Source organism: Rhodnius prolixus, unplaced genomic scaffold (genome assembly GCF_049639745.1).
Source record: "Rhodnius prolixus isolate KJV_2025 unplaced genomic scaffold, Rpr scaffold_1, whole genome shotgun sequence".
NCBI classification, from domain to species: domain Eukaryota; kingdom Metazoa; phylum Arthropoda; class Insecta; order Hemiptera; family Reduviidae; genus Rhodnius; species Rhodnius prolixus.
This window is the reverse complement of record NW_027411581.1, coordinates 22,958,429-23,030,517: the sequence shown is the minus strand read 5'-3', so window position 1 is coordinate 23,030,517 and position 72,089 is coordinate 22,958,429. Positions and strand designations below refer to the sequence as shown.

The 72,089-nt window shown below is 33.3% G+C and overlaps 2 protein-coding genes across 4 annotated transcripts; both read left to right on the top strand.

Moving 5' to 3' along the window:
• Nucleotides 1-19,302: 19,302 nt before the first annotated feature.
• On the top strand, nucleotides 19,303-25,922 carry LOC141457948 (uncharacterized). Of its 2 annotated transcripts, none has more exons than XM_074135366.1 (4): nucleotides 19,303-19,445; nucleotides 19,555-19,719; nucleotides 23,750-23,917; nucleotides 25,866-25,922. In XM_074135366.1, exons 1-4 carry the CDS (start codon nucleotides 19,374-19,376, stop codon nucleotides 25,893-25,895), a joined length of 435 nt encoding a protein of 144 aa, XP_073991467.1. In that variant the 5' UTR covers nucleotides 19,303-19,373; the 3' UTR covers nucleotides 25,896-25,922. The 2 variants fall into 2 exon arrangements, with proteins under 2 accessions (XP_073991467.1, XP_073991459.1); XM_074135358.1 differs by having other exon boundaries at nucleotides 24,284-25,922.
• Nucleotides 25,923-33,335: 7,413 nt separating this feature from the next.
• Nucleotides 33,336-37,071, top strand: LOC141457939 (uncharacterized). Of its 2 annotated transcripts, none has more exons than XM_074135348.1 (4): nucleotides 33,336-33,497; nucleotides 33,607-33,771; nucleotides 36,038-36,205; nucleotides 36,885-37,071. In XM_074135348.1, the coding sequence occupies exons 1-4, from the start codon at nucleotides 33,426-33,428 to the stop codon at nucleotides 36,885-36,887; spliced, it is 408 nt and encodes a 135-aa protein (XP_073991449.1). In that variant the 5' UTR covers nucleotides 33,336-33,425; the 3' UTR covers nucleotides 36,888-37,071. The 2 variants fall into 2 exon arrangements, with proteins under 2 accessions (XP_073991449.1, XP_073991439.1); XM_074135338.1 differs by lacking the exon at nucleotides 36,885-37,071 and adding an exon at nucleotides 36,578-36,851 and having other exon boundaries at nucleotides 33,339-33,497.
• The last annotated feature ends 35,018 nt before the right edge of the window (nucleotides 37,072-72,089 follow it).

Here is a 72,089-nt window from a genome sequence, read left to right as displayed (position 1 = left end):
GTAATGCGGAGGCCAGCAGGACCCTGAAGTAACTCCAGCTTGAAAATTGAAGCGCCTTAAAATAAAGTAATAATTTTCAAAAAACATCCAAAAGCCCTGTTTAAGATAAACCTAACGCCAGAACCATAAGTCTAGATTAGTATCTTATTGCTTGAAGCAAATCATTACTAATTTGCCTATGTTAGTCAATATTCCGTCTAATTCAGAGCCATTCTTCTGTCCAGTGATCATTTATAGTTAGATAATATGATAAAGGATAGATAAATAAACTTTATTATAAATACACAGGGTGTCCCAAGCTACATGGGTAACGACTTTTTCTCGGAAACTAAGGTAGCTAGGAAAAAAACTAAAAACTACGTCAAATCCGGTGAACGAGGTGGCCACTAAATCGCCCCCCATTTCAATATAACATCATCAGGCATGTAAAGAGATATATCGACACGGGGGCGATTCAGTGGCCACCTCTCTCACCGGATTTGACACCTATGGACTATTTCCTTTGGGTAACCCTGAAAAACAAGGTGATTATTCATAACTTTTTTCTTTCTTTTCTTATTTCTGCTTATCTAAAAGCATTTCTAAATCTAGGTGTATCAGAATCAAGCCGGGATTGCATCTGTAGATGAACTAAACCACAGAATAATAGATGCCTGTAACTCGGTTAAAGCCGAATCTATTTCTTTGGCAGTAAGCGACAATTGGCAGGAAAGAGCATGTCTATGCATCTCTAATGGTGGAGGCCATTTCGAGCATGATCTGCAATATTAATGAGGAGTAAAATTTATAATAAAATAGTACTTTTCTTCTTATTCAATCAAAAAACCGTTATAATATTATCATTTTGAAATTTCTTATAAGAATCATGTTTTCATTCATAACTTGTAAAATATCGCTCACAGAAAAAAACCGTTCAAGTAAATTTTTCTTAAAAAAAAATAGAGGAATCTATTTCTGAAATAAAAACCGCACCTTCCCATTTGAAAAAATGAAGTTGGTGCCTGTATCTCGCTTCTGGCAGCACCGAAAAAAATTTACAAATTAAATTTGGATTTCTAAGAAAAAAACTAAGGGGACTCGTATTTTTTCTAGCTATCATAGTTTCCGAGAAAAAGTCGTTATTCATATAGCTTGGGACACCCTGTATACAATAAAGATGAAGTTTCAATGTGTAATTGCATTACTACCTTCATCATACAGTATAAAGGAATCTTTAGGATGGGAAGGATAGAGAAAAAGGATAATCCTTTATCGTCTAATTGGAGAGGCGACAATCTGAAAGCTGTTAGGGTTCTGGAAAGAGGATGGCTGATTTTTATCATTCTGAAAACGGCACAATCAGATCAAGAATAAACCTGGAGCTAGCTGTAAAAGCTAACATCTCGAGTCTTTTTACGAGATTAATAGTGTCACAATTAAATTCAATGCTGTTATTAGCACTTCGACGTTAATTTCAATTATTAGATACCATATTAGTAACAAATCCACCCCCATCATAAGTACTTTAAACCAAAACTTATCATTCTTAATTACCTCTGTCTTAAAAAAGGTTGTTTCTCTCATTTTTACAAATATATTGTAAAGTAAATTAATCGGTACATTTTCAGGCTATTAATATACAAAAAGTTATTACACCTATTTGTGGAGGATATTTTAAATAATTGTATTTTTTAATAAGATCCCTACATTATTTCCGAAAAATAAACTAAAACTATTGTTTGTTCCCCAGACAAGGTAGAGCTTGTCCCATCATTACCCGCTTAGAAGCATTTTCCAGAGGGAACAACAATAAAATGGTCCACTAGCGCACAAACTATCATGTAAAACTAATTTCGTTGTAAAACCTTATAAACCATAAAATTGCTAATAAAACTTCTCCTGAAACCACAAATGTTGCCACAGTTTTACCCATAACAATCGCAAGACTTTACAGCAATAACATTAAAATAAATTAAGAAACTAAACTTTAAGGAAAGAATTTAAATTTTCTGAATCCTAAGAAAAAAATGTAGTAGTACTGTTTTAAAGGGTTAGTTTTGTTTAGAAGCTAAGTTTTCATTTGGTTTTTAACAGTTAGTATATTACAGATGGTAAGTAAAGAAACGAGAAAGATAAAAAGTCTTTAAACATTTATCATTCTTAATTCTCATTAACCTTTTGGAATAAAAGTATTTTACGTTTTATATAATTATTATTTTAATTTGTTTAGAGAACTGAAACACTGGGTAAAAGTTTTTAATCTCTATTCTAACTTCCTTTCTGACTGTTCTCTTTAAAAATGGTATTTTTTCTCATTTTCATTTTAATTCATAAATAAATAGATTTCTTTATAAATAATAAACATAAACGGTTTTCAGAGAGAGCGTTAAGAGGATTCATATATCCTCTAATCTTTATATCGGAAAATCTTTAAATTGTTTAAGTTTTTCTTTGATAGACTTCTCCTTTTTCACCCCAAAAAAAGTCTACTTTTGCTAGTCTTAAAAAGTTATTATTCTTTTTTTTTACTTATCTTACAAACTATTGAAATTTCTATAGTTAGTCAGAAACGTAAGTCATGTTTACTCTTTACGCCATGTATACTTTACAAATTTGACGTTCATTCTTTTTGGTGACTGATTCATAGTTCCATTAGGATGAAAAAATAATTGCCATTTCAGTCGAGTAAAATTTATTTTGCCGAGCTTTCGACCTAGGGATTAGGTCATCTTCAGGGCTGTGGAATTTGTTAACAATGATTCTAGTAAAATAATAATATAATATGTATAATATAATGAAATTTACAAAAATTATTTACCTAGTTTACAAAGTAATATTTTTACATTCCAAGGTTGGTGTGTCTTCTGTCTTGTCTGTTCATGGACTGAGTGTAATCGGTCTGTGTATGATATGTGTTAGGTTGTGTGGAAGTCAGTGTTGCCAATTGTCAAGTATTTTGTAGTAAGTTTGCGTATATGTTGTTTAAATTGTTCGTGTCTGTTTTTGAAAATTAAACTGTTTTCTGTCTTCTAAGACATATCACACACAGACCTATCCCACTCAGTCCATGAACAGACAAGACAGAAGACACACCAACCTTGGAATGTAAAAATATTACTTTGTAAACTAGGTAAATAATTTTTGTAAATTTCATTATATTATACATATTCATTTTAATAGAATCATTGTTAACAATCAGTAAACCACAGCCCTGAAGATGACCTAGTCCCTAGGTCGAAAGCTCGGAAAAATAAATTTTACTCGACTGGAATGGCAATTATTTTTTCATCCTAATTTACAAATTTGAATGTTCAAAAAGCAATGATCTAAATTTTTTATTCGTCCATCATTGATGGCTGAAGAAATTATCATTTTCATTTCTGAAAAACTTGTACAACTCGTCATTTAATCGTACGCATATATTTTAATAATAAGGGGATTTCTGCCCACATGAAACTGAAATAAATAAGGTCTACTTGGTACTGGCATTCAATCCGTCCATGTTGTTTATACTTAGTGAAAATAAAGGTTTTTTTTGTCTCAAAAGAGAGCTTCTGTTATCAAAATGTTAGCTTAAAAATTGGTTCTAGAATATTGCTTGGTTTTAGAAGAGAACTATACCGTTTTGTGTGAACAATGTATGTGTTCTATCTCTAAGTTCTATAAATAACATAAAATATTATCACAACTTGACAAAATAATGACGTTCAAAAGTTTAACAAAACAAAATTAATTCCAAATAAAAATCATTGTTATATATGTACATATACATATATGGTTATGTAAAGGGGTAGAGAAGGTGGGCGTAGTGGAGTGTTGTGAAGGAGCTGGAGTCACCATCTTCATGTAGATCTGCACGAGGGCTTTATTGTCGTGTCGTGGCGATGTCCAACCTCCCACCAGGATCACCTCCATACCCCGCCCAAACACACGTACACGCACAACGAGTGAACGATTCGCCATGCAGAGTATCACATGTTCATTTTATTTTGGTCCTTCTTGTATTCAAAACAAAAACAAAAAAATGGAAAAGAAAAATCAAAGAGGCTGAGGATGGACAAGTTTTGCATTACATTTACATAAAGGCACAGCTTTCTGCGAGTAAATCTCTGCCCATCATAACCAGAACAGACTACAACAGCATTAAAGTAGTTATTGTCTTATATATATTTACGTTTACACTTTAAATGCACATTTATTCATATATTTATGGTTAGTGTACAAAAACATCTGGTGCAAAGAATCATACTACAATCGTTTGCAGTAATTTATGTAGTAAAATATATTTGAATTTAAATAAACAACAATCAGTTAAAAGAAAAATCATGATAGGAAAAATAGATAAATAAATGTCTATAAATAATCCATGAAAAAAAAATACATCCGCTTTTAATACTGTAAATCTCACAAATTTTAAAGAGAGACTGAGAATGGAAATTATAAAAATTAAAAAAAAACTATTTAAAGAATTTCGAGGTTAAAAATACCCTAAAGCGTTACTCTATTTACTAGCAAAAGCTACTTAAATCACAATCCAAAACATGAAACAATAATTTTAAATAACAACAAGACTACCTCTTTCCGTTGTTAACATAATTAGCATTTTCTTAAAATTCAGAATTTGTACTAAAAAGTGGTTGATTGAAAACCAAACATATTTAATTTAAAGATACCATTTCAGAAAAAAATGGCTAGAAAACCACAAATATTCGGCGAAATGCACTCCTGATCAGCCAATTCTCTTTAATTTTGGAATTTAGTTACTTATTGAATTGTTATGAATATAAAATAGGTGTTACGTCCATATACTGCACTGAAACTGGACTTCAAGAGGGAAGCCTAATCCCACTCCTCGCTCAGAAGTGCCTTAAATCCAAATTATTCAGATACATGTGTATGCACACGATAAGCATACAGAGTTTTTTAAAAAAACTTACAACAGGAGCAGTTTTCCATAAAGTCCTAAAAACAATGTACTTACTTCATTGTATTAAAAACAATGGGCCTACTTAATTTTACAGAAATATTCGCAAAAATATTGCTTTATTATTTGAAAAAATAGCCAAAACAGTTGAGCTAACCTTCAAAATTATGTAAATTTATAATAACTATTAAAATTTGAGAAATTTTTTATATTAATACATATTTAGCACTCAACACTAAATCGTTTCCTGATTTATTAGGTGTTTTTATTAGCGTTATTCTTGTCGTAACTGAAAACGATATTACGTAGTCAGTCATCTATAAATAGAAAGTATCGTTTTGCTATTACACTTAAATACCTGTGTTACCTCTATTATCGATCTTAGAAAAATCAAAAAATATGAATAACCATTTCATTAAAACTGTTACAAAACTCTTTTGCGAATCGATCCGCCTACATGGAATTTTAAATATCAGAGAAATACGTCTTGATTGGTTGATTAGATTGTTTCTGGCCTAGTTCTGGCCAATAGAGTGCATTTTTCGCCATAAATATGCATAAACATCCTTCCTTTTGGGCGGCTAACTTTTGAATCAACCTATCCATGGTGAGTGTCAACTCATTAATGGAGCCTACTGTCTAAATTTCATGATTCTGTTTTTAAGTGAATTGATGAATCAGATAATCAGGATATTGTGTATGCTTTAGATGCTTGTTAGATCCGTACCTCATAGCTCTCTACTACACGTGTAAGCCCAAACTGAAGCGTTAAGCCTGTGGTAAACTGTAAGCCGGAAAGTTCTTGTAAAACTAAAAATGTTTACTACTCTGCAGTGCGTTGCAATTTCCTGTCCCAACTTGCCTTTAAAATTTGAGAGCGGTTTCGGAAAGGGGACCAGTTTTAATCTTCTTACCTTAATTTTAATTTTAAAAGATTGGTTTTAGAGCGGATTCCATGGGTCTTAAACCTCTGCGATTCTTTTCACAATAGATTCTTTTAATTATTTCTTTAATGGACATTTGGACGACTATCTGCCTTGAGAGTCCCAGATCAGCCTTAGGTTCTCAATGTAAGAATTTTATTGTTTCAGAACCTTTTTAAGGCGACGAAGGATTTTCAAACGATATAAAAGCGGCTTTTAATTTATTATTTATATTGAAAAGATTATGTAAGGGAAGTTCTAATGCAGTTGCTTAATCCTTATTTGTTACAATATTGCTGGAAAGTTAAACACAATGGCGTGCAGGGAAATGGAAAAGTTTAGAGTGGAAAGGTTTAAACAACAAACCATTTGAACTCTCTAGAAAGCTGTGAATTTATGCTGCCAACGTAAGTGGTTGTTGGCAGCTATTACTCCGTACATCTGATTAAAAAAAGAGTTAAAAGAATATTTAGCTAAAACAACAACATCGAATGCCATTCCAAATTTTCTAAAGAATTTTTATTTGTTGCAGATTTTCGCCAAGTGTGGCCAACAAAGTATGAGAGTAATCTCATAATCTTTTATACACTAACGCCGATTGGAATGGAACAATCTGCTCTCGCAAGAACAAGTTGTATTTTGAACACTGTTCAAAGCTTTAATCAGTTGGTAATTAAGTTTTTAAGCAGCACATTTACACAAAAAGAAAAACATACAAGAATCTAATTCTATTGAGAATATTCTAGAGTCTCCAACAACTTTCAAAAAGTTTTAACCGTCAATCAAGTTCCAAGTTAGTTCTTAACAGAATATGCTGTCCTATTCTGACACTAACTTGGAGTACCTAAGCAGTAATTGCTAAATTTAGGTTTTTTTTTCATTATGAAGAAAAGCGGAAATCATTTCCTCATGTAAATTGACATCGCGTTTAAAATTTGAATTTCAATATTATATTTTACGCATATCGCCTTCAGCTTGTGTCGCATTGTTAGCGCACACAAAAATCAGAAAAAATAAATTGAAGTCATTAAAGTACATTCAACGAGGTAATTATTTCGAATTTGGCATGCGATCTTTGAAGCAAAGAAAATATCAATAGAATGTGTTGGAATTGATATAATACTTATGATGACCGCACAATGAAAGTGGCTAAGGACAAAGGAGACTACTGCAGGAAGTTATTAGTATTGAGAAAATTTAGTAGGATATCTTAAAAAGTTAGGATACCAGGATCACGGGTGCCTTCGATGATGTATTTGAGAATTATGCTCCAAAAAAGGTTCCACACGGTTGCTTCATTCTTTTCCTCATAGAGTGCGCTATCCGCGTAACTCCACCATTGCTCAAGAGTACTGGATTTATCCCCCACTTCAACTACCTACAAGAGAAGCAGTCTCTATTCCCCAAACTACTCCCCCATACAACCACTCTTTTGGTAGTTTTAGTCTTCCTGTTCCGGGGCCAACTCCTTGACTCTGTCCCAAACAACTGCCTCTTCTTAAGATAAATTAGAAAAATTTTTCAACATTCTTTATGCCTAATATCATAACATTCGTTTTTAAAAACTAAAATGATTTAGTATTCTTGCTTAAACTATTAGTGCCCATTTCCCTCTAAAGATTTCTAAACTCTTAATTTATTTCTACTTTTTATGGGGATAATAATAAAACTAAATCGTTCAAGCATTATTTGCAATAGCAGCATAAAACTTTCCTTATTTGAATTATTTTAAAGCATTTTAATTTAAAGGAGATAGGATTTGGATGTACCTTCTTGGACGAGGAGTTTCTGCCTTCCATTGAAAGCCAAAAGATGCGCATGAAAGTTGTGCAGACACTGAGAGATGGGAAAATCAAGAAAAATACACACAGTGGGGTACCTCAAAAGACAAAATATAAACTAAAATTTATTTATGTAGAACTTAGATTTATTAAAATATAAAAATTACTTTGGGGGTCCTTAAAAAAACACTCTCAAAAACTAACTTGTTGCAACTAACAATAAAATAATATTACAATTTAGCTAAAAGCAATTTGAAGGTGTTAGTCTACTCCGATCCAGAATTAAAATCATTCACTCTTAAATTGCCGAATGCTGACTGCTAGCCACTTTCAATTTGTCAATTATTACATTGTTAAATTATTCTGATTTGGGTCAAAGTGCAGGCCCTATTGGTAAATAGAATTTTCTTTAACTGACATCTCGAACCTCCGAAAAAAATTGAAGATCTAAAGATTAAAAAAAAGAACACAGCAAAGAAATCGAAAGAAATGATTTATATTTGGAGTTTGGATCTAATACGACTTTAGTTCTTTCATCCATTAAACAGTTAACATTTGAATCACTCGCAGTTATTTTTTCTACCTCCACTACAACCATTAAAATTGATACATTTCCTCAAACATTTAGTTTCTCTTACTGGGATGGAGCGCAAACACTTCTTTCGGAGTTGCTTCTTAGGAGGGAGATCTTAGAGGATTTTGGGAGGAAAGGTTGGTATGAGGAAGTAAGAGTTCATTGGTCTCCTTACTCCCCCTGTCTTTGGCACACCATTAATGTAACTAGAATATTTGAAAAATGAACAAATTAATAAAAATAATAAGGTGACCAATTTTTTTGCAATGAAAAGGAGGACAAAAAAATTTAAGAAAAAAGTACAACGTAAATAAGTGAAACATTTTATTAATTCAACCATTTACAAATTATGCTTACTATAATTATTTAATTAAACGAGTATTTTTCCATTGAATGGATATTTTTTGTCAATATATCATTTTTTAACAGTATATTGGAAATTTCGGAGCAAGAAATATCCTTCATATTGAACTTTACAGTAAGTGCTGCAGCTAGAGTATCAACATTCAATCTTGATTTCTCACTTAGCCAAAAATCATTACCCATTGAAAAAACTCTTTCAACTGCTGCATTTGTTCCAGGGCAGCACAACGTAAATTCAACAGGAATTACTAAATTTTCATAGGGAATGTGTTCATTTTTGAAATGGTTAAATATTTCCACCCATCTTTTATCAATTTCAACATGTTGATTTTCCCATTGTTCTAATTTATCAGAATTTAAATATATATTCAGTCTTCTAATTTCTTCAAACAGACAATTGTCATCGATTTTAATATCAGGCATTTCTTTCGATAAAAACTCAACACAATTTCTGAAAACAGAGATTAACATATCAAAAAGGAGGACAGGTAGGAGGACATTTTTCGAGGGAGGACAGAACCTACAAGAGGAGGACTGTCCTCCCTAAAGGAGGACGATTGGTCACCTTAAAAATAATCAAGAAGTTATTAAAATAATTGCATTCATTGCTTAGATATTCAAATATATATTTTTAATATTTTACGAGTAATTTATGCTCATAATATATTGTAGTTCATATTAATCTTCTAAATCTAAATATATACGCACCAAAAGCATGCTAAAAGTAATTTAGTTGAAAAATTGACGTCTGGTAACTTTTGCAATAAGGGAGCGTAACCGCGGCCGTTAGTTTATGTATTAGTAGAAGCTGTGTAGGCAGAGAGGCGATATGCTGGCACGTAGAGGAAGAATGAAAGTGGTACAACTCGGCCGACTTTGTAAGCACCACATATAAAGTATTGGTGTTTGGAGTAAATATTTTTGGAAGGAATAGGCGGAGCTTTAGGCCATTAATAAAGAGGGTAAAATGTTCTATGCCCATTTACAGACCTGGAAAGGGTGACCATAGATCACATTGACTATGCCAGAACTTCCATTCTATATGTGTATGGTATATAGTACGACATGCTAAAGCAAAAAGCAGCCAGGACAAATTCACTTATTTTTAGACAGACTTACAGAAAATATTGTGAGTTTAAATGAGACCTACTTAATCTCACAAACACTATGTTTCCTCCTCTTTGAATAAGAAAAATTTAGTGAACTATAAGAGATTTACTTCTCCTTAGTAGTATCTTACAACTGAAAAATTACACTCTCTTTCTTGCTTAGTTATTAAGGGAACTCAGTCAAAGATTTGTTCAACTGCACAATGTTAACCATCAATAAGTGATTGAGCAATGTTATTTATGTCTCGAAAATATCGTTCAAAACAGCTGAACGATGGCTTTTAACTTTGGAAAACTGAATCCCACACATCCATAAACAGCACTTCAAACAGGGCATTTCACGAGAAAAAGGATTATTAGCGTGTTTCGTTGAATCTTATTGCAACTTATGGTTGCTGCGTTTTAGAGCGAAATGCCTGCCATAGATTATGGTTCTAAAAACCACAAGTACAACGCTATCAGCTTTCATTTCAGCATGATAGAAAAGCGAAATACACTTTCACCATAAATTGAACTCAAATGCCTGCCTTATTTAGAGTTATGGTTGTCATTGCCTCTTGTCGCAGCCTTGAATTGCAGTTGCGGTTGCAAGAAGATGGCAAATAAAAATTGTCGAAGGGGGGGGGGGGAACCATCAATATTACTTTCACCTTACCTCGCGGGGCATATCTTCCTCTATACCCAATACCCTTATCCCATCAGCTGACACTGTTAAGTGCTTGGAATTGTACCTCGATAAATACTGGCAAATAATAAACGAAACTACCTAAAACTCTTCCTTATTTTTCAAACATTGAGCTCAATCCCCAAAAAATATAAAACTTTCATTTCAATTTTTCGTGAGAAATCGATTAAAGGCATTTCTGGGCAAGCAAATGGTTGCGCTTCTTACTAAAATAAGTTTTAAGTACAGTATAAGAAGTTACCGTCAGTTCAAAATCTCACAGTCGCAGTTTTATGTGCAGCCGTTACTTACACAACTTCACTATCCGCTTTGTAATGAGCAAACATTGTCTGGAAAGGCTGGCAGTTTACTACAGGACCACAGATTTTGATGCGCCTAAAATAATAATATTATATGTTAATGAATGTATAGAAAGTTGCCATAGTGCTAAACTTTATGTTTCTAATGACGCATGGAAACCCTGAACGAATCAGAATCAGCAAATTCATCTTTCAATCAACAAGAGACTGCCAATCTTTTACAAGTATTATTCTTGTAGATTCCTCTAATTAGTCTTCATTCAATTAATTCATTAGGTTCCATCAGCAGTAAACTTCCCAGCACTAGTATCAGAGACCTGTGTCTTCATTTGTCTTAAGCATATAGATCCTACCTGAATCCTCAAAATAGAACAAGTTATGATCTAGTACTTTTACAGTTTTATTTTTTGTATATTTTACTGCAAATAATACAAATAAATACAATTATTATTATATTGTACGTGAATCTACAAATATGAAGGTGTATTACATAAATTAATCTACAAAGAGCTACAAAATATCAGACTCTAAAATGGTTGTTCAAATCAAAGTCAAACAAGGATACCACTTGAATGAAGGTATTGGATTTCTCGGTGCCTGAGTAATTTGCTGTTATTATTACGTGAACTCAAGATATGAACTCTTCGACCACAAATAGTTAAAACTCAAGAACAGAAAATACTTAAGTACTAAAAGAAGAAATATTATTTTGAAAATTAAGTGCCTGGAGTCCATAATGAACAGATGATGGCAATCTCTGCTGGTTTTTATGGGCCTTAATTTTAGTTCAAAGTCAAATCCTAAATAAAATTGTTGCTTATTTCTGTCAGTCGACAATTTAGTTTGAATTTGTGCTATTAGTACGGTTAGGTTGGAATTCTGCCCTTTCAAGCAGTGAACGTTTCTTCAAACTTCTTTTTGTGACACACTTTACTAATTAGCATCAGAGATCACCCAAATAAATGAAACTTATTTCTTCAATATAAAAATAAAAATCCATTTAATCTGTCCCCCCCGCTCCCCAAAAAAAGTCAAAATAAAGGAAATACCTCTACTTTTCCTCAGTGAAAACTCAGAGAGCGTCAATCCTGTTTAAATTAGAATCCATGGAGTTGTTCGGTTGAGTAGATAAGAATCTCATTCCGTTAGAAGACATGTGCGACAGAAGGATGTCTGCGTGTATCTGTTGTTCCTATACGTCCGTCCATCTATACGTTCCTTTACTTTAGGAACTTTACTCTTCATGCTTTACTGCGTCCTTCGACTAAACACATCCTGATGGGCAACCTTTTCTCTTCTTTCTTCCTTTTAAGAATTTCTGTTTATTTATCATCTATCCAACGTTTTGATGGAATTAATAAGATTTAGGGTTAACGGTGTTTTACTGATTAGTTGCATCGATTACATGGTTGTACAGAATTTTTATTTATTTTTTATTTTTTTGCCAGACAGGAATTAATTTGATCACATGTCACATCTTTTTTTCATATTTAGACGTTTTAAGATGCCCTTAGTCCAAAAAAGTGGTTTTTATAAAAAGATCCATGTATTTATGCACGTTTTGTTGTCCGCTGAGATCTATTTGATTGGGTGTTTGTAAAAGAAAGAAAAAGAGAGAATAATGAACAGTTTAGTTCAAATTAGAGAGAATCCTAAGATCCAACTTCAAATTTCGGTTCGCACTTCCAAGGAGCCTAAATATCAAATTCCTCAACTGTTTTTTATTTATTTATTTAAATTTTCTCAAAAACATCTCAAACAAATCTCTGTATTTCGGTATTCTCATTACACTCATTTGGATCTAAAACGTTAATTTGAAATATTATTTTAGAGAATTAGTCACCAATTCCACCATAAAGTGCGACATTTGCAGACTACACTGCCATCCTACCAAGATTTACTGATCTAATAACAGTGTCTACACGCTTACAAATACATTATGCGTCCAGTAATGGTGCAGAAAATGGAGGAATCATATCAACAGTTCGAAATCTACTTACGTCATTCTTGCAATTCACATCAATTGAGAAAAATAGATATTCTTGGGGTACTGGACGGGTTGAGAAGTTAGTTTTTCCATCTTCAGGCTTGATACTTGAGTATGTGTAACTCTTCTTGGAAACTGTAGTTCAACTCCTTGTAGATTCATATGCACTCCCTCGTTGGGAGCCTAACGCCATTCTGTAGATGGCGAGAGAAAAGAGTGGGAAAGATCGTGCAACATATTTGGAAAAATGTCCTGAACGGCAGGTTTAGTGTTTCAGATCTATCCAGGATAATTAGGAAAGATCTAGAACAATTTAAGGCCAGCGATATTCTCAAATGGTGGACGGAGATTGATCAGGGAAGTTTTTCGATGACTTATTTTGAATCCTTCTTCCCGTGATTAGGATAAGATCCTCTAAAGACACCCGCTCTTCGCTTCTCATGGCCCCAACTGATAATATGGGGGCCCATAGCTTTAGATTTGGAGCAGGCGTGTCCACCTTTCAGACTTCAGTACTCACACAGTATTATAAAAATCTTATTATTTTACAGTGGCCGAATAAAGCTATTTTATAACCTCGCTGGTTCTCGGAAGTACGCTGGTACTTATTTACTCACACGTCAAATAATTGATTAATTCCTACCTTTCTTTTACTAAAAATTCTGCTGCGTATTGAATAATTTCAGTTTAAACTGAACAAGCAATAAGGAAATTTATGTATCAAAATGCAATCTGTACCACAATGGTTGGTGATGTCAAAGCATTAATATCTTAGTAGAGATACTATTGGTAGCATAATGGACATTAGTAGATATAATGATGTGTGTGTGAAGTGGCCAGCTATATGATCTATGTCTGGGACATCTCTGACTTCACCATGACTTATGACTCTATTTGCCCTTCTAATGTTATCTAATATCCGTATTATTACACTGTCCATCCCTCAGGCTACTGTTAACAATAACATTACCTGCAATATTAAAACAACTACAGAGATTACAAAACAAATATGATTTCTCGTTATTACATGGTCTCACATTGCTCTCAATAATTGTGACTATATCTCAAGTAATTTTCTTAGTTACTTCTATTTTCGATTTTCTGGTCTATTTCACCTAGAAGACATTAATTTCTATTTCCAATCAATCGAATCTGTAGTGTTGGATAAATCGATTAGTTTCCAGCCAGCGATCTCTTGGCATGCTGTCTCATCAAGTGTATCTTTTTTTTAGTCGAGGCAAGATTGACATTCTTTTCGTTCCGACGTAATTCTTTTTCCTTCGCATCTAATACATTTTGCTTAAGGTAAATTTAATTTCAAATATTTCTAATTTATTGGTAGACAAATTTTTTGACCAAAGTTTCTTATTATTTTTAGATTTTTCATTTTATAGATACATTTGTTTAGAATATAAATATCTGTAAGAGTCTTTTATTTTAGCGAAATGAATGTTGTAGAAGAAACGTAAGCCGATAAAGAAGACTAGTAAGCCGATCATTCGTTGATGGTCGTCTTTAAAAAGAAGAGAGGGATTTAAATGTCTATTTTTCGAGTGGGCTTAATGTCCAGCTGCCAGATTTACAATGCTATCAATAAATGCAATACGGAAAAACACAAAAATTATCGTTCTATCGTCAATTTTAGATTAGACTTGGCATTTTCTGCCATTTGACCTCTTGCTGCCCAGTAAAATTCGAATCGTCTTTGATCTCTTTCCAATTGTACAATACGCTTTCATGTGTTTCCCAAAACAGGGTAGATGTTAAGTTAAGATCTTCCCTGGTGCAATGCTACCAACTTCTCCCAGCACGCAACAGGTTTTTTAGCTCATCTTATGCACAAAGATTAGCATAGGGAAATCTTTCCGCCTAGATATTCCTGCAATTTTCCCCCCTCTGCTTTTCCGCAAAAGCGTGAATTTTATTGTTTTCTTTTTCCTGGATTTTTTTCAAGAATCAATCGATGGTCTCTTAAAACCTTTTTTAGTTTCAATAGTTACTAGTTACTTGTCAGTTTTTGCTTATAACTTATAACCGAATAAATAATTTTAGCCACTCAGTTGGTTTGATCAGCTTCATGTTTGATCAGGAAAATTATATGTGGATTTTGCTCATGAAATCAAAGTTAATTTCATACAGTAGTGGCGGTTGTGCTGTTTAGTGTGTGGAAGTACAGTTCTCTTTGAAAGTTAAACTATCAGCGCTTGATAAAACTTTGTTTTGTGACGTAGGATACCATAGTTATTTATTGTACAAGTTTGGAAAGTTGAGATTTAACACTACGAAGCGAAGTTTTACCTACAAGAGCGTAGCGAGTCAGCCATCTTAAACAAAGGTATGCAAACATTTCTCCCAAATATTCAAAATTAAATTTTTCACAACTATCATTTCAATTATTCATGAGATAAACTCTAAACTTAGTCAAAAAAGCTATTCACACAAGGTTAGGTGTTTTATCGAATTTAGAATATTGGATTAATTTGTGCTTCAGAAGCGTACAATTTCAAAAACAAATTAAAATTTCTTAGTTATATTTTAATTTAATACTTTTACAGTTCTTTTTTTTATATTTACATTTATTTAAAAGTTATAGGATACTTATTTTTTATTTATTTATTATATTACTTTTTTTACGTTTATTTGTGCTACAATCAGCGCGTTAGCGCTATAAGTAACAATGGTAGAAGTGAATGGTAGATACAAGCGAGTGGAGAAGTTACCCAGTGGTAACCCTTCGAAACATTGAACTAATAGTCACTCTCTTCACTTGAGAGGCTATCACGAGGCCACTCACTGTCTCTTCAGGCGTCTTGTCTGGTTATCAGAAAGAGTTCTTGAAGAAAGATTTTGTGCCAGAAGATTCACACTCATTATTTTAAATATAAAATTGTGTTTATTAATGCTGAATTTAAAAATCGTTTTCCAATCACAACCTTTAAAATGGCAAATGATTGAAATTTGAACTTCCATCAGGATAATAATGAACCCTTTCTTTAACGACTGTAGAATAAAGTAAATTTTAGAAAATAGGTTTGAATTTCAATAATTTCTCCAGTAAAGCAAATAAAACTTAATTATTGTCATTTTTTTTTTCTTTTAATTACGTTTATTGTTTTTATACATTATTAATATCTTGCATCAAGATATAAATGTGATAATAAACGAATGAGAAAGAAGAAATGTGCAGGTAAGAGTGCGAAGAGATGAGAAGTAACAGAGAGTAGATATTGACAGCAACACTCCTACGCACTAAATCCAATTTGTAGATGTGTCTTTTAGCTGTAGAAATACTATTGCATGGTTTGAGTCACTCCCAGTCTAATAGGAACTCAACACATATTTACTTCCATGTATAAATTACACATTTTTGATATTTATTTTATTATTTCAACTCCTTTTTTACTTTTCATTCCTTTTCGTAAAGTAGTGCTGCAATCGTGCAGACTTTAGATTTTGATTTTTCACCAGAAATATCCGTTTTGAGGTCTTCAGAGTCCAGAATAGTCTTGGAATGTATCTACCGTGACTCAGAAACAGAAAATCGCAGAGTTCAACTTCGATATTACATTTAGGGAATCCCCAAACTAAGAACCACATGCGGCTCCCTGAGGCCATTTATCCGTCCACACCACATTTCTGGAAGGGGCACTTCTTTCACTGGTGGACAGTGAGAGGAGCACAGGTTGTATGTGGTGGCGCCGCTTCCGGTGACGCGGGACGCACGCGTCACGGCTCCGGAAGCAGTGTGAAATAACAGCAGAAGTAGGAAGAAAGGCAAAGCACTATAACTAAACCAGACATTGACCATCTCATTAGCCAAAAGCAGGTCCATAATTCCCACAGAAATACTGGGCAGTTTGTTGATTTAAATTTACTTGTTCTTTATTTGAGATATTCTATTTGCTCCCGTTTTGTTATTTTACTTTAAAATAAGATATGTGCAGAGTTTAGAGGGATTTGTTCACAGTTTTTTTTTGTTTTTTTTGTAGTCCGGCCCTCCAACGGCCCCTGTACACAGGGGCATTTTACAAAACGTTAGGGGACCCCCTGCTCTATAGCATGTAAGATATTAGAATAGTCACAAACCTCACCAATTCCAATCAAATTTTTCGATTAATTTTTGGCTAATTTTCTAGTTTGTCCCAAGATTAATAGTTAGAACCTGGAATATCCATTACTAAGAATCATTTCCATGTACTTAATTGGTGGCTTCTTTGTCAGCATTTTCTTGCTAATTGGAAGCATTCAAATCAAAATTATTATCGAAGACAATTACGATTGATTCTAGTGAGGCTAATGAATATATGGTTTAATAATGTCGATTGTTTTGATTGTTACGGTTTAGTGCTGTTGGAGTTATACTGTTCGTAACTATAAGTACAAAAGCTGATCACAAAATTCCATTTATTTTAATTTTTGTTGGTCTTATGAATACAGAAATTTCTTCAGTTGGAATTATTGTATTTTCTCAGCGGTCTCCAGTTCTTAGTTTAATTGACAGAAGAATTACCCTATGGCTCAGCTAATGGACAGGGACGCGGTTTGCGCTTGCGAAGTAGGTTCAAAATATAAACCATTACAAAGAAATTATCTGTCCCAAGTGAGTGGTTGCAGGTTGCGCCACCGCTTTCAATTGCATCCATTTACAAATAGTTTAAGTTTCCCCGTATTTATATTTAGTTTTTATAAACTTTTATTGACATAATCTCTGCATTCATTTCCATGTGTTTTAATAATTTTTTAAGTTGAAAAAACAACTAGTTTTATTTGAATGGGAAAAAAAAATTAATCAGCAATAGTTATTGAGAAACAAACTGCCTGATAAATACATCATTTTTGTCGAAACGTTGCCAATTATAAAATATGTAAAAACTAAGTCTTGATTTTTGTCCAAACCACGAAATTATGGAAAAAGATTATCCTCTAAATTAAATTCTGTGAAAGGATTCATTCATAATTTGAATTTAATTGAAATTTTGTCCACCAAAATAAAAAGGAACTTGTCAGTTCCACGCCATTTTTTTTAAAATAGGAGAAAACCAGCGCAGTTACAGGAATGAACTTCTAGTAATTGGATACAGCTGTTTGCTGCACAATTATCTTGTAAGATTTCATGTCCCAATAATTTAGTTTCTTAAAATTATATCTGATCAACAACTAGAGAACCGAAGTCTTTCTTAGATGGGTGTAACTCCACTTACTAGATACTACTGTTTATTAGAACATTAGGAACAAAAGGAAAATAAATGTGATAAAATATTGTGAAAAAAGAAAGCAGCACAAAATGTAAGTATGAAGGAGCAGTATAGTGGCTGAGGTATTTAAACGGAGCGATAGGTAAGGTAGCTTACTGGCTCCCGATACTTACATTCATATATCAGACTTAGGGAGCCCTTGCTGACACTCTATTACCGTTATTTATTTCACTTAGGACTTGCACCCCTCTCTCAGCATTCTAAATAAATAAGAGGATCAATTGATTTTTGTGACGGAGGATGTTTATAAGGAGCCTGCTGAAAGTACGCCGCTTTAAATAATGCCTTTCCAACGCTGATCTTCTAAATATTCTCCTTGCTCTTCTATTGCTCGTAAATAAAGTATCATTACTAACATGGCGGAAAAAATCCGGATCAATAATGCTGAATATTTTGTGTACATATTTAAAACAAAAATAATTTCTAATTTCCGTTCATCTTACATACATCATGCAATGCTATATTTCGCAAAGCTGATGTTATAGAGGAAGTAAAGAAAAGCCACATTTTGTTAAGCGCCAAAAAATGTAGTGAACATTTCTACACCACTTTCTCTGCCAACTTCCTAAAGTTCTAACTCAAATGATTCTTAAATAACACCGAATATATTGACTCGAAGAACTCTTATTTAATTTGTAATCCCTCTTCTGAAGGGCCCTAAAACGAATCTTAAAAGAAAGACAATATAACTAGAAAGAATAATATCTGTATAGGCGCTAACGACTATCGCAGTCGATGCGCCGGAAAAGAAATAAAAATACAAATACAAACGAATCTATACTCGTATATTAAAAAAATGTGCTAAACATGTAGCAGGAATTTTTGTTACTCTTTAATGCATACATCATTGAAAAATAAATAAAAACCAAATAATGTAATCAATTCATAACAAAAAATAAATACAATTCTAAATTTAAGAATAGAATCCAAAAAACTAAAAATATAGGTATGTGATTGGAAAATCATCTTTAATATTTAATAAAAATTGATAATAGATTAATTTGATAATTATTTGTTTTACAAACTATAATACTTCTTCAAAAATGTTTCTCTGTAATTGTTATATTGAGGGGAATTTAAAATTGACTTGAATAAATTATAAAGAAGGATAATCACTTGTGTGATGACGAGTTCGGTACAATCAGAGAACTTTAAACTAATCTAACCATTCAACTGATCCTTATTTCATGAATAAAAAGCAAAAAAGGGTGGTTAATTGTTAATGGGTAAAACTACAGAATTTTATTAGTAATAAAATGTATACTCTCCAAGCGGCTGAATAATTAATGCGAGGACAGTGTATATTTGCTATCTTCCACAAAAAAATTGATAAAAATAAAATTAAAAAGCCGACAATGATGTGGAAGATCTCACTGATATTTTTCTTTTGTAAAAGAGAACCGGATGTAATTGTATTACCGGGGACATAGCATATTCAACTGTTCATGGTAGCGCACGTTGTGCTCCTGTTATCGTGTTTAAATAGTTGCGATCATGTGTGCTAAGTATTCTCTAACTTTATTTCTTACATTTCAACTGATTTATTTCGCGCAATTCAAAAGAATCGTAAGTTTTTAATAGCTTTAAATCATTTTAATGACTTTAATAATAAAATTACCAAAAAGTTAGTAAATAATTTTTTGTTAACAAATTATCACTTTTATTTTTCTACCAGCCGAAGAAAATTGTAGTTGTTGAGGATTTTCGAAACTGTCCAAACATCGATATCTCAGATATAACATTTAGATTAGAAAATGTGAAATTTGGAATGGTATCCGGCTCAAAAAGTGAAATAAGTTTTCAACTAGGAACAGACAAAAACATGACGAACAAATTATATGTAAGTACAGATTTCTATTTATTTATTTACGAGGGTCGTTTGAAAAGTCCGTGCAAAGTCAGAGATAGCACCACTGGCGCGTATCGAGGTTATGTTTAGTTAGTAGCATCTCTTGGAAGAACATACACTAAGTTTCAGCCAGATCGGTCTATTTCTTTGTGTTTGCCATTCGTTTGAATCGAGGAAGTCGAGTGATTTTCAAAAAATGGACGAAAAAGAATTTCGTGTGTTGATTAAACACTACTTTATGAAAGGCAAAACGCCTCAGGAGACTAAAGAGAAGCTTGATAAACATTATGGTGACTCCGCACCTTCGATTAGAACAGTTTATAAGTGGTTTCAAAATTTTCGGAGTGGCCATATGGGCACAAGTGACGCTGCACGTTCTGGACGCCCTGTTGAGGTTACTAATCCAGAAATCATTGATAAAATCCATGATATGGTGATGGATGACAGAAGAGTGAAGGTGCGTGAGTGCTGTGGGCATCTCGAATGAACGGGTACATAATATTTTGCATCAACATTTGGACATGACAAAGCTATCCGCAAGATTGGTGCCGCGATTGCTCACGCTTGACCAAAAACGAAATCGTGTGAAGTGTTGCAAGGACGGTTTGCAGCTGTTCCAGAAGAATCCGCAGGACTTTAAGCGTCGTTTCGTCACTGTGGATGAAACATGGATACATCACTACACTCCTGAGACCAAATAACAATCTAAACAATGGGTTACCAAGGGGGAATCTGCGCCAAAAAAGGCGAAGACCGTTCCTTCGGCCAGAAAGATTATGGCGACTGTATTTTGGGATTCGCAAGGAATAATCCTCATCGACTATCTGGAAAAGGGTAAAACTATTACAGGTGCATATTATTCATCGTTATTGGACCGTTTGAAAACAGAGCTGCAAGAAAAACGCCCACGATTGGCCCACAAAAAAGTCCTTTTCCATCACGACAACGCACCAGCTCACACCTCAGCAGTTGTGGTCGCAAAATTAATGGAAATAGGGTTCCAACTCGTTTCACATCCCCCCTATTCTCCAGACTTGGCTCCCTCGGACTACTATTTGTTCCCCAATATGAAGAAATGGCTGGCGGGAAAAAGATTTTATTCAAACGAGGAGGTGATTGCAGAAACGAATGGCTATTTTTCAGACTTGGACAAATCCTATTATTCGGGATCAACAAACTAGAGCAGCGTTGGACGAAGTGTATAAGCCTAAATGGAGACTATGTTGAAAAATAAAAAAGGTTTACCCCAAAAAATTAAGTAGTTTTTATTTTTGCACGTACTTTTCAAACGACCCTCGTATTTCTTAATTTGGCGACCGAAGTAGAATGTTTTTGTGGCACGCAAAGAAAGTAATATAATAATATTTTGGAGCGTTGTAGTTACAATATTAAATCAATCAATTTTACTGAGTTACTGAAGACTTCTCTAAAAGAAACTCGTGAGATCTATCATTGGAGATAGTTGAAATGATTAAAAAAAGCATATTGAAAATAAATAATCATGAATTTTAAATTAATAATTGATACACAAAATACACATTTTTCCATTTATCCTTACTGAAGGAAGACATTTCAAATAACACACTTATATAAAATTCTATCTGAAGGTTGGGTTTGGATCAGTTTGAAGAGCTAAACATTTCTCGCAGTTCTAAAGCTCACTTAGAAGCATTACTATTTCCAATACTACCTTTGAATATGTTTCCCGTCATTAGAAAACCTTACCGTCATACATTCTCTAGTACAATGGAACCCTATCTAACGGGGACAAAAATATTATCACCAGCGGATCTAATATTCAGCCCAAACTTCGGAGGCCAGAATTTAAATAAAATTAATTTGTTAAAATAAATGGTTACTTTGGGTACACATGAACCCACGAAACATGCATTTATTTGGGATTTTTCCCTCCCTATCAACAACTGCCAGGCGCCACGGTAGCCGAGCGATTAGAGACGAGTCCTTAAGCTTATAATATGTATTGAGGTACTGTGTTCGATTCCCGGTCTTAGGCCTTGGAGTTTATTTAATGGTTAATAAAAGAAATTTACAACAAAGTGTGTTTGCTAGCCACCTCCGTCCACGACACCTAATAGGTAGTTGGACATAAAGCCCGCCTGAAACAATAGGCGATTACTTTACTTTTTTTTTTCAAACAACTGCCTAAAAATCAATTTAAATAATGTATCTGAGGGGTTGGCTCAATGGTTAAAGTACTGGATTTCTACGCGGAGATGTCAGTTTCGCATCTAATTGTCGGTCATTTCTCTTATTGGGACCTTCTTACAGTTAATTATCCAGTGATGGTCAGAGTGGTCTATAACTAGAGAACACTGTCTGAAGGCTGGCAGTGCACTGAAAAAAAGCTCCCGGTGCTAATGACCTCCGATGTTAACGCGCCTAAAAAATAAAATGAAAAATATTACAAACTGCTCTTATTACTTCTTGCCATTATTTATTTGGAATTTACAAATCTAAGATCTCCTGCAATGAAATAACGGGTCTTAGACGAGTCATCACTAGTGCTGATCCTACAATTCATTATTTATTTACTGAATAAATGACGAATATGATTTTCTGTAAACTATAAAGAAAGGAGGTAATGAAAGAGATAATGGTTAGAGAGTTAAGGATGAAATGTAAGGAACCATGTTTCGAATTCCCCACTTAGTGTCATCTTATCAAGACTGCCTTTGTCTCATAATTATTTACTTTCCTAAAGAAAGTAAACAGACTCTAAAAGTCCGCTTTCCCAGTAATTTAATTTAGAAAAGATTAACTTTGACCAATAATAGTTATTTGACTATTTTTAACAATTTTTTGTATTTGATACCCATCACTCATAGTATTTCACACTCAAAGAAATCATTCCTTTTATTTATTTAGATAACTGATGTTTTGAAACCAAAGATGCCGTTGATTTAATCAAGAAGAGCTAAGAGTTCTACGTTAAACTTTATTGTAAACTGTTCTTGTTACTTCTTGCCATTATTTACTTGGAATTTACAAATTTAAGATCTCCTGCAAAGAAATAACGGGTCTTAGACGAGCCATCACTAGTGCTGATCCTCCAATTCATAATTTATTTACTGGATAAATGTCGAGGATAGCACTGCTAAGATTTTCTGTAAAGTATAAAGAAAGGAGGTAATGAAAGAGATAATGGTTAGAGAGTTAAGGATGAAATTTTTAGTAAACTGAAATGAAGCTTTGATTAGGGGAACAATTAGGACATTATGAATAATTAGATTGGGTACACTGGACGGAGCAGACTGGTTAATCGGCGAAGAAGTTTTGCTGTAAAAATTGAAGACAAGAAAAGGTAATTGTAAATATTCGAAAACGATCAGAAACAATAAAAACATGCCTAATAAAACGGATAAAACGGACTGCGAACCCAACCACAATTTCAACTCGAATCTGTCTCTGGGTTTTCAAATAAACTCTGTAGATTGTAGATACATTACGTACATTCCACATAAATTTAGAACTTTTCCAAAGATCATTAGCAAAGAAAATTCGTTTTATAGCAGTTCTCTCGAAAAGCTTTGGTTAGGCTTCGTTAAAAATGTTATTACGTTTCAGTGTAATGTACAGTAACGAACTGTGTTATGTTTTTAAGAAGTAAATATGACTTAAATTTTCACATTTTAAAGGAAATAAATCAGAATCAGAAAAAGTTACAACCTTGAGAATAGTACTAAGACAAAGTATTTTAAGTTTAAGATGAAGTATAAAGTCGGAATTTACTTTTTAAAACAATTAAAGTTGACGGATTTTGTTTTTTTAATTTCACTTCTGAAGGTAAATTAACAAAAATTTGCTAGTAAGTTTTTTTGCCTTAGTATTAAGTTTGACAGATTAACCTATATAAATATTAAAGTTACACTAATAGTAAATATTAGGCACTGCAGGCTGAAACTTCCTTTTCTATATCTATTTGTATATCTATTTTAAATTGTAAATAAACTTTTTCAAATTCAAAACAAAAATTTAACTTTAATATTCAGTATTTTTGCAGGGACCTGTCACAGTGTTGAAATGTCCAACTGTACATGGTGACGAAGACTGTGAAACGATTTTGGTAGTACAAATAAAAGATTTCTGTCAAAAATTCCTTGAAAAAAACCAAGCTTGGTCATTTGCATTTGAAAACGTTCAACCAGAATTAACTTGTCCTATTCAAGCAGTAAGTATTCATCTATTTTTAGATTCATAATAAATTCTGTAATTAATATTTATAATGATTAAAATCGGCGCATTTCTTGTATTACTTTCTAGTTAACGTAACTAATAATGATCTAGTTTGTTGGTGCTTAGCTTCCAATGTAAGATCTAAGATTTTGCATTTCTCGTTATAAGAACCAAGAATTCGCTTGGTTGTCTGCGATTTCTGGAGTTAAAATTTTGATATTTCCTTAAACGTAATCTAATTTTTGGCCTCCCAAATTTGTAATTCATTCTAACAGTTTTTAATAATCAGCTTTTAAATTCTTTGTAATTATACTGTTCAGATTCTCTCCAGAATTTAATATGCTTTTTCTTACTCCGATAGGGTATTTACTCGTCAAAAGGTACTCCAGATTTAAGCAGATTAAAATGGCTAATTGATGACACGCATGCATTTAAGATATACATAAATGTATTTGAAAAAGAAGAATTCCTTGCTTGTATATATATTGTACTTAAGTCAAACGTTGTCAGAGTTTATGTTAAAGACACCTAGAAGAAACGGAGGGCAAGGAACAATAATATATTTTTGTTTATAGCCATTTTTTTTTTAAATATTTTATTTTATTGATTTAAAGATAAAATATTTCTTAATTAAATAAAACACGGTTTAAACGTTTTGCAATTTTTGTTTATTTCTACGGAACTTGCAGTTATTTCAATATCTCTGTAGATGCTCAATTAACGTTTTTTCTTTTACTGGCCGATTCTAAGGTGGAGCAAACCAAATGAAATATTGAGATAATCTGCAATATTACCTACGCGTAATTACCTACGCGAAACCTAGTTTAGTTCTATCACTAATATTATGAAAGACGCAAACGCAGTTGTAGAAAAAGTACAATAATTACACGAGTATATCAGAATTATTAATTTCATCATCGCGGGCTGGTTTCATTTTTTCATCACAATATTCTCCCATAAAATGACTACCTGAAGATAGTTTCAATCAGAATTTTGTAAAGAATTCCACATGCAACTTATAAAACTATTTTCCACTACACTTTATATTAACTGATTCATAAATTAGTCAAATTCTTCACAAAAACGGGAAGAATCGATCATCTCTAAAGAATCGATGTAAGAAAATCGGAATCCGGATAGGAAGCGTACTAGGGTAAACAAAATAATTAATAGATTCGTATGCATGTACCATATTAAATCTAATAGCTGTGTTCATTTTTTGTTTTTAGTTTTTAATAACTTGAATAGTTGATGGTATGATTCTATACCTTAGGTTCCATGTCTCAAGTCAATCGCTCGCCTTGAAATAAATTACTGCTTTATTTTCGATGTCATTTCCCATTTTTAATTTATTGTATTTGATCAGGCCAAATATATTTCAAATAACAATAATGTAAAAAGAAGATGACGCAATTCATTCAATTGTAATTTACATTTATATTTGCGAATAAAACAAATTGTATGTCATATCGTACGATATTTATAAGTTAATTTCTGTATTTTATTTAATTGCATGTTTTAAATTTGTATATATCATTTGAATTAGTTTTCTTAAACCGAATGGCCAAAAGGTCATCACTTAATAATTCAATATTCTTATTTATCTTTAAATGAACCTTTCACAGTTCCAGCCCTATAAGCATTTAATTTAATTACATAATGGAATTGAATTGCACTCCACATCTGGTAACTTTTTAAATATTACGATCGTTGTTTCTTCTAAATTATGAAGGAAACTTTTATTAATGAACTGAATTTAATTTTATGTTTGATGCAGTTGTAACATTTGTACAACTAATTCAACAGAAACAATTTATTGTATTAAATAAAAAAAATTGTCCACACTGTGAAAGATTTGTTTAAAAATAATTATTTTATTATTTATTTACATATATGTTGTACTTTTATTTTAAATGTGTGACTAAATTAACTGACGGACTAAGTCCGCCAAAGCCGGTCCCAAGCCCAGGTGAAAAAAGATTAGGGGTCCGTCGGAGTTACTTATGTTTCAGGATGTAAAGGCTAACTAGACGCAGAGCCAGGAGAGGGAGGATATATTCATAAATGTTTATGCTGTGTAAATATGTTATTGTTTGCAACCCTCTATAAAACTATAAATAAATCTATCCAAAAGGTACAAAAATCTCTTTAACAAAAAATTTACAGTTTAAAAAGTTAAGCATAAGGATTGATTAAACGACAAAAGGTACACAAATCAGCAAGTAGCCAACATTTCATTAAACTTTATTGATATCGTTAACATAATTTTACTGCATTAACTTTTCATTAATATTTTTTAGAATTTATTACATGTCCCAGACCCTTATGCTGGCCATTTTATTCATAATAATTTTTTTGATATAATAATAAAAGGTGAGTAATACCGTCATAATTAGTAATAAAAAGGCACTTTATTTTAACTATAATATAAATTATTATTGTGATTTTTCTTTTTAGGCGCTTTATTCTGAATAATCATCTCACTCTCACGCCCATTCAAATGGAAGAGGGAAAGTAGGAGTTGATCTATTACTGCTGAAATCTGAATCACGGAGTTAAAATAAATTGAATCTTGAATTAGTCTTACAGCAGAATATATGAGCACAAATTATGCAGTTAATAACAAATAAACAATCCTTGTAATTATAATTCATTTGCAAACTTTAATTGAATGTAGTCTTTAATTGAGTACTTGTCAAAGACGTTTTATTATCAAATAATTAGTAAAGCACTTTAATAATAATTTATTTATTTATTTATTTAAAGAATAATTGCCATCTGAAAAATATAAATATCTTAATTTTAGTACATATATCATATATGTATATAACCTTCACAGTAATCCATTTAGAGATAAATAAATTTAAAAATATCCATAATTACATTGTATATATTTAGTTAGTGGTACACAGTATATACTGTATAATAAGGAAAGTAAAGTAATCGCCTATTTTTTCAGGCGGGGTTTAACGTCCATCTACCAATTAGGTGACGTGGACAGGGGCGGAAGCTCATACTTTACTAAAAACAATTTTTTCTGACAAATAAAAAGTAGTCTTACTGGGAGATCTCCCACTTACAAAGCCACGCTCTTGACTAAAAGACCAACGCCCGCCCCTAGTATATCAACATTATATTTATATCTATAATATAAGTATAATATATATACAAATATAAGTAATCAAATTAAAAGTGTAATTAAAGATAACTATAATAATTTTTAATATTAATAAACCATGTGTATTATCTGTTATTGTTAAAGAAGTGTACTTGGCAAATTGTATCCAAATAATTTAATCAAAGGATGAACTTAAATCAATGATTTTTAGGTTCATAATGATGAGATAAATTTTTTAATAAATAAATCTGACGTCAAGGAAAAAATTCGGTGAAGGCATTTTTTAAAAAGTACAATATTTTCAATGGCGCAGTGTCATAATTTTTTTTTTTAATTGCGTTTCATTAAAAACCTGTGCATTAATAGTTAGATACCTCCTTTTAAAATCAATCTAAATTAAATGAAGCGAGCCTTCTCGCTTCACAAAAAAAAATTTTGTTTATGAAAATGGCCAGCATAGGGGTCTGGGACATGTAATAAATTCTAAAAAATATTAATGAAAAGTTAATACAGTAAAATTACGTTAACGATATCAAGTTTAATGGAATGTTGGTTACCTGCTGATTTGTGCTCCTTTTGTCGTTTAATCAACCTTTATACTTAACTTTTTAAACTGTAAGTTTTTGTTAAAGAGATAAAATGTAAGTATGAAGGAGCAGTATAGTGGCTGAGGTATTTAGACGGAGCGATAGGTAAGGTAGCTTACTGGCTCCCGATACTTACATACATATATCAGACTTAGGGAGCCCTTGCTGACACTCTATTACCGTTATTTATTTCACTTAGGACTTGCACCCCTCTCTCAGCATTCTAAATAAATAAGAGGATCAATTGATTTTTGTGACGGAGGATGTTTATAAGGAGCCTGCTGAAAGTACGCCGCTTTAAATAATGCCTTTCCAACGCTGATCTTCTAAATATTCTCCTTGCTCTTCTATTGCTCGTAAATAAAGTATCATTACTAACAAGGCGGAAAAAATCCGGATCAATAATGCTGAATATTTTGTGTACATATTTAAAACAAAAATAATTTCTAATTTCCGTTCATCTTACATACATCATGCAATGCTATATTTCGCAAAGCTGATGTTATAAAGGAAGTAAAGAAAAGCCAAATTTAGTTAAGCGCCAAAAAATGTAGTGGACATTTCTACACCACTTTCTCTGCCAACTTCCTAAAGTTCTAACTCAAATGATTCTTAAATAACACAGAATATATTGACTCGAAGAACTCTTATTTAATTTTTTTTTTTTTTTTTTTTTTTTTTTTTTTTTTTTTTTTTTTGGCGCATCAACAGCTGAGGTCATTAGCGCCCGGAGCTTATTTAATTTGTAATCCCTCTTCTGAAGGGCCCTAAAACGAATCTTAAAAGAAAGACAATATAACTAGAAAGAATAATATCTGTATAGGCGCTAACGACTATCGCAGTCGATGCGCCGGAAAAGAAATAAAAATACAAATACAAACGAATCTATACTCGTATATTAAAAAAAAATGCTAAACATGTTGCAGGAATTTTGTCACAATTTAAAATATACCTACATCATTGAAAAATAAATAAAAACCAAATAATGTAATCACTTCATAACAAAAAATAAATACAATTCTAAATTTAAGAATAGAATCCAAAAAACTAAAAATATAGGTATGTGATTGGAAAATCATCTTTAATATTTAATAAAAATTGATAATAGATTAATTTGATAATTATTTGTTTTACAAACTATAATACTTCTTCAAAAATGTTTCTCTGTAATTGTTATATTGAGGGGAATTTAAAATTGATAAATAAATTCAATTTAATTGAATAAATCTATATGTATGTAAGTCTGTACGAAGTTCATAGAAATCCTAGGAGCTATTTTGGAGAAAATCTCAAAAAAATGGGAAATATTCAGGATATAGTTCAGGTTGAGGAATTTTCTTCATTATTTGAGCAACGCTTTTAGTCCTTGTTAAGGATCTCAAATCTAAATTATTCAATCTAAAAGAAAACATTAAAAGAAGAGTTGTTTCTCAAAAACTACACGAAAAAGTGTAACGTTGAAAAACATCCAACAATTACAATTTTTTCATCTTTTCCTATAAAAGTTAAAATTTCCAAATTTTCTTCAAAATAAAGGATATGTCCTCGTTTATAACTGTATTTTTTTTTTTTTCAACAACGCAAGTTTTCAATAAAAACGATGCTAAAAATGGTCAAAAACAGCTTTTTCGAAAATTATTCTTTTTCTTGTTTATTCGACAAAGATGCACTTTCATTCAGCCCGTTTTCATCAAATTTGGAAATTTACTGCCAAATATGATTCTTAATAAGACTATTATGTGATAAGATCGCACTAGGAACGAAAGTGACACATTAGAGGAATGCTTAACAACCCTTCTCTTCCAAAAAGCTTCTTAAGAGAATTTTCCTGCAAAAAGGTTTCAAATAAAAGTTCTGCGAAATACTCGGGCCCAACTATTTAAGACATTTTTCAAATCCTTGCGGAGTATCGGGTGAAGTATTTTGGCAAGGTTCAACTGTCTAAAGAAGAGCTAAAAGAATATTTAAATGGGAATGATTGGTAACAGGCTTTGTTGGTATGTGAGGCCGGCATCCACTCACAGAACTTTTCTTCTTGCCCAGCACAAATGGTGGAAAAATAGTATGAATATGTATGATTCTTGTGTAAGTATATGTAAGTGGTTATATGAATTAAATGTAAATATATTGTGCACTGACAGTGTTCAGTCGAACTCATCTTTTCGCGGCGCCCCCTTCTTTTAAACTTCGCGCCATGCCTTTCCCGCCAAACTTCTGTAGCCTCGCATCTTCTAACCTTCTTGTGTTTTCGCTTCTCTCCTTTCTAGGCTACTGTGCATCTCGTCAACGGCAAGAAGAAGGAGCAACAACCGCCTTTCTGTATCCTTTACATTACACTTCTCTTCAGCATCAGTTTTTCTCCATCTTCAACAGCAGGGTTATCTCGGTGTCTTTTGTTTGCCCTCTTTATGGCCCTGGCCCTTCAGGCCAAGACCCCACCTGGTGTCCAACCTTGTCGAGCTGGTGGGGCTTACGCACTAAGGGCACTAGAGATTAACCCTCTCTAAAACTCTCGCGTTCTCCGCTTCTGGGTGTAGGCGTCTTCGCGCGCCTACAGACAGGATAAACAACTTGAGTACGCATTGGGAACGTCGCGATTATTTTGATAAATTGCAATACTTCAGAATTGTTCTTGTTTTTATTAGTTTCCACTGTTACTTTTTTATGTTGCTTGGTTAATATAAGTTTATTTGAGTTTTGTACATCTTAATATTAATAAAATTAATAATAATATCGTTGTTACGCCAAATTTTAAAAAATAAAATAAACAAATGAAAATTAATATCAACATAAAGCTAACATTCTCTCTGATTACAATAAATCTTAAGAAGAAAGGAGCATATATTTATGCGACTTTCGTTGATTTTAAGAAAGCTTTTGATATCGTAAATCATGCTTTATTGTGGGATAAGCTTTTTAAAATAGGAGTCATTGGGAAAATTATAAGGATAATTAAATGCATCTTTGATAATGCAGTAATGTTTATCAATTTAGAACAGAAATTATCAGATGAAATAGCAATCTCCTCTGGCTTATTGCAAGAGGAGAGTCTTAGTCCGCCCCTTTTTATTCTATTCCTAGCAGACATGGTCTCTTTTTACCACGAAAATGGAGCAAATGGTATTAAACTTACGCCGTTCACCCAGGTCAATATGCTTCTGTTTGCTGACGACTTAGTAATATTTAATTAATTATACTTGGCACGATGCACATAAAAATTTAAAGCTTTTAGATCACTATTGTTCTAATAATGACTTGAAAATAAATACGGTAAAAACCAAAGTTTTAGTATTTCACAGGTCACCGAGAATGAAAAAGCTCAAACCGTTGTTTTACAGGGGACTGAGAGTAGAATACACAAAAACATATACTTATTTGGGCGTTCCTTTTTCTGTAAGTGGGAAATTTAAAGTTGCCACGGACTTCTTCTTGTATAAGGCGGCAATAGCTAGCGCTAAGGTAAAGGAAATATTAAGAAAAAGTAAATCCAATTGCTGGGAAACTAAGATGACTTTGCTGGATGCGCTTGTACAGCAATAACTTTGTATTGTTCCGAAGTTTGGGCGCTAAGATATTTTGATTCTTTGGAAACAGCACAAAGTCAATTTTTAAAACATTTATTTCACTGGCCTCGATACACGCCTCATTATATGTTAAACTTTACCAACATCATAACCCCTTAATCAGTAACTTGTCCTGCACTAACCTCCCGTCAAATCCTCCACGCAGACTGAAGCGCCGATTACCTCGGGATCACCTGGTCGAAAGATAAACAAGGCCATCCTTCGTATTCCACTCATTCGGTATTTACATTAACCGACTTATGATGGTCATCGTTGGATGGCCTTCATTCACGCCATTCCAGTGATTTTATTTTATTTACTTATTTATTTATTATTTTATTTCGTTTTTCTTTATATATTGTTTTATTTTATTTCAGTTTTCTATTTCACATTTATGATGTACTATACTATAACATAGCTATCGTATTTGCTTGTTGCGTTTTGTATTTCGCAGTTGCGAATTTAAGAATAAAGGAAGAAAAAAATGTTAAGGGCTGTTAACTACTGGAGCAAGTTACTTTCTCTACCAGAAAACCGACTACCTAATCAATGTTTCTTAGCGCTGTGTACCTTGGATGACGGAGAAAAGTTTAATAAAGAATACAATTGGGTGACCATTGTAAGATCCTGGGCGGAGGCATTAGGTGACCCTCATTTATTCCTTAAATTGGTTGTTAATTATTTTGAGAAGAACAAAAGGCATATTATGGGTAAATTAAAAAACGATTCACTTAGTAGCGATACAGACAGAGCATCAAATTCAAAATTTAGTTTCATATACAGATCTATAGTAGACTTTAATTATTACCAGCCTCAATCTTATTTGCAGCACCGTCTTAATATTAATAAGTAGAGGGTTGTTGGTCAGTTAAGGCTTGCCGGCAATAAAATGTACGAGTTAAAACAATTTTTTAACGGTTCCGCCCTTACTCTAATGTCAGAAACTAATTGTTGATCCTCTACATCATTTTATACTTGCTGACAGTGAAACAAAATTAAAATATTTGCTAAATATTGACAGTGTTGAAAAATTAAACTCCATATTTCTTTTTGTTGAGGGTTCTATAGAAATGTTTAAAACAGCTACTTCTATCCCAACAACAGAATTTAGTAATTTAATCCAGACGCTTATAGTAAGCTTTGTCCCGATAATCTGCCAAATACAGTTTTCATTTTTTCTTCTTTGCTTCTATATTGAACTGCTTCAATGCCTATCAGATCTGATTATTGTGCACTTCTGTAAAAACGTGTTTGTTTCTCAAAAGTTATATTCAAATCTTTAAAGAAAGATGTTATTCACTGTATTTATGTTAGTGGATTAATTAATTTTTTGATTTTTTTTTTGTTTATTGTGATTGTAAAATATGAAGAAACATTTTATTATTTTGTGAGGAACTGGTTTGGTTATGTTTATTTATTTTGTTTAATTATTTAATATTTTGCTTAATTATGTTTATCTATTCTTTTTCTTTATTCTAATTAATGATAGTAAGAAAACACAATTATTATTTGTTTTGACCTAGTTTTTCTATACTTATTTTGTGTTTTGTTATATTGTATGTATAAAAAAGATATCTTTTTGTGTTGGTTTCATACGCTGAGCTCCTGCTTTTATAAAATTTTGTATTTTGAAAAAAACAAATAAATTCTAGTCTATTCTATAAAGCTACCATTCTTGGTTATACACCATCAACTACAAACTATTTTTAATGTAATACTTGCCAATTTTTTTTAACAAAATTAAATGTTTTCCCTTATCAGCTGGAAACAGTTATCTTCTGTGTCTTTGCAACTGCAGATCCTCTTGGAACCGTTGAAAATTCTAACTTTAACCAACTTTCACCAGTGATGCTGTGTTCCTGACTTTCATGCAATCAGGCAGATAATCACTTGTGTGATGACGAGTTGGGCACAATCAGAGAACTTTAAACTAATCTAACCATTCAACCGATCCTTATTTCATGAATAAAAAGCAAAAACGTTTGGTTAATTGTTAATGGGTAAAGCTCAAAGCGGCCGAACAATTAATGCAAGGACAGTGTATATTTGCTATCTTCCACAAAAAAATTGATAAAAATAAAATTAAAAAGCCGACAATGGTGTGGAAGATCTCACTGATATTTTTCTTTTGTAAAAGAGAACCGGATGTCATTGCATTACCGAGGACATTGCATTTTCAGTTATTCGTTATAGCGCACGTTGTGCTCCTGTTATCGTGTTTAAATAGTTGCGATCATGTGTGCTAAGTATTCTCTGACTTTATTTCTAACATTTCAACTGATTTATTTCGCGCAATCAAAAAGAATCGTAAGTTTTTAATAGCTTTAAATCATTTAAATGACTTTAATAATAAAATTACCAAAAAGTTAGTAAATAATTCTTTGTTAACAAATTATCACTTTTATTTTTCTACCAGCCGAAGAAAATTGTAGTTGTTGAGGATTTTCGAAACTGTCCAAACATTGATATCTCAGATATAACATTTAGATTAGAAAATGTGAAATTTGGAATGGTATCCGGCTCAAAAAGTGAAATAAGTTTTCAACTAGGAATAGACAAAAACATGACGAACAAATTATATGTAAGTACAGATTTCTATTTATTTATTTATTTCTTAATTTGGCGACCGAAGTAGAATGTTTTAGTGGCACGTAAAGAAACTAATATAATAATATTTTGGAGCGTTGTAGTTACAATATTAAATCAATCAATTTTACTGAGTTACTGAAGACTTCTCCAAAAGGATCTCGTGAGATCTATCATTGGATATAGTTGAAATGATTAAAAAAAGCATATTGAAAATAAATAGTCATGAATTTTAAAATAATAATTGATACACAATATACACATTTTTCCATTTATCCTTACTGAAGGAAGACATTCAAATTAAACATTTACATAAAATTCTATCTGAAGGTTGGGTTTGGATCAGTTTGAAGAGCTAAACATTTCTCGCAGCTCTAAAGCTCACATAGAAGCATTACTATTTCCAATACTACCTTTGAATATGTTTCCCGTCATTAGAAAACCTTACCTTTATACATTCTCTAGTACAATGGAACCTTATCTAACGGGGACAAAAATATTATCACCACCTAGCGGATCTAATATTCAGCCCAAACTTCGGAGGCCAGAATTTAACTAAAATAAATGGTTACTTTGGGTACACATGAACTCACAAAAGAAGCATTTATTTGGGGTTTTCCCCTCCATATCAACAACTGTCAGGCGCCACGGTAGTCGAGCGATTAGAGACGAGTCCTTAAAGCTTATAATATGTATTGTGGTACTGAGTTCGATTCCCGGTCATAGGCCTTGGAGTTTATTTAATGGTTATTAAAATAATTTTACAGTAAAGTATGTTTGTTAGTCGCCTCCGTCCACGACACCTAATAGGTAGTTGGACATAAAGCCCGCCTGAAAAAATAGGCAATTACTTTACTTTTTTTTACTAACAACTGCCTAAAAATCAATTTAAATAATGTATCTGAGGGGTTGGCACAATGGTTAGAGTACTGGATTTCTACGCGGAGATGTCAGTTTCGCATCTAATTGTCGGTCATTTCTCTTATTGGGACCTTCTTACAGTTAATTATCCAGTGATGGTCAGAGTGGTCTATAACTAGAGAACACTGTCTGAAGGCTGGCAGTGCACTGAAAAAAAGCTCCAGGTGCTAATGACCTCCGATGTTAACGCGCCTAAAAAATAAAATGAAAAATATTACAAACTGCTCTTATTACTTCTTGCCATTATTTATTTGGAATTTACAAATCTAAGATCTCCTGCAATGAAATAACGGGTCTTAGACGAGTCATCACTAGTGCTGATCCTACAATTCATTATTTATTTACTGAATAAATGACGAATATGATTTTCTGCAAACTATAAAGAAAGGAGGTAATGAAAGAGATAATGAATGGTTAGAGAGTTAAGGATGAAAGTTTTAGTAAACTGAAATGAAGCTTTGATGTGGGGAACAATTAGAACATTATGAATAATTAGATTGGGTTCACTGAACGGAGCAGACTGGTTAATCTGCGAAGAAGTTTTGCTGTAAAAATTGAAGACAAGAAAAGGCAATCGTAAATATTAGAAACCGATCAGAAACAATAAAAACATGCCTGCTACAACGGATAAAGTAAACGATATAATCCAGAACTGAGAACCCAACCACATTTTCAACGTTAGTTTGTATATGTACTCGAATCTCTCTCTGGGTCTTCATATAAACTTTTTTAGGTAGGATTGTAGATATATTACATACACCATTGTAGATACATTACATACATACATTTAGAACTTTTCCAACGATTATTAGCAAGGGAAATTTGTTTTAGAGCAGTTCTCGCGAAAAGCTTTGGTTAGGCTTCGTTAAAAATGTTATTAGGTTTCAGTGTAATGTAGAGTAACGAACTACGTAATGTTTTTAAGAAGTAAATATGACTTGAATTTTCACAGTTTAAAGGAAATAAATCAGAATCAGAAAAAGTTACAACCTTGAGAATAGTACTAAGACAAAGTATTTTAAGTTTATGATGAAGTATAAAGTCGGAATTTACTTTTTAAAACAATTAAAGTTGACGGATTTTTTTTTTTTAATTTCACTTCTGAAGGTAAATTTTAACAAAAATTTGCTAGTAAGGTTTTTTTTTAAGTTTAGTAAGTTTTTTAAAAGTTTTTTGACTTAGTATTAAGTTCGACTTATTGACCAATGTAAATATTAAAGTTGTGGAGAGTATACTGCAGCCTGAAACCTCCTTTTGTATATCTATTGTAAATTGTAAATCAACTTTTTCAAATTCAAATTCAAAACAAAAATTTGACTTTAATATTCGGAATTTTGCAGGGACCTGTCACAGTGTTGAAATGTCCAACTGTACATGGCGACGAAGACTGTGAAACGATTTTGGTATTACAAATAAAAGACTTCTGTCAAAAATTACTTGAAAAAAACCAAGCTTGGTCATTTGCATTTGAAAACATTGAACCAGAAGTAACTTGTCCTCTTCAAGCAGTAAGTATTCATCTATTTTTAGATTCATAATAAATTCTGGTTTTTTGACTAATATTTATAATGATTAAAATCGGCACATTTCTTGTATTACTTTCTAGTTAACGTAACTAATAATGATCTAGTTTGTTGGTGTTTAGCTTCCAATGTAAGATCTAAGATTTTGCATTTCTCGTTATAAGAACCAAGAATTTGCTTGGTTGTCTGCGTATCCGGGAGTTAAAATTTTGATATTTCCTTAAACGTAATCTAATTTTTGGCCTCCCAAATTTGTAATTCATTCTAACAGTTTTTAATAATCAGCTTTTAAATTCTTTGTAATTATACTGTTCAGATTCTCTCCAGAATTTAATATGCTTTTTCTTACTCCGATAGGGTATTTACTCGTCAAAAGGTACTCCAGATTTAAGCAGATTAAAATGGCTAATTGATGACACGCATGCATTTAAGATATACATAAATGTATTTGAAAAAGAAGAATTCCTTGCTTGTATATATATTGTACTTAAGTCAAACGTTGTCAGAGTTTATGTTAAAGACACCTAGAAGAAACGGAGGGCTAGGAACGATAATATATATTTTTTGTTTATAGCCATTTTTTTTTTGAAATATTTTATTTTATTGAATTAAAGATAAAATTCATTGTTTATTTCTACATTTGCAGTTATTTCATATATTTCAGTAGAAGCTCAATTACCATTATTTGTTTCATTGGACGATTCTGGGGCGGAGCAAACCAAATGAAATATTGAGATAATCTGCAGTATTACCTACGCGTAATTACCACAAGAAACCTAGTGAAGTTCTATTACTAATATTATGAAAGACGCAAACGCAGTTGTAGAAAAAGTACAATAATTACACGAGTATATCAGAATTGTTAATTTCACCATCGCGGGCTGGTTTCGTTTTTTCATCACAATATTCTCCCATAAAATATCTATCTGAAGATAGTTTCAATCAGAATTTTGTAAAGAATTCCACATGCAACTTTTAAAACTATTTTCAACTACACTTTATATTAACTGATTCATAAATTAGTCAAATTATTCACAAAAACATGAAGAATCGATCATCTCTAAAGAATCGATGTATGAAAATCGGAAACCAGATAGAAAGCGTACTAGGGTAAGCAAAATAATTGGCATTTTCCAACGCTAAGGTTAAAAAATAGATTCATATACGTCATGTACCATATTAGCTTCTATCTGAAGCTTTTTTGATTTATTACAGTTCATTGAGTATACGTTTATAACAACAGGAGGAGCTTTAATAGCAGGGTGTACCAGTTATGGAGATTAGACAGTAGTTCTTTGACATGCTAACTCTCAGCTAGTGTGTTGTACAAATATCTAACACAAAAACATCGACTTTTCAGTTGTACTTTTCACTAAATATCCAACCCTAGCTTTGACTAGAAACTTTGAGAAGTACCTTGTGAATATGTATGTGAAAGAGAGAAATTTGCTTTACGCCCATTTTAAAGGGCTCGCATACAGTGTAGAGAATTTGAAGGCACTTGCTATGAATATGATGAAATATTTGCATGCAAATTTGTGAAATGTAAATATGGATATTCTCTCTACGGGTCAAAAGTAAACACAGTTTGCCCTTCAAACACGTAGTAATTAACTTTATGAATAAACCTTTTTTGTGAAGGTTAATTTTTCCACGTGAATGCTGTTTTTATTAAGAAAAATTCTAACCAGTTACTGTGGAAACACTAGCAACAATAACAAAGCGTTTTTTGAAAATTCAAAAATATTAATAAAAATCTCAACTATGCCTACTAAGTCAGTCAAGAAGGTGGTGAACGTGGCTGGAAAACGTAAAGGGACGGAGAGTGGCTCGGTCCCTACCACTAGAAGCATGTTGCGCCAACCGGATGTGAAGGTAGCTATGGAACTGACTGAGGTAAGCACCAACCAAGAAGCAAACAAGGTAAGTGATGAACAAATTTACACCAAGGCGAACAAAAGTACAAATGCATACACAAATATGGCATATCAAAGTACGGATTTAGGACCCTTTTATGTTATAGTGGAAAGCACTAACAAGGACAAAAAGGGGCTTTCGAGGGTGCACCCAATGTCAGTTGGGAAACTATTATACGAAAAACACATAGACATTGCCAAAAGTATCGACGGAATTAAAAAGCTCGGCGTAAATAGAATGAGAGTTGAGATGAACAATGGGGTAGCGGCCAGCAGATTAGTGAGTTCCGCAATTCTAACGATAATTGGGTAAAAAAAAAAAAGTCTGTAAAGTTGACCTTTAAGCAAAATGGCATAAACCACGAGCGCACATTGCACTGAATTGAAGTCTGAAGACCAGAATATGTACACAAGGTAAAGCTAGTTGATGTCAGTCAATCTGTCAAATGCAAGCCTCTTGTTATTAGACAATTTATCACAATAATAAAATTATTGATTAAAAACTATTTGCAAAAAGTCACATTTTCAACACGATTCATTAACATTTTGAATAACACACATGTGGATTAAATCTTCCTCACTCAGTCAACAAGCTTTCATGTTCCTTCAAGACTGTTCAAGTGCTTAAGCACACCCATTTAAAGCTCCTACTTTAAAAACTGCGCCTTAAATCAAATGCAATTAAAGCAAACAATTTGATTTATTCTCACTAACCAAACATTATGTGGCACACGATCTGCAAACAGAAGATTCAACAGAAACTAGCCAGCATTGCTCACAGAATTTTTTATTTTTGTATGTACCTCTGCGGATCACTGCTAATGAGAGAACAATGCTCAAAGGTCGGCAGTGCTTGATTAGAATGAGAGCACCGTTGGCCACACATTAAAAGTAAAACAAACACTCAGTCTACATATGATTTTTATTCAATTTTGAGGAATGCTCTTTAATTTCTTGAGTAAATATGGTTGACTAAATTATACGTGATTCTTTGACTTTTTTGTAAGGGAAATCTTGACGGTTGTCCTAATGTTTTGAGGAGATCAGATCCATTCATTCATTCTTCACGAGGCCATCTTCTCTTCAATCTCCTTAGAGGATTACCTGGTAATGTGGAGGAAGATAGGTGTTCTATGAGAGGGTTAGGATGAGCTGCTGTAGATCTTATTAATCTGAAAAAGATCAAATTGAAACAGGAATTTCTTATTTTAATCAGTTATTACTTTATTTTGAAGAATAGCCATTTGTGAGGCGAACCAATTTGTTTATGTAGTTGATAAAATATTATAACTGAACAAATAAATATTTTCATAGCATTATTTCTAATAAAATTTATCTCTTACAATAGACGAGCATTAAGCAAACAAAAAAATTGTCTCATTGTCCATTAAATGCAAATGCTTAGCTAAAGAAATTACGCTAATACACTTTACATTAAAGGTTGAAACTGTTTTTAAGAACAGTTTATAACCAAATAAAAGTTCATTTTGCACTTTAAAGTTAAGTAAGTTTAGAGACAAATTTAAATTTACAATGCTAAAACAGAGAGTAGACCTTTTAATTCGTTAAGCAAGCCCAGGGCAAGAGTAGAAATTAAAATTCAATGAAAAGATAACAGCTTTAGTGTGCCCAGTTTATCATTGCGAACACCACTTCTGTTCCTGCTTTTCTGTAACTTCCTTATTTCCAAATGCTTTTTATCATAAAAAAAAAAGTAATAACATGATTTGAAATGCTGTTACTATTTAAGACTAGTAATAAGCCAAATATTGCGTTGTTTAAGATTCTAGGCTATTTACAATTTATATGAAATGCAATCTACTTCATCTCTAAGGAAAACTGAGCTCCCATTATAAATTTACAAAGCTAATAAACCATCTTATCCTTATATACTATAAAATTCAATTAATATTTGCATACTAAGTATACCCATACAGGAAATTACAGTTAAACGACAAGATGGTTATATTGAGAATTACATAGTGGAATATTGTTTTATTTAACTAGATGCAAACTAGATAAAACTTGTGCATAGTGCACTTGTGTATACGAGGTAAGGCGGTGAGTTGCATAATGGAATGAAAATGGTCGCATATTTATTTTTAATATTAGAGCTGAGCATACAGTAAATAGAGTCAGGACTAGTGTAATGGACGAATCTCGTTTAAAGAAACAAATGTAAGGGTACGCTATCTGATGTTTTAGAAGTCATTACAACGTATCTTTATGTTGCATAGAAAGTACATTACAAGAACAAACGTTTACTGCACAGTAGTTGCATAGCAAAACAATATTTTACTTTAATTTCTCATATAAAGGATTCCTATCGTGCAAGTTTTCTAGATGCGACTTTTCGATGGATGAAAACAACCTAGAGATATTTCTCTCTCTATCTCGCTCCCTCTACCTTGCTCGTGTGGTAAATGAGGTTTAGGAGCGTGGGATGGATTTCGTTTAAAGAACCGCATGAAGGAAGAAAACTTAAAATGACTACAAATCTACAAATACCATATCCACAACTCTAAGGGAATCAGCAATCGAAGTGGGCGGAATCCAGAACTTACCGTATGATGGCTACGACCAGTACGAAAAAGAAGGAATAACCTATCAGACGTTGCACTTCACTTTCGAACTATTGGAAAAATTTATTTCTAAAAAAAAATTGAGAAACAATTACCCCCAAGATACTCATTCATACGTTGCTTAAAAGTCGATGACATTTTTCTGGAGCTTGACTATACGAATGCCTACCATCAAGTCTGCCCTAAAGTTTAACCTCTTTCTCTGATTTTAATTCACGAACGACAGCGTTTGCGAATAATTCTTCAGCAGGTAGGCTCTCTAAATACCTTACGCGTTTAAAACCACTTACCCCATATTTTTAAAGGTCCTACTCAGCAGAGAAGCAGATTACTAACTCAGCAGAGAGGCTGGTCCCAAAGGTGCGTGCGATCAATATAATTTTGCAATGAAAGTTCTGTCACTTCTAACAATTTCTAAACATTCATCCCAAGAGTTTTAAATATCCTTTTTAAGTGAGCTTGAAACCAAGGATTGAGTGAGTACGGCTGAACCATTCACAGACCATAAGAGTCCATCCAAAAAGGGCATGTGACTTAGGAGCCAGAATCTTTATCCAGAATGAAACCGGAGGATTTATTTAAAAATCTCTTGGCAGCTACCTCAGTGTTTGGCTGAAATCTTTGCAATAAAGATGTATGCTGAGGAGAATCAATTACTTGGCTTACGATTAAGATAAGACTCCTTTAAGGATATAGAAGGGAGAATAGCCTCATACAGCTAAAATGGTAATCTATCTTAAAATAAATACTTCAACTTTAAATGGAACAAAAATTCAGTAGCGTACGGAGTCTGCAAACCTACATATTCCTTTAAACAATCTTTTTAAGCCCTTCTTTTTTTATAATCAAGATTTACTTCTTTTCTTATGAAATATTTAAGTTATTAAAGTGGTGCACTCTGTTAAAATGAAATTGTTAATAAAAGTTAGATAGATATAGTTAGATATAAAAGATAAGATTTTGGTTAAAAAGTTATAGATATTGAAGCTATAGTTACAGAAAAGAAGTTATAGTTAGATAAATAAGTTAGATATAAGTTAAATAGATTATATTAGAAGTATGCAGGTAAGTGTGGTGCAGGTGCGAATGAAGATATATAATGTTTCTGCACATGAATGCATTATATGTAACTTTACATACCTGGTGATGTGAGTGAGTGATTGTTCATGTGAAATGAGAGATGGGCTCCAAGTAGGAAGAAGGAACAGCCCAGCTAGGGAGAAAAGCGAGGAAGAAAAGAACGAAAAAGAAGCACATTATACCGTCAGCGCACACTTAGTAATTCAGTTCACGACCTGCAGTCCAAGCTTACTAGACAAATGGCAGGACTTTCATCCTAGAATGAGGCACCGCCACCAGACAAGCTCCCACTTTATAACTTACTAACTGAGAGAAATCAGCTTGCAGAGGAATCGCGTTTATCACACCTTGCAATATATTATACACTGCGTGCACGCTGTGAAGTCCCTAACGTAGAACTCCTACATCGTGACTTGAATAATTTTCCAATAAAAATAATATAGCCACTAACGTTATTGTCAAGTATTTATTAAAGTAATCTTACAACTTGGGCACTGAATAAAACAACGAATAAATAAACAGTACAAAACATACAATATCGTTGAAATGACATGATTCCCTTTACCTAAATTTAGTTCTTCACTAATAGAACTGTTAAAGGCACAGGATTTTATGGTAATTCTGATAAAATATAAGATAATGGCTTGCTTAATAATTTATCAGTGCCAACATTGGGATTTTTGAAATTAGTTTCTTAACAAGAGAATTGTTATGACGTTTCCTAACGTAAAAGTAAAACATATTTTTATAAGAAGGATGTGCTAATAAATAGATAATAAAAATAGAAAGGCAAAACGCCAGTAAGTTGAAACCTAATTACTTTCGTGTGTGTAGCAGGAAATAATTCAACAAGTCGTACAGTGGATCCTAAGTTAAAGAACGCCCTGGATAGCAAATAATTCAGTTAACGAACAAGTTTTGCGAACAAAAATTGTCTCAGATAACTAACTATGTTTCGGATTACAAACAAAATGGGTCAGTCTTGATCGGAAAGGCGAAGCAAGAAATATGCTTGTCATAAGAGGACGGAATAATAAAGGTCTGTTCAGAATGTTTGAAGCTGGAGGTTGACCTTGTTCTTTACTTAACTCACAGTTCGAACTTTTTTCAGCGTCATAATATTAATATTTCTATAAAAAATATATATATTACTGCTGATTTAGATAGAGTTACAACCTTGGAGAATCTCTATTAAGTTATTAATGTATGCATGTACATTATTTTATATAAACAAAATTAATCTCCCGGGCGGGATTGTGTTCCATTTAGTGCTGCACGAGACCGAGACGAGGCGAGACTTTATGCAGTCTCGATCTCGGTCGCTCAAGTCTCGGTCTCGGTCTCGTCGAGATATCTCGGTCTCGGTTTTTTGAATTTTTGTTTAAGTATTAAAAGCGGTTTGCTATTTTTTTTTTTTTTTTTTTTTTTTTTTTTTTTTTTTTTTGCGCATCAACAGCTGAGGTTATTAGCGCCCGGAGCTTTTTCCAGTGCACTGCCGGCCTCCGGACAGAGTTCTCTCGTTACAGACAACACTGTCCATCACCGGACAGTGAGCTGTAAGAAGCTCCTAGGAAGAGAAAATCTAAGGGTCAGCTGCTGGATTCGAACCCGGGACCTCCGCGTGGGAGTCCAGTATGCTAACCTCATAGCTAATCCCTTCCCTCTCGGTTTGCTATTAATAATCTTTTCAAAAAATGTTATTATTTTCTAATAATTATTTTAATTTATATATTGGTAATGAAAATGTTTGTAAAAGAAGACAACTACTTACACTTCAATGCATCATATATTACTATAACTGTTATATATCTTTATATAATTTCAAAAAGATGTTGAAAACGCGCCAAATGAAAGACCCAAATAACATATCTGCCTGCTATAACAAGTATATTCGTGAAATAAAAAATACACCTCCCAACAAACTCCCCGCTCCATTAGTTATGGCTGTTGGTGATGATAAAGAATCTGATAATTCACCTTTTGACGACGGCGACGACTGCATCAATATTTTTGCACCATTTGCTCAAACATCAGCAAATATCACCGAAGCATGGAAGACAGAAATAATTAATTACACCAAATTAGACCAAGCACCAGTAGACGTTGACATTTTAGAATGGTGGAAAACACTTGAGAATTCCTTCAAAAATTTGTCTAGAATGGCAAAAGATATTTTTTGTATCTGTTCAACTTCAGTGCCATCGGAAAGATTATTTTCGCAAGCTGCGATGATAATGACCAATAGAAGATCTTCTCTAACTTCTGACTCAGTAAAAGCTCTTTTATGTATCAATGCTTGGGCAAAGTGTATCTTAAAAACGAAAATTAGTGGCAATATTTTTTAGGTGCATAGATAGTCTTTTTTTTCAAATTCACTAATTCCAAAATTCTAAAATATAATTCAAATAATATCTAAGTTCAAAGTATTAGATTATTAATAGTGAAATTTATGAAATTGAATGAATGAATGATATGAATAGTGAAATTTAGTGAATTTATGTAAAAATTATGTAATTCGAAGGGGGCCGCCACGGTAGCCGAGCGGTGCGAGACCTGCGAAGCTAATGTGTATTGTGGTACTGGGTTCGATTCTCGGTCTTAGGCCTTGGATTTTATTTAATGGTTAATATGAGAAATTTACAGTAAATTATGTTCGCTAGTCGCCTCCGTCCGCGACACCTAACTGGTAGTTGGACGTAAAGCCCCGCCTGAAAAAATAGGCGATTACTTTACTTTGCTTACTTTACTTAGTACAGATCACGCACTTTTGTGTTCGTTATACTGTAGTGTTTTGATTGAGGTTTACTACTAAGCTGTGTTTGTGTTATGGAATGACTTTAAAGAGTGTGTCAGAGTTATAGGTTAATTTGGTCATTCATAGTGTTTTGGCGAATTGGCTTTCTGTTTGTACATTTGTACTAAGTCAAATAGAAGTAGTAATATTGAACATATATAATAAAATCGTATCTTTTAATAATTAATTCAATACCCGTAATGATTATTTATTAATAAAGAACACAATTTTATAATTTTGTAGCTAAAAATTAATATTTGAAAAACCGAGACGAGACCGAGATTTCTCGACTAGATATATATCATGTCTCGATCTCGGTCTCGGTCTCGGTACCAAGACCGAGACCGAGACCGAGATTTGTCTCGTTTCTCGTGCAGCACTAGTTCCATTTGAACTTTATTGGGATATATACACCGTGCTCGAAACCATTTTATCCTAATGTATATCTTGAAAATGTTATTTATTAAACTAAGCACTTACTGGCATTGTCCACCAGAAACTTTCTCATCTCTGCTTAGAGGATCACTGCTGCCATAGTTTCTGCTTACACTATTGCAGATGCCGCCTCTACACACCATTCCACCAATAAACAACAGGTCGACCATTGTGTCATCATCCAGTAGTAAGGCCACGGTTACTTTCCTAGATTTCTGTCAGAGGATAACCTCGGTTGTTTAGCTTCTATTGATCTGAATATCCTCCATGCTTCCTCAGTGCTTTTTGTTGCAATACCTGGACCTGACTGTACGTGATAAGCAGCAGCGCCGCTTGACATGTCTGGTACCATTTAGATCTCAAACTTTCAGCTTCTAAGCCGCAAGTTATTGGCCCAGGTGGTTTCTTGCTGGATACTGAGTCTGTAAAGCTTGGAGTTCGCTTGGCTATCACCGGTAGATTTCTTCTTGCTACCAATTGTATTAAGAATAAAGGCATGTTTGCTTTAAAAAAGGTTTACTTCTGTAAGGAAGTGTTTATAACTTCTGAATAGAAGTGATCTTCAGCATATGGAAAGCGCTGGGAGTCACCCCAAAATAGAAATTATAATTGGTGCCAAAGGTAGGGAGCTAATGTCGGTGTTTATCCAAGAGCGAACTCTCAGTCGTGAGTTTTAAAATGAAATATTTTATTATTTAAATTAATTATAAACTGTACAGACAGTACTTACATTACTACTGAATTGATCCAGGGAAATTACAGTTTAACAAGACATTTTGGTTTATGATAGGAACTTTTTTGTTACAAAAATTAATTTAGATCTCTCTTTTTTTACAAATTTAAAATCCAATCCCTAGCACTGCAAACTGGCGATCAAGAAACAGTAATAATAAAAGTCTTTATTAAATTATTTTTCTATTTACAAACATACATTCATTTAAAAGAATTTGCATAAAATACGTGACAACAACATTTTTTAAATAAATATAAAGAGGAGCTTAAGACAACCATCTTGGTTATGGACCGTCAGAGTAGAGCCTTAAGTAATAAGTAAAATAATTAAATTCAGCATTAAAAAAAGAAAATCGAATATATAGATCACAATAAATTCTATTTGAATTTTACATTAACTTGGATCAATAAGTGTAAGCAGATCTACAGCAATTTGATAAAACCGCCCAATTTTTCCTATTTATATTTGCCAAAACAATGTCCCTTTCCAGGTATTCCTCATCAAAGAACTGTTGGCTTAACCCACATAGTGACGGGCAAACTGCTAAAAAGTGAAATAAATCTTATATCCAAGAATCTCCTCACAGATCGCAAGTAATATTATCATATTGAAAATGTTTATAGATCAAACTGAGCAAATCACCTCTCCACTTAATAAGCGGACAAGAAACAATGTAATATACAATTTTTAATGGGTTTATTAAATTTGTATAAATAGATTTATTGTTTCGTAATAAATATTTTCAAAATTAAGATCCTAAAAACAAAGTTATTTATTTATTAGGCTGAAATATTTCAATAAAAGTATTTCATTTGCTAATAACATGTTTCTGCTCAAACATCTTTAATATATATCCTGTATCGAGATGGAATACAAGTATTTCAGCTTAAAGCTGTATTTGAAATATTGCAAAATGCTACTAAAACAAACATTTAGAAGAGCAAGGAGAAGCTATAATATTTTCATGAAACAAAGTCAAAACTCCCTTTACTTTACCAAGTTATATCTACCTCACTCACTCTTTCCATTCGACCAGATAAACCACAAGGTTATCTAATTCCAACTTTGAGGTAGGATTCTGTAACTTGAGAGGATTATATTTGTGAAAACCTTTGTTCGGTAGAGGTAAATATTTCCAAGATAAAGATATATATGTAACGACCGCATTTTATAAACATTATTTTTCCTTCAAATGTTGGTTAAATAATAGATTTAGAGATAAGATTTAACATCATTAGTTGAATAAAAGAAGTCAAAGTAAAGAACAGTTGAAAGACCAGTGCAATTGTTCAGTAAAATTTAAGTAGATCTTGAAACATCGAACTTTAGTTTCTTTCTTGCAGATCCAATTCTGGGACCCCTTTATTTAATGTTTCCTTCCGCTTCCTCCTAGCTGGAATAACGCAATTCGGACAATAATATTTAATAAGATATTTAATTCACATTTCCTACTAAAGCCGGCTATATACTTTCAGCTTAGAGTGCTATTTATGTTAATACTGAAATATGAATTTATATTAAGTACCCAGCTTTGTATATATAACTTTTATTTAACGGAATTTCCCAAGCAAAATATTTTTAAATTGTTCTTATGAGTTTGCTTTATTTTCCACACTATTTTACTCTTTTTATACATTTCCGTACTAATCATTAAATCGCTGTACGGCAACTGCAGGTTAAGTTTTCGATTCATATCTGTCTGCTGATAGTGCGACCTGATTGATTTACTAGACGTTGGCTGCTTTCAAGAGAAGCACACGTAAATCTTTTCTTTATTTCATTGTTTGGAAATTTATAATCTTATAAAAGTATAATGAGTAAAGAAGATGAAAAAAAAAAATAAGGCGTGGAGTATAGTAGGAGGAGAGAAACTACAGAATGACAGCACTCTCCACGTCAACCGATGAAACTGTTTATATCCTAAGGATGTCTTGGAGCCAATGGCGGTAATATGGTGGATTTACAGGAATCGTAGAAGAGTTGTCAGACTGTTCGAAAAGATTAGGGCGTTGAGAGTGTTCCATAGTGTTCATGACACTTTCTGTTGGCTTCTGCTTGGTGAGAATGAAGTTATTATGAAGGGGAAGGTTTCTTACTAGAAAGGAGCCTAAAACTTTCTGTCAGAGTAACTTAAATTGGTTCGAAGCCTTGACAATCAGGTTTTGAACCCCACAACTCAAGTCTGTAGATCCATTTAGGTTTGATAATTATTCAAAATATTAAGTCTCCTGGGTACAAACGATGATTTTGAGAAGCTCCTTTAAGTCAAACTTAATGATCTATTATTATTATTATTAAACATTAGGTGCTTTACATTTATTTTGAATGTGTAGCTAAGAGAAGCTATTATTTATATTTTATTTTATTCCGTGTTTTGTTTGAGATAAAAGTTTTACAAAGTTCACATTTTATTATTTTATTACTAAAAACATGGTGTATTTATATTTTCTCTTAAAAGTTTATATTTTATTAATAATTTTCAGTTATAAAACACTAATGGTTTTTGTTTAAAAATTGAACAAACTTGAATTCTCTTATCTTTAAAAGCAATAAATAAAATAATAAATAAGTCTCCTCAGTATTGTCGGTAACTATGTAAATCAAATTCAATTTAAATGATGTCATAAGTTGTAAACTGGATGAAATCTCGTATTTCTAGGAAAGGACTTTCTTTCACGAATTTCTCAAAATAATCTTTGAACAGAATAAATTCATCAATTTATGCAACTTCCATATCAAAAAGTTTATTTAGCATAGATAATATCTAGGAATAAATTTAAGATTTTCAAAACATCTCTAACCCTCGTGTGGTAGCTGTCGTAAATTTTTTGTGCACACCATTCGGCAAATTATCTTGTTTTTTCCGTTATTAAATGCTTTTCCTGCTATTGCCAATTTATTTTAAGAGTCACAAGTAGTGAAACCTCTAGTTTAAATCCTACAGGATTAAAATTCGTGCAATTAATAACGTAGCCTGTCACTGGGTTCAGTTCTTTTTCCAGATTTATAATAAAAAATGTTTCTCCACTACTTATTAGTAGGCGCTCAGTTAGTTTGTTAATTAACATAAATTTACAATATTTTTTTTCATACGTTTAAATTGCTGAAAGAAAATGTCGGATATGAATTGGTGCTCTGAAAGTACTGTCTGAGTTCACAACCGATCCGGAAGAAAAAGAATTAGATGATGACAAACAAAGTAGAGCTTTAATAATTTTCCGATTTATTGAGGTACAGCCTGTAAAAAAATGAAAAAATTAATGAACACTTTATTTGCTTTATCAAAATTTTTGATAATCCTTTTCAAGCCCTAAAACTGTATAAACAGTGGGTTTTGTTAGAATCTGATTTATACATTAACAAAAAGTAATAACTAAATGATTACTTACAGTAAAAGATGTATTAAAACTGTCCGGTAGGACAGTTGTATAAGGGTTGACCATCAAAAACTGCACGAAAAAGCGTAACGTTGAAAAACACCCAACTTTGACAATTTTTTTCTCTTTTTCTATAAAAGATAAAATTCCCAAATTTTCTTTAAATCTTACTCCAAACCCTCCTTCATAACTGTAATTTTTTTGCAACCACCCAGATCTAATAGGTTTCGAGAAAAAAGTTGCCGAAAATGAGCAAAAACCGCTTTTTCAAAAAATGTTCTTGTTCTTCTTCTTCTTCTTGTTGTTCTTGTTCTTGTTGTTACCTTTTTTGTAAACAACGTAGCGCCTAAACGCGTGAACCGATTTTCATGAATGAGGTGTCATTGGATTCGGAATTTTATGTAGATGTGCCTTTTGGGGGTCTCGATCCTGTACATCGAATGGGAGAGGAGTTAGCCCCCTTAATGTAAGGCCCCCTCCAAAATTATTATTACTAATTACTCTGTAAATCTTGGCCCGATTTTGATAAAATTTGGTAGGATGATAGGGTTAGGGCTCCCCTACGTAACATTAAAGCGGCGATCAGCTCTTACACTTGTTAAGGGGAAGTATAGCAATCGTTTCAAATTATCGACACGTGAACCGACCGAAGTGTCATTCGAATCGAAATTTTGTACAGATTTACACTTTAAAAGTCTCGACGCCGTGCCTCATAAGGAGGGGAGTTCGCCCCACCCAAATAAGGCCCTTTCTAAAACTATTATTACCAATATTTCTATAACGCTTAGTAAGATTTTGATAAAATTCAGCTCGAATAAGTGGTTAAAGCTCCTCTACGTTGCTGATGCTCTTGCACCTACTAAGAGGAAGTACTGCAATCGTTTAAATAATCAATGAGTGAACCGATTTAAATCAATGAATTGTCGTTCGATTAAAAAATCTTTGCCTTTTAGGGAGAAGTACTGCAATCGTAGTTTATTTTTCTTACTCCTCTTAAAAGGAAGTACTGAAATCGCAGTTTAATTTTGATATTCACGTACAAATACCTTCCTACGCTTTTTCAAAAACATTGTTATTGGGGATGGTTTGGGGGACCGCAACTATAATCATTCTTTAAAAAGATCTCTCCAGTGGTAGTTACGGTTCCGACTTAACACCTTATCAGGTTATAATTATAGAATTGCTTATTCCAAATTTTAAAAAAATCTGTAAAGCAGATATGTAACTTTGTAAAATAGACAAAAAGGAAAATCTATCCAAAAGGTACAAAAATCTCCTTAACAAAAACTTACAGTTTAAAATGTTAAGTATAAGGTTTGATTAAACGCCAAAAGGTACACAAATCAGCAAGTACCCAACATTTCATTAATACTTCATTAATATTTAAGTAATTCTACTGCATTAATTTTCATTAATAAGTTATTTTTTAGAATTTATTAGATGTCACAGACCCTTATGCTGGCCACTTCATTTATAATATTTTTTTGTTATAATTATGATAAATCACATAAATATGTACATGCATGTTAAAGTAGAAAAATACAAAGTTAGAGTCGGCTACTGTCTTGAATTCGTCTTACCGAAATATTCGTGAGCACAAATAACACACAGTTATAACAAGTAGATTATTCAACAACAATTATTGATTTCTCGATTGTAATTTAATTTAGTCCCCCTAATTTTACTTATAGTAAAATACTGGAATAATTAGCTGTCCTAAAAATATGCATATCTTATTTACTTTATATTACATATATACAACATTGTGGGATGAATACCTACATTGAGAATGTAATTGAAGAAAACTATGTTACTTGCGATAAAGCCAGATAATTATTATAAACGTTTGACTACTTCATAAAATAACAATTACTTTAATCGAAGAATGAACTTAAACCGACGATTTTTGAAAATCATTGATGTATGTTGGTGAAGTTTCTTTTAAAAGAAAGTTTTGAATTTTTTAGCCTCATAATTTTTTTTTATTTTTTGTAACGTTTTTCTTTTTAACCTGTAATTAATAGTTTCATTATTATAGATAACTAGATATTACAGTCAATCTACAGTGCTACTTGAACATATATTTTGTAGACGAAAATGGCCAGCATAAGGGTCTGTGACATCTAATAAATTCTAAAAAATAACTTATTAATGAAAATTAATGCAGTAGAATTACTTAAATATTAATGAAGTATTAATGAAATGTTGGGTACTTGCTGATTTGTGTACCTTTTGGCGTTTAATCAAACCTTATACTTAACATTTTAAACTGTAAGTTTTTGTTAAGGAGATTATTACACAATTAAAAAAAAAATGTAATTACACATTTTATGTGTCAGGTTCATAAATTCATAATTTCCATTTGGAGAACTGAGTCCAGCACGCGCCTGATCTCGTATTACCCAACATCGCACCCGCTTGGCGAAGTATTTCACAACATCGCACCCGCTTGGCGATGTATCTCACAATATTGCACCCGATTGAGAGTTAATTAATGAAAGGTAACAGTGCTCAGCATAAAACCAATAAAAAATGATGTAATATTAATTTAAATTCGTCGAGTATTTCCCAAAGGCAATAATTAACAATTGTATTCAAAAGTTCCACTCGTAAAATCATTGTTGTTCATCAATTTCTCCTAAATGTGGTTGGATCATCAACAATACAATCATTGACATTTTTATTGCTGTAATAAAGTACCGGAATCTTTCTGTGCTCTAAACATTACGGATGTAGTAAAATAATGACTAGCTTTGGATATAGCTCACAGATAGCGGAAGAGCAATGGTAGTTTAATCCAGCTAATTCTTCCCTCCCAAAATAAAAGGATGTTGGATGGACATTTTTAATTATCTACGTTTGTTCAGTCCAACTATGTAGTGGAATGTAGAGAGAACACGTGCCATCCGAAGCATGTCGCTTTAACGCTGCCACACTGTACAGCCGTACCCTCTGTATTCCTGAACGGTTTAAATTGCATTATCTTTAACAGAACTCTGAGCCTCCTTCTTTTTTTTCTCTCTCTCTTTGACAGCACTTTTGTTTTTCTTTGGAAACGTGTCGTGTCTAATTTATTTCCTCAGTTCCGACTACTTGTTCAACAAAAGTCTGGCCCCCAGGCAACTACTTTGCTAAAAACAAATACCAAAGTTAAATTCCTTTTAGTCGCTCTGCTCTCCAACTCTATTAATTTGATGGAAAAAGTTTTATCATTAAAAATTAAATACGTCGTCGTACAATTTGCTAAACATTAGATTGAATCTTAGGTTAGGTTTGGGAAGCTTTTCATGAATTACAGCAATCGTGACAAATTTTCCAAAATCATTTTTCATTAAAAATACTGCTTTCCCAGATTCCCCCTCCAAAAAACATTATTTTTAGAAAAGGTGTTTATGGGTTTAAACCAAATACTCGAAAATTAACCCTCAACTGGGTATCGTCTGGTCAAATTTGATCCGCGCATTTTTCTTTTGTGTGGCATTTTGTAGGAATTAACTATAAACATCTTCTCTGAATTCTCCTCTTTCATCCTCACCAACAATCGACCATATAAATCAGTCGATCTTGAGCAGTGCAAGTAAATAAAATATAGGTTTTGGGTCAAAATTGACCCGACAATACCATTACGTTATAATTTTTTTTCTTAATATTTTTTATTTTTATGTTTTGGAGTTTGTTTTCTGGTATATGTTTTAATATTATTCTATAATATTAAATATTATGATTTTTGGTGAATATCGAAGTGAGGTCTTAAATTAAAACAACTTTTTTGCTTTATACCAACGTTTCGGTAATTTTTACTACCTTCTTCAGGGTCTGTACAAATTACCGAAACGTTGGTATAAACCAAAAAAGTTGTTTTTTATTTAAGACCGCACTTCGATATTCACCAAAAATCATCTATCAACAACGGTCGAAAAAACCATAACCATCATTAAATATTATATAGCATTTAATATTATTGCTGATAACTGGTTCTGTTCAGTTAAGCTGGTCCATGAACTAGGAAAGCTAAATTTGTCTTACTCGGGGGCATTATGAAGAAAATAAAAAAGAAAACCCCTCTTATATAATTCCAAATAAAGAAAACTACCGTCGGAACTTCATTGTTTGTTTTTACTGGCAACAAAACGGTGGTTCTTTGTACCAAAACAAAACAAGTATGTTGTACTCGCATCACGATAATTCAGTACTTGCAGAATTGTGGAAAAACAAATATTTTTTTCCTTTGGGGCTTTTCTTTTCTTGGAATGAACATTTAACTTTAAGAAAATAACGTTTTTCAGTAAATATTATATTTGTTCTTTTTTTTTTTGTAACTTAAAAAAATGGAACTTTTGCATTTTTTAACTTTGTTTTGTTTTTCTTAATCTTATGAAACAAATTTTACAAAATATTCATCATTTTCGTTTGCTAAATAAATTTTCTAAGAAAAACTAAATCGACTTTAATTATATCAACGGCTTTTTAAAAGTAATGTTCATTTAAAGTTTAGGGTCAAAGCTGACCCGACGATACCAGTTGAAGTTGAGATTTTGAGGATACCAGTCAAGGGTTAAGAACTCAATAAGCTTAAGCTTTCCATCACCTTAGTGTAGCTTAGTGTACAAATTCTTTTTCTTTTTTTTTATTACAATTTACATTATGACCAGAAGATCATAATGATCCTGAAGGTTAATAACGAGTTTAGGCTCATAGTTTGTTCGTGATCAGTATTTAGAGAGTTTTAAGAAAGAACTGATCGTACCCGTACTTTCCTACTGCCACGCAACCTAGCAGATTTTTTGCCAAGCACTGGTCTTCTTTTTTTTGAGATTTTATTAAGAGTTTATTGTTTCCGGTCTTAATTCTGTCCTTAGAAGGGTGCAAATCAATGGCTATACTTAACTGCTGCAAAAGCTGAAAACAAAACGGTTACTAATTTTGTGACTTAACTTAAAAAATGATGCTTAATCCATTACACCATATTTTTTATTTCTCACACACATAATGCATACAGTTATTTTGGTGATAAATATGGTATTCATAGTACCTTTGGTAATGATATATATTGTATTCTTATGGCGGCTTAACATCCCATTCTTTAAGTTAACATTCTTACTTTACGCCTACATAAAACGGAATGTAAATACAAAAAAAAAAAAATATCCTGAACTAATACTAACAGACCAAATATAGCTCGTGCGCACAATACTTGGTAGTGCTGTCTTCATGGAGACATAGCTCTTCGCTAGTTTAACTCAGCTTTCAATAATTCATAGTACATCCTACATCTTTTCATTTCACCTAATCTGTTGCCCAATTGTACGCTTGGATTGCTGTTTACAGTGTGGGTGTTTTCCTTCCCCTAAATAGAACGAGTTTGTTTCATGTATTGCTTATGAATGAATCAAGATACAAAATTTGTCTTTTTTTTTTTAAGTTTCTTTGTTTTACACATTTTTTAATGTTGGGCTTTACAGAAACTGTAATGGCAGCAAAATCATAATAAAAACTGCGAACACTGAATAGAAGTTCCGGAACTGAAAATAATTTACCATTTTTAAAGCGCAAAGTATTTTTGGCTCGATTGAAGTCCAAAGGCAAAAAGATTTATCCCCAAAACTTCAAGGTTTTTTCAATTTTTTTCTTGAAGCTAATTTCCTAAAACCTCAGTTGTGATTCTATTAATTTAATATTTTTATGTTAAAATTTAAACGAATAACACAAAACTAGCATGTTAGGCAATTTGTTGACATATACTATACAGTAATCATATCTTAATAATAATAATTTTATACATATATTACTTTTGGATGTGCGAGCAAAAATGTTTACCTATCTAAAAATAAGTCTTTTGTATGTAAGTTGATTGGAGGTTTTCTTGATGAGAGTATTTGCGTAAAATGTGTACTTTAATTTAAAAACAATTTTTGTATGAAATAATTATCTTACCAAAAATAATCAAGTCAAGTTTACAGAATTACTTCAATCTTTTGGTAATTATACACTTTATTACAACTTGCGCTGCTTATTTTATTTTCAAACAAAATTTCCCATTTTGCAAACTTGTATACATGAATATGTGTTTTATACGTACATTTGTTCGTGTAAAAGTATATAGAATAAGTTGAATGTATGCATTGTATCATATCCTACTGAATGAAGAATGTTGAAGCTTATAGTATACGTGGTGTGGCTAATAAATAACGAGACTATTGCTGTAAAATATTTTATTTTAAATTTATACATATTTAGTTATTATCACCTTCAATATACACCTCTCCCCTATCCCTACAACGCTCCATGCGAATTTACCATTGTTCGAAACAGTGCTGGAAGTCTTTTTCTGTGAACTCCTGCATGACGCGTGCCGCTTTTTCTTTCACAGCTTCAACGGACTGAAATCGTGATCCTTTTAATGCAGATTTGACTTTAGGGAACAGACAAAAGGCATATGGGGCCAGATCAGGCGAATAAGGCGGATGACCCAAAACTGGGATGTTGTACTTGGCTAGAAACGTCTTGACAGACAATGCAGTGTGAGCCGGCGTGTTGTCTTGATGGAGAACCCGTAACTGGTTCTTCCACAAATCGGGTCGTTTTTTCCTTACTCTTTTACGAAGTTGAGCAAGCAACTCACTGTAGTAATGTTGATTAATTATAATCGATATTTTCATCCGTTTTGGACGTGGAAGGGCGACCTGGGCGGTCATCATCTCCGACGTCTTCTCGGCCATCTTGGAAACGCTTGAACCACTTAAAAACTCGCACACGTGATTAACATTCATCGCTACAAACTTCTTTTAATAAAAGATAAGTTTCAGTAGCGGTTTTACCAAGTTTCATGTGAAATTGCACGACAATTCGTTGCTCTACTACATGTTTAGTATCATGTTTTCGGCAAAACGAAACTAACACCTCTTACACAAACTACGGTTCCGGTCAGACAGATTTCTCTACAAACACGTGAGACGCTGCAATCGAAAGAGAAGGCTGTCGGTCGTTAGGATTTGGCGCATGCATAGTTCTTCTGTAGCAGCATCAGTCTCGTTATTTAATGGCTACACCTCGTATAACACAATTAAAATGGTACTTGCAGACAAAATAAATAAAAATTCAAATAACACTGAACCACTCACTTCTCACAGAAAAAAGTATAATAGTCAGAACATTAAAAAAAAATTAGATAATGGGTGTAGATTTCAGAATGCCAAAAATGTGAAGAATGTAAAACACTTACTTTCCTTTCATCTTAAATTCTACTTTATCTACATTATGGCTGATAAATATTTATATTATGTAGTTAATTTAAAAATATGTAAATAAAATAAATGTAATAATAAGGTAGCTTAATTTAATGCATGACTGGAATTTAAGAAATGAAGTGAGGGTAAATATGATTTATGCTTCATTTCAAAAATATTAAAAGTCGTGTTTGCTAAGGGAACTATTAGAGAAAATTATAAACGCGAAAGACAAAGCGCTGACCAGTGGTAGTGAGAGGTAATTGGATGGCCGACGCGTGTGGCTTCGAGCAAGAATATTTTAACCCAAGCATATAATCATTTCAAAACGGTGTCCAGACAATGATGTATTGTGTGCTCATTTAGCGGTATAAATAGTAATTCATATTGAGCCATTAAAAAGAGAAAAAAGTGGACGGGTTGTGGGAGATGTTACTGACTGAAGCAAGTATGGTGAGAAAAAATGGTAAATGTAGAAAATGTAAATAGATGAAGAAGAAGAAGTGGTTTTATACTGGAGGGAAATCAGACTAAAGAGAGCTGATACATAATGATTAGCAGTAGGTGGGCATCCCAGTACATATGGAGGCCATCACTCAATGTAAGGACGGTGTGAGGAGAGTGCAAACAGACCTTTCGTACAATGCATCTACAAATTAATATCTGACATCTTCATAATGCGTACAATCCAATGAATGTTTTCTACCAACTTGTGATGAATTATTCATGAAAACACAATTGATTAATAATAAGTTATAATGGATCAATAGGAATTAAATCAAAATTCTTGTCTGGATGTTTGTATTTTTAGCAGAACAAAAATTTGGAAATAATAATTATGTTCAACGTACATTAATCTGATCATTTCTTTCTACAACTACGATTTGCACATTATTCTTCATCAAAATGGTATGAGTAATGTTAAACTATTTTAATGTGTCTGATAAAATATTTAAATTATTTTTACGTTTTACTTCGCAAGAATTTTTAAGTTTAGCATTATTTCTCACAATTCATAGTATTTAAAAAGACAATACTGAGTCAATATAGAATACATACTCAGCTCAAGATTCAATTTATGTAGTTAAATTCAAAAACAAATTTCAGAGCAACCTCTCCCTTCATTCAAAAACTTTTATCTCAATATTTCGTCAATTTCTCTTCCAATCGTCCAAGACGTGGGACACAGTCGGCCCCGCGATTACTTCATTATCAACTATTTTAAATAATTTAAGTTTTTAAGGATAAGTTTTTTAAGCATAACAACCATTTTAGAAACGCTTCTAATTAGAGCAAAACGTTCTTCGATAATTATTGCATCTGTATATTGTAGATAGCAATGCGTAGCCTTCGAAGAATTTTTGCACCACATACCTCGGAAATGATAGAGGAACTCCAGAACTGAGACGGGAAGTTCGAAAATGTTTACTCGCCCAGAGTTTTCTGCGGCATTGTTCCAGCAAGGACGGCGGCAATTAGTTTGATTGTAGGCTTATTAATGGAACGTTGTATCATGAGAAAGTACATGCATTCAGGCCTAGCAGTGTATATAGCCTGTGCGGAATCCTTCAGGAAGAAGAGGAAACACGAGGAACGTAGAGTCAGTGCAAAGAGCTACGATTCGGCTCTTCGAAGAAGAAGAAAAAATCCACGCCTTCATACAGGAGCCCAGGAGCCCTTTACCACATCATTTAGTCAGACCTCTTAACAACACAGCGAAGGGATATTAACTATGGATACCACAATGAACCTCTGCATCCGGTCGAAGGCTACCAGGCCAATGCTCGAAGAATTTAAAGTACTCTATTATGTCAAATCTTTAAATTGATTCTTTCTCTCATTGGCGGCTATGTAGAGGCTGTCGGCGCAACTAGGATAGCTGTTACAGCCGGCATTTCATATCAGAAATGTCAAACAACAGAGGACAGCATCGCTCTTGTAAAAGGCAAAATGAAAGAGAAATGTAGACCGAAGTGACACGCCTCTGATAATAAGCTGAGAGAGATTAAAAGCAATTAACCGACAGAGCTCCTCTTTCCAACCTAAACGTCAAGAAGAGGCGATAGTAAGACGTCTTGGGCAATTTATGGGCACTCAGAACTAACAGATGGACTATGACACGTAAGTTACAATAACAATTGCTTGGTTGGGATCATTTGACCAATAATGCGGTGTCACTGCCTCAGGATTTCAGCAGACCGCCCAACAATTTGACCAAATGACAAACTATTGCTTGATGACTCCCGTCACAGAAATCGCATTACCACTACAACTATACATTATGATTTAACGGACAAACAGAGGAAAGGCGATATAATTCAGTGTCCAAGGCCTTTCATTTATTCTTTCTTAGATTAAATTCAAAATTTGTCAACTTGCTTTTCAGAAATGTTTCTAAAAGAAAAGACTACATTAATACAGCCTTGTACTGCTGAACGAAATAAATGTGTTCTTATTTCATGATTAAACTATTTAGTACTTGAGTTGACGAAAAATTAATCAAACAAAATCGATAAATTGTAACTGTTGGATATTCAGCCGTCACACAACATAAACAAAAAGAAGCAATAACAAAATGACTATAAACAATATTAAGGAAATGAGAAACACCTAATAGTTGTATATAAGAAGAAGGTGTTAATGAAGATGTTTCTAGTATGGTGTGGCAAGCAAGTAGGCGGTCGGATGTGTTTGCTACATCACACGTACCTCTATTTATCTGAGTCTAATTACAATCAGGTCGTACTTTCTTCCAAAGATAACACACGACGAACATCTTCTCTTTGAGGATAGAGATCCACCTCAAGTGTTTGTTTCCATCTAATTTGTAGTTCCATCAGTATTGTTTCCAATCTTTGTTTACTTCTTAGCAGGATTTCAGTAAATGATGTAAAATAATGGTTTCGAATATAGTACTTCTTTGTTTACGTTCTCTTCATTACATTCGATATCGAGTTTCTCCTGCCAATGTTGTCCGTTATCTTGGGCTATATTTATACAAAAGATTTAGACTTGGAATCCGCAAACATAACTTAAACGAACTGAAGTTTAACAGGTGTTATAGACTACTAAAAGTCTGCCAGACCTACGTTCTAATCTTTCACTTAATATCAAGCGACCGATATACACATCTGTACTAAAACCCACCTGGACGTACGGTATTGAACTGTGGGGTTTAACGCTCCATTCTTCAAAGGATTCAATCTCATCAATCGAAAATTATCCGCACTATCGTTAAAGCTCCATTTTATGTTTCAAATCTCACCATCCACACAAACTTAGGAATTCCGTTTGTGAGTCAGGTCGCTCGAACTTGCTATAAAAACCTTCATCAGAAATTTTCATTTCAATCCTCTTGTCCTCCAATTACCCCCTCATCACATTCAATGTCATCCTCCTAGGCGATTAAAACGCCAGTGGCCTCGCGATTTTACCGCTGAGTAACTTCTGCTCTGAGTGTATGTAATGGTGTTAGTTATCGATACGGTCAGTTCGATTGTTGGCGCTACCCATTGGCGTGGAAACCAACATAGCTCTCGAAACATTTTAAGCCAACTCGTCTCCAAATATCGTAAGCGCAAGTGACTTTCTTCGCATTTATGCTGATTATACAGAAAACCGAAGCTACTTCTCTGAAGAAATGTGATCCGATAAAATTGCTGTAAATAAGAAAAAATTAAAATAATTCCTGTATTAGCAGGTGGGTTTTTTCTACACCCACCACCCACCACACAGGGCAGGGTAATCAGTTAATTTGGTGTTGTGGATGGCACCTGTAAATGATAAGGCAATTTATATTAACGGTTAAGTCGGAGCCATAAATCATACATTTAATGAGAAGGGCTATATTCTTTTTCGATTCCCAAGACTCAATTAAAACTCTTATGTCCACAATAAATACCACCGAGTGCAAAAATATTAGCTGATCATTAGCAGCATGAGAGAGGCCGGTTAGACGTTGGTATTACCTATGGGTACCGAGCTATGGAGGCATTACCGGCGTAGAGACGCTGACTAGAACACGCTATAACAACTCTCTTCACCTATGATCCTTTTGAAAGCTAACAAAGAATCAAAAAAAGTCTACACAGTGGAATAGTAAATGAAGGTATTGAAGGAGCGTGGAAGGTAATAGACTCGAAACTCATCGGACGGAACCAGTCTCCATTTCCCAGAATCTAGTTCATGGCAAACTTTAAACTATCTACTGAACACGACTTTTTCAATTAGCAACTGCATAGGATGGTTCTTCTACTGTAGCTGCATTGAAAATACGGAAAAGAAGCATTTCTATTTCAAAGAGCTCTGCTTTAGTCAATGCTACGGACGATTTCCTAAAACAAAGCGGATTCATTCACTTTATTGTTAATTATTGTGCAACGAGAATTAAATTGGCATCCTTTCCGGCAGACAGGTACAAAAAAATATTGGATTATAATTAAATTCAATTCAACTCTGAATTAAGATTATTGACGAACACTACAATAAGATTATTGTTATTTCTGATACTAGTTGCCGAGAGTAATCACATCCGTGAAGTTATTGTTTCAGTTTGAATGGAAATCAGAAGAAGAAAGTACTGCAAATAATGAACAACAGCAGTATTTATTTTGACCGATGTGTAAAGAATTGACGTTACGAATGAATGATTCCTCTCTTTATTGCTACTTTCGTTCTTCCACCGTATAATTCTAAAAAAAACAAAAAACAAAAAAATCTTCCCTGTTTTAATTAAAGTGAGAGACCATCTGTCCACGAAAGCGTTAGTATACAGAGCCAATCACTTTCTTTCATAAAACATATCCTCAAATAGAAAACGTAATATATATTTTTTTTTAATTAAAATAAAAACTTCCCGAATGAAACAATCCTACCTCCTGCTCCACTCGCGTTTTTCGACATCTAATTTAAAAATGGTTTCAACTCATTTATCGTTTCACAACTGTTACAAGCTCAAAAATAATGTGGAACGTAAGTGACGGGAGAGGCAAGAAAATACTATTTTTAAATTATTCCAAAATGAAGAAGGTCTATGGTTAGGAATCTCCAGGTCAAGGCACACATCTAGACGTCCTACAAGAGTATCATCTCCTAACTGCCCAGTGTGGAGGATGTAGAAAAAAAGTTCTTTTAGAAGATCTAGTCGAGAGTTTCCTAAAAAAATTGCTTCAACTAACTTCTTTAAACACAGTGTTATCCATAAATTATTTTTGGTAAATTTTTCCAAAGGATTCTTGCGAAAGTGGGTGGCACTATTCTTCCATTAAAGTGCCGCTTCAATATAATGTTCGACTCTGGGTGCTTTAATTGTCTTGATTCAATTGTGGGCTCGTGGAAGTACCACACACACCTGGAAGAGCCACATACATCTGGAGTTCTAGACCTTGGATTTTATTTAATAGTTAATATATGAAATTGTCGCCAGGGAAATTCGTGTGGAAGTATTCATATAAGGTTTTTCTTTAAATACAAATTTATTTTTTTTCATTTTAACAGTTCGTTTTTTGGGCCTATGGTTGAGTTATGCCCTAGTCTTGACTAGAGTGCGATGCTTGGTAATCATAAGGGCGGATACTGGTGAGTTTGGTGTAAGTTCTGCTGTTACATGGGAATTCTGTTAAAACAACTAGATTCTTTGATGCTACAATTAATGTGGTTGGTTATAAGGTGTCCTCCAGTATTAGCGCTCTTTAGAATCAAATATGTATTACATTTTCGAACAGAAGAAGAAAATTCAGTTCACAAACTGTTGATAAATGACTGGAATGATAAATTTAGCACATTTGTGCCACAAGGGAAAATATAATTAAATAGTATGTCCTACTCAGTAATTGAATTACTATCTGTCGATAAATATCATATCTTATTTTTGGCACCCAGAAGTTGAGCTACAGAACATTGCTTTAATTTTCACTGTGATTCATATTGCTACCCTTTTTTAACTCTCTTTTTGCAGTCACATTATCTGGTCTTGTTTACACACGTTCTTTCTCATCTGTCTTGTCTTTTTACGTTAAATTCTTACTTAGTCTATAGGTGAACTTCTGCTACATCTAACAATTTATTCAATACTTGTTAAATAACTCACTGGTATTTGATGGTAGAGACGCGGTCTTAAAGCTTTTCTTGTACAGATCTTGGCGGGTAGGAGGCAGACGAACTTGGCTGTGGAAGCGTGCCTCGACCATATTACGCTGTTTGTATAAAGTAGATGAGTTGGTGGAGTGTCAGCCCAATCGCTCTATCTCTCTCGCTCGTTCTCTCTTTCACACAGTCAGGAGCAAACGTACGATCTGACAGCGCTGAGCTACGTGAGCCAATTTCACGCACTATACAACTTCCGTTTTTATTCAGACTACGTAATCAACTCTCTCTTCTAACGTGGGTATACCTATATTGGCAACGGACTATAACAACCGTTTTATTATTTGAGGGGATCATGTAGGCTGCGACATCGACTTTACTGAAAATCTTCAGTAATGCATGATTTGTTTAACAAATAGTATTTCAATTTTATCCATTAGCAGACATTACAGCAATCTGGTCAGCACATCCTGTCGACCATCAAGATTCACAGCATCGACAACAACACCCACTGTATCATCTGGCCTTAACTCTGGAATGTAAAACTCAAGGCTAATATGTCATTTACACTAAGCTAACATTCATGTACTTAAATAGTGAACCACTACCTTCAACAAATACTGTACACTATCTAAGAGTGAGGTTGAACCAACGTCTAACATGGAAGGAACACATACAGCACAAAGCTGGGGTTGAAACGTCGATTTGGAAGATTAAAAACACTCTTAGGTTGAGGAGCGGCTGTTGGTCTAGTGGTCAAGACGTAGCTTTGTATGTGGGAGATCCCCAGATCGAATCCCGCTTATGACTACTTTTTATTTGTTATAAAAAAATTGTTTATAGTAAAGTATGAGCTTCCACCCCCGTCTATGACACATAATTGGTAGATGAACCCCGCCTGAAAAATTAGACGATTACTTTACTCTTAGGATGACGATAGCTACTTTCTGTTCCCAAAGAACTAACAATTCACAAGTCAATAGTGACCACCATGGAGGTATGAAATCGAGCTTGTGGTAAACAGTTGAACAGTTCAAAACATATTTCGAATTCAGGCAGTGCAGTCGATTGTACTAAGACCTAATGTTAAAGTCTAACTTCACATACTAAGCTACAAATATCTTAGACCGAATACAGACTGCTATCAAGGCTTCTATTACCAATGTATTAAGAACATCGACTCTCTCTGTATCCCTACCAACAACCCTTACACTGCCACACAATCAGACAATTTGCAGGTTAAAGAGGACTCTAGTCCAGGATATCTTTAGAACCACAAACTGACTGGCTACAGGAACACAAAAATTATCCATTGCACGAGTAATAAGTAACATACTGTATTTATATCTAAAATAAAATTAATTTCTAAATACACAATTTATCCTACAATTCTGAGACTCTTTAATCGACTTGTAATTGAGTTATTACTAACGAAGCGTTGATTTCTTTTTACACTTAATTATCTATACTTATAGCAATTCTTCAGGAAATAAATAATTCAGGAAACTGAAGTCTAGTCAGCAAGTGTAGTGCGAGATGGAAAGATAATTGAAGTAGAAATCTCTGCTCCAAACTAGATTTAACTAGCTCTCATGATAGTTGAAAATTCGAAACCAATCAGGGACACAATAAACATGCGTCCTATTAAAGATTAAATTAAAGATGAATTCTGGTTGTACGAGGGTCGTTTGAAAAGTCCGTGCAAAAATAAAAACTACTTAATTTTTTGGGGTAAACCTTTTTTATTTTTCAACATAGTCTCCTTTTAGGCTTATAAACTTCGTCCAACGCTGCTCTAGTTTGTTGATCCCTTCCGAATAATAGGATTTGTCCAAGTCTGAAAAATAGCCATTCGTTTCTGCAATCACCTCCTCGTTTGAATAAAATCTTTTTCCCGCCAGCCATTTCTTCATATTGGGGAACAAATAGTAGTCCGTGGGAGCCAAGTCTGGAGAATAGGGGGGATGTGAAACGAGTTGGAACCCTATTTCCATTAATTTTGCGACCACAACTGCTGAGGTGTGAGCTGGTGCGTTGTCGTGATGGAAAAGGACTTTTTTGTGGGCCAATCGTGGGCGTTTTTCTTGCAGCTCGGTTTTCAAACGGTCCAATAACGATGATAATATGCACCTGTAATAGTTTTTCCAGATAGTCGATGAGGATTATTCCTTGCGAATCCCAAAAGACAGTCGCCATAATCTTTCCGGCCGAAGGAACGGTCTTCGCCTTTTTTGGCGCAGATTCCCCCTTGGTAACCCATTGTTTAGATTGTTCTTTGGTCTCAGGAGTGTAGTGATGTATCCATGTTTCATCCACAGTGACGAAACGACGCTTAAAGTCCTGCGGATTCTTCTGGAACAGCTGCAAACCGTCCTTGCAACACTTCACACGATTTCGTTTTTGGTCAAGCGTGAGCAATCGCGGCACCCATCTTGCGGATAGCTTTGTCATGTCCAAATGTTGATGCAAAATATTATGTACCCGTTCATTCGAGATGCCCACAGCACTAGCAATCTCACGCACCTTCACTCTTCTGTCATCCATCACCATATCATGGATTTTATCAATGATTTCTGGAGTAGTAACCTCAACAGGGCGTCCAGAACGTTCAGCGTCACTTGTGCCCATATGGCCACTCCGAAAATTTTGAAACCACTTATAAACTGTTCTAATCGAAGGTGCAGAGTCACCATAATGTTTATCAAGCTTCTCTTTAGTCTCCTGAGGCGTTTTGCCTTTCATAAAGTAGTGTTTAATCAACACACGAAATTCTTTTTCGTCCATTTTTTATGCATTGTTTATGAGTTATTTATTAGGTTATACAAGCCATAGCAGTAGACTAAAATATGTTTAAAAACCCAGGACGACAAAACAAGTATTTCCAGAGATAATTTAGGACAATACTTATACTGGCAAGCGTCAATAGAAAGTTACAGTTCCATGAAGCTGTATCACATCCTCATAACAATATGAAAAACCTAACTAACAAAAAAAAAAAGTAAGTAACTACGTAAAAAATAATTTTGTTTTTTTTAGACAAATTAGAAAAAGAATCAACATAATTTTTGGTCTAGTTGCCAGTCTTTATTTAGTTATAGGGAAGGTGTTTTTATGTTCGCCTGGGGAAATCATGACTAGAATAATTCTTCAGGTCTCAAAGGGGCTGATATCAACTCTTGAGAACGAAAAAAAACAACACATTTTTCATTGACTGATATTATTTTGCAGCTTTTCCTTCAGTTTCTTGAATTTTATTATAAAAATAAAATATGACATTAATATTCGGTGGTTTTTTTTTTAAATTTCATTCTGAACAACCTACGATACATCTGTATTCAAGTAATTAGACTTTATAATTTTTAAACCTTTTCTTAGTTTTTAATTTAGTCTTATTTTTATCGGTAATAATGCAAAAAAAAAACTTTTATGAATCATGCGCAGGATGTTCTACTTAAGGACCTCATTATTCTAATTAACTACATCCTTCAAATGTTTTGTTAATTTTTTGCTCTACAATAATAAGAATAGCAAGGCTTGCGCTTAAATCCAAAAATTTGTTTCTTGGTAAGAGTCACAAAAAATGGATAACTTAGTCCTGCCAATGAAAGAATCAATCAAGAATTATAAAGGTCTATTTCCTAATAATTGCCGATGGTTCCTTATTGGTGAAGATGAAGAAGAAATAATTATAATTGCTATGGAAAATGGTTTCTTCGTTCACAGTGTATCTTTCAACGTTCACTTGTTTTTTTGAAAATGTGTGTTGATTAAAATAACCGACAATGTATATTTCTTGAAATAAGAACAATAAACAAGAGAGGAAAAAGGAATTAGCTAAGTGTTAGCGTACTGGAGGTACCAGGTTCAAATCCAGCTGTTGCCCTTTAGATTTTCTCCTCCCAGCTCAAAGAATGTTGTCGGTAACACAGAACACTATCCAGAGACCGGCAGTGCTTTTAAAAAAAACTGTAGGCACCAATGAACTCAGATGTTGACGCGTCTTAAAAACAATGAGAGGGAGGTTAGAAATTAACTAGATGGCTAATTGCCATCTGGAACATTAAGCTGACATCTCGGGTTTTTCTCTTTTTTACACGCCTCCATCACCGGACCTTGTGTCTGTAACGATTGAACACTATATTAGAATGGCAGTACACTAAAAAAAGATTCCAAGTATCAGTGATCGCCTTTAACACCCATAGGGAAGTCCTTGGTTCGTGTAAGGCCTGCCCTTAATTTTCTGTACCTAGCAACTTCTATTCGGGTATTGTCATTATTATGAAAATAAAGTCCAGACAACAGTGAACTAAAAAGGCCAATGACCCACCGAATATTAATGAAATATATCTCGCGAGATTGAAAAGTGCCATTATAGAGTTTTTGGATCGTGTTTACTCCTATAGTTTCTCCCAATGATTTTGGTAGCCTAGACATACTTAACGACTAATGAAGTTCGTGGACGAAATGTGTGATTACAGGTGCTTAAGGAGGTAGCTAATAAATAGGGGGTACAGTTGTTTGTAATGTGAGTATTGCGTGTTGTCCAAACATGCATTAACATGCATTGCCTCACTTTAATAAAGAAATCAACGATGACAATGTGTACAAGTCGAAGTTATAGGCACGCGCCCTTTATCTAAAAAAACTTTTGTTATCTGGGAACATTATCAATAAAGAAAGTTATGCTTAAAACATGAATAATTAACTGTATTGATTTGTCTAGAAAGCTTAAAATATTTTAGATAATGAAAAAAATCTTCACCTAAAAACCAATTTTTAGAATAATTTTATTAGATGGAGCAAATTGAATTTCATTCGTTAACAAACTTCCGTTTAAAGCTGGAATTAAATGCAACCATTATTCAATAGGAAGGGATTAACATAGCGTTCTGGACTTCCAGGCGACGGTCCAGGACCAAGCCTCATTCATTTTCTTCTGCCTTTCCTGCTGCGAGAACGAAAAATTGTCTGGTGTTGAGGATGAACGTAAAGCTTACTATGAGGTGAAGATGCATAGCCAAAATGATAGTCGAGGGCCTCAAACTATTGGGAAGGTGAAGTGAAGAATGTCTTTCATAAAAGAAATTTAGATAAAGAGCAGAGAATACACAGTGACTCTAGACTGGTGAAGTAGGAAAGCTTTATTGAAGACAACTCAACACCATTAGTGGTGTAAAATAATTTTAAAGTAAAATAATGATAAACAGAGTTGTCTTTAACGAGAGAACATTACTTGAAGGTCAGCTATGCTCTGAGAACATTCTCTCTTAAGAAGGCCTAAATAAATCTCCTTAACAAAAACTTACAGTTTAAAAAGTTAAGTATAAGGGTTGATTAAACGCCAAAAGGTACACAAATCAGCAAGTACCCAACATTTCATTAACACTTCATTGATATTATTTAAGTAATTTTACTGCATTAATTTTCATTAATATTTTTTAGAATTTATTAGATGTCACACACCCTTATGCTGGCATTTTGAGAACAATTTGTTCTCCGAGAAAACTTCTCACGAAAAGCCTAAAAATTACTCCAAAAACTTATTTTTAAGCACCAGAGATCTTTTTGAAACTACATGGTAAAGATTGACCTAATACCTGTATATGAGAAATCTTCACGCATCCTCTTCAGAATTGTAATAGTAGGAACATTATTCAGAATCAGTTCTTATAACTGATATTGGCACAGAGGGTAGCAAGAATCTTGTCTTTCAACTTTATATCAATAATACTTCTAAAAGAAACTGCCGTTTTGGCGAAATTATCTGTTTTTTCACATTTCTGTTGATTCTCGTTATGGAGCCAATAGTAACTTAAACTACTTCCTTAAAAACGCTTTTTCCTGCTGTTTTTGATGATCAACCCTTATACAACTGTCCTAACTGACAGTTTTAAAATGCTAACATAGTTATGCATTATGGCGATTCGGAGAAAAACCTTTTGATGTTTATTTATTTATTTTAAGCTGACTAGTAACTAGACCAGCCTCTAGGAACTGGAAAATACTCGCAATTCTTTTCTTAGACAAAAATAGGAGTCGAGGTACACTTTAGATGTCCTTAATATATAATCCAAGAAGATACACCTAATTTTAAATGTACAATTCAATTGAAGAGTTTTGATTGGGTGTTCAGAATGCCGTACTGCAAACAGTACTATAGTTCTCAGTTGCATGTAATGTAGTTCAACAGCCTCGAGGAACAGTAATAGGCTGGAACTGGACAAAGCTCGTGGGAATCATCCTGGATCTTTGACTGGAATACACATACGGCCATTAGACGACTCTACCACTGCAACACTGTCATTATATACATATTATGACGAAAAGCTCGAACCACGAAACGTACAATTACTCCCAATTTCACATAAAGGGTTTGGATCCTTTTTTTTTTTTTTGCATTTAGCTTCTGCTTGAATGACTTGTGGGGAATTACTTTCATCAGGGTTGAATTTCTTGTAATCATCTATTCAATTGGTACAACGTAAATACTTCTGTACTTTGATGATGATGATGACGATGGACACTGATTGCCAGCTATTTCCTTGTCTTTACCTTCACGTACTTCTTGGTGAGCAAATTATCTAAAAGTAAATGATACTTAGTTGAGTTTTAAACGATAAAATAATAACAGCTCCGTTTTTTTTGTTCTATTTTATCATTTTTATAGATTCGGTCTTACTTGAGACAGTAATGTGGCTTTACAGTAATATCTACGTTTTAAATACTCATCTAAGTGGAAACCAATTCCAAAAGTGAGAAATAGCTTTCTTAACATTAACTATGAGAAAGCTCTGTGTTTATTAGTGAATTTGTTAATGCCGACCAAAAACATAAGCGCAAATGAATTTCACAGCAATGTTTGGAAAATTATGAAAAGAATTTATCTGATTTTGAGCGTTGATTCGTTACTGCAAATGTGACCGTCAGTCAACCACCGCAGTGCTTAGGGGCCTGCTTGTATGCCACCCCCCAAAAAAACGAAATCTATTTTTATATGCCGGAAAAATGAAGATCATAGTTTTCTGGGATGCAAAAGGGATTTTTTGTTTTTTTTTAATTGATTAACTAGCACAGGTGTAAAACTATAAATGGCATTTACTACGCAAAACTTCTGGATCAGCTGGAATAAAAAAATCCAAGAGCAGAGGTATGTTTGGCGAAGAAGAAGAAAAATCCTTTTATCAGTTCAATGCACTTGCCAACAATTGGGCCTCGGTAATGCGAAAAAGAAGTGATCTTAAAGTACCATCCTTTTTTCACCAAGCCTGGCTGGTACCCTCAGACATATTCTAAATTTAAATAAATGAGTGGGCGGAAAAGGTTTTGAGACAAATGAAGAGGTAGTAGCAGCCAAAGATGATTATTTTGCCCACGCTCTAGAATCTTAACTTTAGGGAAAAAAGCTATTCACTTGGTAGAAAACGTTTGGAAATGATTCATTGAACAAAAAGGGACTCTGCAGGAAATTACATGAATTGTTCAACTAAAAAAAACTTTCAAAAGCAGGCCGAGAACGTTCCGCCTTACCCCGGGGCAATTAGTTAATTTATGTAACAGAAACAGTTAGAATTACAAATTGCAATCGTCAATAATTCTCTCTGAGATAATAAAAAATTAAGTTCTTTCTTATTGTAAAAAAAATCTTTTATGTTTATGCATATACAGGATGACCAGAGTTATATGCTCCACCCACTTTTTTTTTTAACGGCGGGAAATTTCGAAAAAATAATAAACACGTATTTAATCATTTTTAGTCTAGTTTATTTTCAGTGATTGACCCATTTTTTTAAACCCCTGTATCTCGAGATACAGCATCCAACTTTTGTTTTTCAAATGGAACGTTATATTTTTTGTTGCATATTTTTATAGTATTTGAGCTCCTAAAAAAAACAAAAAAAAAATTTTTGAAATCGGTTAGGTTTTTCAAAAGTTATAGTAATTTAAAATACGAAAAATAAACAGTTTATTGTCAAAATTACGTTATTTTTTTTAAAGAATCTATTCAAACTGGGCACAATCAACGGATAGGCAAGCCAAAACTCTGGACTCCCACGTTTTGCTTGTAGCAGCAGTTATGGTGGCGAAGTCAAGATCTAGGCAGGCTAGAGTTATTCGACGTTTCAGATCATCGACTGAAGCCACGGGATTAAGGATACTTTACACTTTATTTTTTAGGTATCCTCACAAAAAATAGTCCATTTGGGTTAAGTCCGGAAATCGAGGTGGCCATTGGATGGGACAATGAGTCCCTAAGCACTTTTCATGGAAATTTCGGTCGCGGTAACCTCGAACCACTCTCGCATTATGTGCCGGGCAACTATCTTGGTGAAAATACATATCTAGCCGACGTTGTAGATGAACATCTTCAAGCAGAACTGGCAAAATGTCTCTTAAAAAAAAGTTGGATACCTTGCACCCGTTAAGTTCTCTCTGTAGAAGTATGGGCCGATTGGTTGATTTCCTAAAACTCCACACCAAACGTTTGTAGAAAAAACAACCTGAACGTCGAATAACTCTAGCCTGTCTAGATCTTGACTTCGCCACCATAACTGCTGCTACAAGCAAAACGTGGGAGTCCAGAGTTTTGGCTTGCCTATCCGTTGATTGTGCCCAGTTTGAACAGATTCTTTAAAAAAAATAACGTAATTTTGACAGTAAACTGAAATTTGTTTTTCATATTTTAAATTACCATAATTTTTGAAAAACCTAACCGATTTCAAAAAAATTTTTTTTGTTTTTTTTTAGGAGCTCAAATACTATAAAAATATGCACAAAAAAATATAACGTTCCATTTGAAAAAACAAAGTTGGATGTTGTACCTCGAGATACAGGGGTTTAAAAAAATGGGTCAATCACTAAAAATAAACTAGACTAAAAATGATTAAATACGTGTTTTTTATTTTTTCGAAATTTCCCGCCGTTTAAAAAAAAAGTGGGTGGAGCATATAACTCTGGTCATCCTGTATAATTTATCTATTTCTTTAAAAAAAAAAAATCTGTAGTAATTCAGTCATTCACAGAGAATTATACGTTTAAGATCACATAAGTATTCATCATCAGATAAGTAATCGGAATAGTGGGAAGCGGCTACTTGAGTATTCTTACCGTGTGAATGGAAAACTCAAGATATCTAGCCACCAGTATAAATCACACAGGCTAGTTTACCAGTGGTACTCCTGCACTATCTAGTGATGGAACAGTCGGCCCTCTTTCTTGCCTCCACAAACTCCTCTATCTTAAGTTATTCTGTAGCAGACAATCATTCACCTCAGTAATCCTTACTTCAGTCTACCTTCTTATTAATCTTTTAAAACTAATTTAATTTTTGAAATTCATTTCTAAATGTATTTATTCATTTAAATATTTATCAGTGTAAATTGTAGGTATAAATACGTTTTATTATTAATACTATAAGTATAAAAACATTTAAAACAATATAGCTCATCATGGGAAGAGATTAGGTTAATGGTAAAAGAATTAAATCCCCATGTGGAGATTCCAGGTTCGACTGCAGCCGCCTATAATTAAGTAATCTTAATGCCTCTCAATGTCCAGTAATAGACATTGTTGCCTTGAAGAGAGCACTGTCCAAGGGCAAGCAGTATAAAGCCAAGGACTCTTCATCCTCAGATTGACCTAAAA

Coding starts and splice junctions, on each gene's coding strand:
- LOC141457948 (XM_074135358.1), top strand. CDS start 19,374: ATGTGTGCTAAGTATTCTCTAACTTTATTTCTTACATTTCAACTGATT. Junction 19,446..19,554: donor TCGCGCAATTCAAAAGAATC/GTAAGTTTTTAA, acceptor TTTTTCTACCAG/CCGAAGAAAATTGTAGTTGT. Junction 23,918..24,283: donor TAACTTGTCCTATTCAAGCA/GTAAGTATTCAT, acceptor TTACTCCGATAG/GGTATTTACTCGTCAAAAGG.
- LOC141457939 (XM_074135338.1), top strand. CDS start 33,426: ATGTGTGCTAAGTATTCTCTGACTTTATTTCTAACATTTCAACTGATT. Junction 33,498..33,606: donor TCGCGCAATCAAAAAGAATC/GTAAGTTTTTAA, acceptor TTTTTCTACCAG/CCGAAGAAAATTGTAGTTGT. Junction 33,772..36,037: donor ACATGACGAACAAATTATAT/GTAAGTACAGAT, acceptor GGAATTTTGCAG/GGACCTGTCACAGTGTTGAA.